The 72,089-nt window shown below is 34.3% G+C and overlaps 1 protein-coding gene and 1 pseudogene across 1 annotated transcript; both read right to left on the reverse strand.

The window, feature by feature from the left end:
• Nucleotides 1-3,607: 3,607 nt before the first annotated feature.
• Nucleotides 3,608-5,537, reverse strand: LOC149560365 (xanthotoxin 5-hydroxylase CYP82C4-like). Its single transcript, XM_089824658.1, has 2 exons — nucleotides 4,514-5,537; nucleotides 3,608-4,380 (listed from the first exon to the last, which is right to left on the reverse strand). Exons 1-2 carry the CDS (start codon nucleotides 5,441-5,443, stop codon nucleotides 3,757-3,759), a joined length of 1,554 nt encoding a protein of 517 aa, XP_089680784.1. The 5' UTR covers nucleotides 5,444-5,537; the 3' UTR covers nucleotides 3,608-3,756.
• A 14,180-nt stretch (nucleotides 5,538-19,717) lies between these two features.
• Nucleotides 19,718-56,867, reverse strand: LOC149560366 (putative disease resistance protein RGA3; annotated as a pseudogene).
• Between the last annotated feature and the right edge of the window lie 15,222 nt (nucleotides 56,868-72,089).

The following is a 72,089-nucleotide window of genomic DNA, read 5'->3' on the forward strand; positions in this document are numbered from 1 at the left end:
GCCATGTTAGAGAGATCAAGTAGCATTGGAGCCAGAGATGTTTTGAGGCTCTTGTTCTTCCTTGACGAGAAAGCATCCAAATATAGCCTCTCCAAGAGTTCGAAATCCACAATCTCAATCTGTGCTCCAATCTTTCTCTTCATGATCTTGCTTGTAATGCTCTCCACATTTGACTCCGGCAAGGTTAATTCTTCACAGTCATCTTTGCCAATGGTAGGGCCTCAGATTGAGATCAGCTTCAGCAAAAGATGGAGGGTTTTGTAGAGCACTGTGAGTGAGAAAAAACTAATGCCCAAGAAAGAATGGAGTAGAAGCAGGAGCAAACTTGCTCTTCATGGAATGGGAAACCGGTGGAACACTTCGATGGAAGCTACTATGATGTGGACATCTCTCACCCGGGCCCAAGACGTGAATAAATTTTTGCATTTTCTTTATGATGGTTGAATGACTGAGATTTCTTTGATGGTCATCCAACCTTTTAAAAAAAATTCAATGCCTCAATGCATCTCGGGGTATTTTACATATAGAGTATATATTAGCTAGTTATATGATCATGATTAAGGCTGAAATTTGATTATGTTGGTCTTTTTCTTTATTATGTCACCGTGTGAGTAATTTTTGTTTAGTCTTCTGTAGCTTACGCTATCAAATTCCTCCTATCATTTTTCTTGAAAGAATCCATTTTCCTTGTTTTCCATATAGAAATGAATGTTATGCTTTAACAGTATTAGATCTTTGAAATGTGGGTTATGATCCATTCAGTATTTAATGGTTTTCCTGTTCCTTTTAATCTTCTGCTCACACTTCCAAAAAAAGTCTTCTTGGAACAATATATAGATCTCATTTGTTTTGTGTCGAGTGCAAGGTAAATTATCTTGCTTGATCTTGAAAAGAAAGAATGAAGTTTATACTACAGGCCAGTTCCTAGATATATAGATTTCAATTGGTTTGTCTCCGAGTGTAAAGTAAATTATCTTACTTGATCTTGAAAACAAAGAATGGATTTTATAACAGAGAAGAGTTCCTTTTATGGAATTCTGTAACGTCAGACAATGCATATGGTACAAAGCACAAAACCCAAACAAAAATTTTCTTTTTAAAGCACAGCGCAGTGTGTGGAGAACTCCAAAATTTTACAAATAAGTTCAATCCATTCTTCATGACCCAAAAATAAAATTTCACATACCAAAAACCCTGCAAGCCCCAAGTTTGGAATTTTACAGTGTCATATAATCAGGCCGATGATTTTCAACCTTGATCCCCAACAGATGAATACTTTATGCAGCAGCTGAAGTATTTATCCAGCGAAGTCCTCTTGTGCAATGGAAAACAAAAAATTCAACATCAATCAACAGAAATTAGGAAATTCAACATTATCCAAATATACTGAGAAGGAAAAAAGAAAAAAAACTGAAAAGGGAAAAGTTATCTTCCGCAACAATTAAAAGAAAATTCAGCATTATCCGACTGTAAGAAAGAAAGAAATTCAGCAACACCCAACTGCAATGAGAAAGCAAGAGAGATCAATAGAAAACTATAAATTCAATATTTCCCAACTTACTGAGCCGAATAGAACTTATTACTACTGTCTACAATTAACCCAAAAGATAACATGACTATCAAGTCTATATAATAAGCCAATAGTAATTACTGGTTTTCTAAATAAAACAGAAATAAAAAGATAAATTCAATTAATTATCAAGAAATCTGCAATAAGCCAATAGTCCTTTGAACTTTCTGGCTGTCTATATAAAACAAAAATAAAAAGACAAATTCAATATAAAAAATCTCAATCAAGTGTGAGAAAGATCTGTAATACGCATTTTTCTATGGGCATATACTTTCCTGCATGCCTCGGCCTCCTAGATTTTTCAACAAGTGGAATGGAGAAGGAGAAGATAGGTAGAAATACCGAGCTTGATTATTTTGATATTGTGTCTAAACATATTTGTAATGTCTAGTCCTTTTGATCCTGACATAAACAATTAGTTTGCAGAAACTGAGAATGTGCATCTGCAAATAAAAACAATCCTTATTCAGTTGTCCTCGGGATAACAAAGTTGAAATTTTTTTACTATCTTAAATTATGACAGTCTGTCTCAATTCTCAATAATCTCACAAGCATTCTTGATAGATTAGATGTATTTGGAGCAAACATAACCCTTTTCAATTGATCTCCCAAAAATAAAGTTGACAATTTCATTTCTGTAAAAGTGAACAATTTCATTTCTGTAAAAGTGAACAAATTCATTCCTCCTGAATAAAAAAATTGACAAATTCATTCCCCTCTGAAAAAGGAAGTTATTAAATCCTTCATCTATCTCAATCCTCAAAAATCCCATACAGTTGACAAATTCATTTTGACTCATTCATCGCTGTCTTGAAAACCCAATACAGTTGACAAATTCATTATTCTCATAAAGTTGACTCATTCATTCCTGTCCTAAAATATTGAGAGTCTGTCTCAATCCTAAAAAATTCCACACAACCCACCTGACAGAAAATATGTATTTGAAAATTTAAAAACTCCTCCCTCAAATAATCTCTCAAAAACAAAGTTGGCACCCTATCTGAATCCATAGGAATCCCACAAACCATCTCTGACAGAGAATATGTAATCTAAAAATTTAGAAGATCCTCACTCAATTGATCTCTCAAAAACAGAACTGACACATTCATTCTTCTGTTCTGTCTGCATCCTCAAAAATCTCGCAAACAAGGAAAATAACTCCAAATCCATACAACCAAAATTATGAAATTCTAGAACATTAAAACTGAAATACCCAAAAAACCCAAATCTGAGAGGCTAAGGCCATGATCTTACATGAGCATATCTATTATGAGATTGATAAAGCGGAAAGAAAAGGGAGAAAAACCCTAAAACCCCAAATCTCCGTTTAATAAAATTTCCTCTGGTTTCTAAGAAGGTTGAGGAGCAATCTGAAGAAATGTAATCTGTGGTGAAGGGGGAAATGAGGAAAATAAAGAAATGGGAGGGAGAGAGGATAGTGCAGAAAACAATGGACAGCTAAGTGAGTGGTTAGAGCACGTAAAACACAGCAGCTGACAGCGAAGCAGCACAAAAGCTTATCACACTCTCCAACCTGCTCCCTATGCCTTTTCCTGTGTATTTCCCCTGTTGTCTCCTTGTCTGCCTTTACCGTGTGGTGAACAGTGAAAAACTAAAAAGATCTCAAAGCATTCCAATGGTAGTCATTTGCTCTCCATGGAGGTAGTCATTTGCTCTCCATGGCTGTCAACCGTTGGATGTCAAAGTGAGCTCCTTACATTCAATAGGGAACGCCTACGGCGTAATTATCATTTTCTCAGAAGTAATTCCATGAATATAAAAACTTCAAGTTTGTTTATAAAACCGGTAGCAGCAACAAGATTATCATTCCAATTGCAAGTTGTAGACAGAATCAGAATTTCATAAGTGCTCAAGTAGTAGCCTCTAATGAAGACAAAACAATACAATTCCTCTTTTCCATTCTTATATTTATGCTTTTCCAAACCAAATTGGACACGCTAGCTTGTTTAGCCATTTGAATCTACTACAGAAACACTGCTATCTATCTAATAATCACAAAATTGAGAGAAGCTGCTATAAAGAAACACGCGAAAATCCTAATTTTAATACTATACAATCAACCATTTTTTACATTAATAATGCTAAGGTAATTAAACTTTATGACCTATTCCTAGTAAAGTACATCAGTGCGAACAAACATTGTGTTGACTAGACCTGAAAACTCTTCAATAGAGATCGAGGGGTAGGCGAGGTTTGATAATGGCCTCCAATGGAATTGATTTGGGCATTGTGAGACCAAACCCCTCTGTCATATCAATTTCAGTGCCCTCTGGAACAAACCACTCGAAGCTCTGAAGCAGCCGCCCCAATGTATGACTGACAACAATCAACGCCAAAGACATACCGGGGCATATTCTCCTTCCTGAGCCAAATGGAAACAATTCAAAGTCCTGCCCTTTTACATCAATTTCTCGGCTGCTCTTAATTAGAAATCGTTCAGGCTCAAATTCCGTTGGGCGTTCCCACACAGCTGCATCCCTCTGAATTGCCCAAACATTCACCCACAGTTGAGTTCCTGCGGGAACACTGTATCCTCCTACACTGCACGCCTCGGTAGATTCATGAGGGACCAGAAGCGGTCCAGCTGGAAAAAGCCTTAGAGTTTCCTTTACAATTGCTTCCAAATATTTCAGCTTGGGCAGATCTGATTCCTCCATTAATCTGTCCTGACCGACATGTGAGTCGAGCTCTTGCTGGGCTTTATGCAAAATATGAGGGTTCTGCAGCAGAGCTGACAGTGCCCACTCAATGGTCACAGAAGATGTTTCAGTACCTGCGCTTATCAAGCTCTGCAAAATCGAAAAGAAAATATCTTAAAGGTAAGAAATGAAAAAGCACGTGGGTTGTCATTAATTTTTTGGTTCTTTTAATGTTATCTGTGCAGGGAAATAATTACATTCAAAATTATGTAACACAGCATACCAAGGCGTTGGCTTTGACCACATCGTCCTTATTGTCAGACTGAATTTCGTCGTTGTCTGTTGCAGAGATGAGAACATCGATTAAGTCTCGAGCATGGTCCCCTCTCTTCTCTCGGTGATCCTGCAACAACTTATTCATACACACGTCTATTCTCTTCCTTAGATTCTTCATAGAAAACACTATTCCCTGTAGATCGAACCACTTAAGAACGGGCAGGTAATCAGCGATATCAAACAACCCAAGTAGCAAAACATATTTCTCCAACAACATCTTAAAGTGCTGCGCTTCACGGAGATCTTCAGAAGTGAGATCCGACGAGATCCCTTTGCTAGCAACTATTCGCATCATGATATTATATGTGAGATCAGAGAGCCTCGACTTCATGTTCACTGGGTTCATCTGATCTTGCTCCCAACTCTCGAACAGGGAACGGATGAGGGTGGAAATCTCCTCTGTGCGGACTTCCTTGAATGATTCAATTCTGTTTGACGTAAACAGTTGGACGTTGCAAATTTTCCTGATGTTCCGCCAGTATGAGTCATAAGGAGCCAAGCCGAAGTTTTTGAAATCATACCCAATATGCTTTCCTGCAGACAGGAGTGGGCGCGAAGCAAAAGCTTTGTCATTAGTTGTGAAGCATTCTTTTGCAAGATCTGAAGAACTGATGACCAACACCGAGCGGAATCCAAGTCGGAGATGAATGATGGGGCCATATGTTTCTGAAAGAGATGAGAGCAGTCTGTGAAGTGGCTGTTTGCTTCTACTTAGTACAGGAAGATGCCCAAGTATTGGCCACGATGGAGGCTGGGGTAGGTTTACCTTTGCCCTAGTGTTACTGTTTCTTGTCCTGATAGAATTTGTAAGAAGCCAAAGTGAAGGCAGTGCTAGCAGAGCAAGAAGAATAATGGAAGCTGCCAATTCTAAAGCCATAATAATTCAGGACTTAGCACGCCTCACATATGATGAAGCACTCCGCCTTAATTCGCGGCCGACCCTTGTGCCAATAATTGAGATTGGCAGAGTTTTGAATGACCACGGCTTTCAGATTTGGATGCAAGACCGCCTTTCGTTGAAAATATTGTCATTGAAAATGCAATCCGTGACAACGTGTAGCAGTACTATTTTTCACTTTACACCTAATATTTATTAAATTGTTGATTGGACACTTTTCAAATCATTACCGAAAATATATCCATTTTGAACGTGCCGGTAATCTCATCGTTGACAAATTTAATTTTAATATCAGAAATATCCCGTGAACTGTCACTGTGGAATAATTTCGAGCCATGATTTTGAACTTAGATTAGAAATAAAGGGGGCTGCCATTTAGTCAATGAAGTAGTGGAGGACAGCTCTCTTTTTATTAGAAAAATCCAAACAAAAAAAACATCAATTATAGTTTTGCTGCAACCATCTTTGGAGTCTATTTCTAATGAGCATAACGTTAAACATTTTTTTATACAGTATAAAAAGGCGACACAAAATTGTATAGTAACATTTGTACTTTGGTATGGAATGGGCAGGTTCAAGAAAGGCTGGGGCTATTCAGTCACGAAACATTGGTGAGATGTTGCATGTCATCATGATGTATCCATCACATCTCAGCCCCTAGTGACACTAAATTGCTAGTTTATTTGCTTGTAACAATAAATTCATAGATATATAATAATCAAATTATTAGTCCCTCTCTTGTATAAGGCAGGGTACTAATGTTTTCAGTGGTGGGCACAATTAATGTCTATAATAAAAACTAATGATAAATTCCTAAGGTCAAAAGGTAGTTTATTTTTTAATTAATTTTAAATTACTAATTTCTAATTTCTGATTAGATGGTGGCAATTATAGTAGGGGTAAAATTTAATTTTTGCACCAAAAATTGAAGATAAATAGTTTCTGGAAAGTTCTCCATTCTAAAACATTGTCGAAATCCATTGTCATGGAGTGCAAAGCCACTGTAATAGGTAGGTATGGTGGAGGAGAATTTTCTATAAGTTATCCGCTAGCAAAAGTCCTAGCGGAAATTCAAGATGAGTGCCTAGACAGGTATTCATCATTGTACTTTCATGATTGAATTACTATTTGCATTTCCCCCCTATTAACTCTCTTAGTGTAATAGTGCCAGAATCTTGTCTTACTCATTTTTACTGTGACCTGTTTGCGTTGATGGTGGTAAAATCTTGTTCCCCTAATTTTTTCATTAGTGTTGAAACTTAGTTGTAGCAGGATCTTCTCTGCTGCTTTTTTTCCATTAATTGTTAGGGGTAAAGATACAAATTTTTTCTGCCACAATCAACAACTAGATAACTCCATTATTATTGATGCTTTTGAAAACTGTTACATGAGCATAAATTTAAAAAAATAGAACACAAATTTCGTACAATCATAGACTAATAACTCCATTTAGTACTGATCCATTTGAATATTATTAGAGATACTTTTAAAGACAAAACAAAAACAATCTAGTACGATCAGAGATTGTATGACTCCATTATTGCTAATGCTTCTAACCGTGAGATTCCGACCATTAATCTAGGTAACATTTTTTTGATAGATGCTTGAAAACAATCATTCTTTTATCTTTTATATAGAAGTTTTTATCCCCTTGTCACCCCTTTGATTCTCCTTGGTTCTGGCGTTGCCCTTCTTTCTAAGCAATTGATAGGCTCCAACTGAGCCTTCTCATGCTTTCCAACTCCATATTATTTGTCTACAAATTATATGGGATGAAAAGACATGCTTTCTAATTATATATTAAAAAATTCTAAAAAAAAAATGATAAGATTGTGAGTGAAGATGAATGAAACCGAAGTGTGTTGCCTATTGCAAAATCAAATTTTATCCAAATCCAATGGACACATCCAACATAATTATAAAAAATTGAATTACAAATCTATTTCCCAGGAGAAAAATTGCAATCTGTTCCTACTTAATTTTCTTAAAACTATAGTCTTCTTCTACATTGCACGTGTCAAAACACGGAACTATACAAAAGTAGAAGCAAAAACAGCTCCCTGTGGATCAGTCAAATCATTCCTGAGTTTTGTCTATAGCTAGTTAGGTAGTTTTCAGATTTTATTGCACCTTTGCCTATTTAAGACCGCATCTGGTTGGACTACGATATTTTTATAGTTTTTCTTATGTTTCTAGGAGTTTGTATTATTCTTGAACTTTTTAATGTCTAATTCAACTAGATATGTATATTGAAAGCAAATCATTCCTGAGTTTCATCTACAACCAACTAGGTAGTTTTCAGATTTTATTGCACCTTTGACTATTTAAGAGCGCATTTGGTTGGACTATGATATTTTTATAGTTTTTTTTATGTTTCTAGGAGTTTATACTATTCTTGAACTTTTCAATGTCTAATTCAACTAGATCTAAATATTGAAAGCACAACCTCTTTGTTTCAATATTGCCAAATACTTTTATATTACCTTCTAACCCTAGCACAAGGCAGGGACTCAAGCTCTCTCATAGCTCTTGTTTTTAAAATATAATTTGATATGAATTAATTAAAAATCTATTCAAAAAATCAATTATGAAAAGTTTATAAAATATAGAAAATAGAATGAGATAAGATAGAATAAAACTCATACAAAATAAAAAACTAAATTAATTAAAAAACCCAATGAGATGAAGTACACAAAACACTAACTACATACAATGACATAGTACACAAAATAAGATACAATGATGCCAAAAAGTTACAAGTGTCATTTAATGAGAGTGGATAGAACACTAACTACATACAATACATTATTTTTAAGTCACACTCATTATAATGATCAACCTTCCCCATACTTATGATTATGATAATGTAGTTTCATTCACATTTTGTTATATTATTAGTTTGTTAAACTTGGTCAACTAAATTTTCATTCTAACAGGTGAATTAGTCTAAATCTTTTAACAAGGTAGACTTAATAGTCTTTCTCAAAATCTCTTTACCAAGTGCATACTTTATTGTGTCTTTGTAAATCCTTTATCAAGGTGGACCTAGCAGTCCTAATTGCTCCCAATAGGGTAGATCATCATAAGTGATCATTGTAAGCCTTAATAGGCCAACTTTATGTTGCAGTATTGAAGTTCTGTGGGTATCATCTCCACCCAGTTTTACTTTCTATTTAGTAGGTTTTTGGGTCACCGAATTATTGTGTTCAAGTGTTGTGAATGCTTTTATGTTTTTCAGTTTCTCATGCATGCAATTAGATCAATAAAGAATAATTGGTATATAGCTATAAATTGCTAAAATTGATAAAGTTTTAGAGGTTACTGATTCACCTCTCCCCTCTCAGTAACCTAGCATAGTCTTGAATACTTCCAACAATTGGTATTAGAGCTTTGTGGTTCTCAGGAAAAAGTTTAACATCTTGAGCAAAGATCAAGGATATGGAGATATTTAGACTTGATAAGGCAATTGACATTGAAAATTTTGATATAGAAATGGCCATTGCACAACTTAAGAAAGCTAAGGAGCAACTTTTCGAATCCCTAAAAGGAAGGAAGGAACTTGCAAGTCAAATGAATGATCATTAGTACATTGAAGAAAGAATTGAAGATTTTTTCCCTTCAAGTAGTTTAGATGAAGCAAATGATGCAATCAAAGAACTCTTGGAGAAAAATGGTTCCCTATAGGAAGAAGTAAGAAAACTCAAAAGAGAACAAGAAATTCACTCAATAAGGCTATGTGAAATCATGGAACAAAGGAACAAGATAAAAGAAGAAATGAATGGAAGAAACAATGAAATCCAAAACTGATCCCTTCAACATGCAGATCTTATGGATTGAATCTCCAATGCAAATGAGGAAATCATGAGCCAAAGACAAATCAATGAAAGATTAAGAAATGATCTAAATCTGGAAAGACAAATCAATGAAAGAATAAGAAATGAGCTGAGATCTAAAAAGTAAATTAGTGAAAGATTGAAAAATGATGTAAGCACTGAAAAGGAAACCAATGAAAGAATGATGAAATCCCAAGAAAACATGAATCAATTAAATCAACTGAATGAGCAGAATCTCTATGGACAAATGGGTAAAGCAGGAATTGGATACAAAGAAGAAGATGAATCCTTTGAACAACATGCTCAAAGGAATCAAAAACCTACTTGCAATCACTGTGGTTAGATAGGTCATACATCAAACAAATGTTGGAGTATTGGTAAAGCAAAATTTAATGGAAAATGCTACAATTGCAATTAGCATGGTCATAGGGCTAATAAATGCAAAGAGAAACTAAAATTTGTGGGCAAGTGTCACAAATGCAAGAAACAAGGCCACAAGGCATCAAAATGTAGAACCAAGTCATTCAACCTAGCAGAGAAAATTGTGAAAGCAATATTTGGTTGGGACTACAACACCTAGTGTAGATGTCATTACTATGGACAATTTGGACACATTGGCATGAATTGTGTTAAACATCACACAAGGAAGAGAGGGACCACCATAAGATGTTTCACTTGTATCGACCTCGGTCATCTAGCCAAGAATTGCATTAATATAGGTCGAGTTGAAGATGAAATGAAAGCAAAAGAAGATAACATTCAAAAGAAAATGAGGCAACAATGGATTCCTAAATCTACCAAGGAAGCTAGTTCAAGTAATGATGGTCATGTTACTCAAGAAGTGGGTGAGTTCACCATTTCCAACTAAGTTTCCAAAAGGAAAGCTGGAACTGCATTATCAAGATCACAACCAAATAGTTTCAATTGAAAGGTGACAAAGATCCAAATTAGTATTCAAGATACAAAAGGATCATTGAGAAAGATTGGTATCAGTTATCACTGAGTTACCTTCTCTACCAAGTAAGGTCGAGTCATGGACTCTATTGAGCAAGGTCGGGAGTAACAAGTCACACATGGTTATCGAGTCACGAAGCCTTCACCTAGTAATTAATTTAATAGTGGATCACAAGCTATCAAGCATAATGTCAAGCATGATGTAAATCTAGCTACCTTCATATTGAGCATTTTCAAAAAAAGTTTTAACAAAAGGAATGAAATCAAATACATTTTTTTCACGGTGACATCTAAGTTCTATTACAAAGAAGTGAATTCCAGTGCGATCAAGCGACTCCAAACGAATTTGTAGCAAGGTTTTTAAGGTTTCAATAATTTACCGAGTTATCATGACATCAAGTAGTAGCAACAACAAGGTGAAGAAAGAGTCTATGATGTTGGTCTGAGGAGTCAAATGGAAAGCACTAGACTTCAAACTTGTGCCTATGATCATAGAAACCCTTGATCCAAGCAGAGCTCAATCACAAATCCCACCTAAGGTGCCCCTTATTAAAAATATTTGTACTCATTTCAAGTGTTCTATTTAGGAAATTAGAACCCTAGAAATGGATGATGCCCTAGGTGAATTGTGTGTTAATGGAATTCTCAAACCTGAGCAGAAACATTTCAAAGACAAAGGTTTGACCCACATTTATCACATGCCTTGAGGTTTTCAAATCAAATGGATCAAATACATTCTAAGCCACATGCATAATGGTCAGCTATGGCTTGAGCAACCAACTGTATCACAAAGAAAATAATTCATCGCATTACCAACCTCCTCATCCTCACCAAACCTAAAACCACCAAAACCCTAGGTCAGGCTAAGCTAGAAAAGAAAACCCTAGCCAAGTGGGATGGTAGAGGCATGAAAATTAGTAGTGTAACTGATGAAGAACTAAAATTTGGGATACATGTGATAGCTCACAAGATATATAGTTCGAGCTACCTTAATAGTGTATCATGTGAAGCTATGGACTTAGCTTATAAAGTTGTGAAGAACAATTTGTCTTATGATTTGGCAGATCTATTGTTGAAGAAAATCATCAAGAATATGGAAAGTATTCATACATCAAAGAATAACCCCTACAAATTTGGCTCTCTTTTGACTTGTTTGTTCTTCTATGCTCAAAACTTCTTCCCTTCCAAAGGCACAATAGTATGGAGAAAAGATGTGCTTCTATTATACCAAATAAATAAATACATTGTAGAAATGGGAGAGAATTTTGTTAGCATTATGGATAACTACTTTGAAATATTCAAAGAGAAAATGAATAATAGATTTAGAATACCTAAGAAGCTAGTAGAAGATTACAAAGATGATGTTTGTTTCATAGTAGATAGTGATAGAGTTTACATTTAGGCTGTAAAACCCAGAATTGTATTGGTAAAACCTCTTCCCTATGAGGTAAACATTGATGAAAAAAATGACATTATTGAAGTTCTAATTAATGAACCTATTGATCTAAAGGCACCACATTTTGGAACATATGATGAAGCAAAGAAAAGGATAGAGCTAGAGATAAAGCTCCTACAAGCGGTTAACAAAGGTAAGAGGAGGATAGAAAAACTAAAATCAAGCATACCTCTAATGTTAACTGAGGGGAAAAGAGAAGATATAGATGAAGAGGTCAAGGTTGCATCTAAAAACGAAGAAGAACCCTTGAAGAAGAAAGGCAAAGTGATCATCACCAAGCCATCCACTACAGTCTTCACAAGGAGGTCTAGGCAGAAAGGTAGTGAAATTGTCCTTTGCAAACCTCCTCCCACCTTCTAGGAAAAGTTGAAACATATGGAAGAAGGTGCAAGCATAACCAACTTCAAATCCTTGAAGTATGAAACTAGGAAAGAGGCTAAGAAAAAGAAAATTGAAGACCTGGTGCTGAATAAAATCGTAGGTGGAAGTATTCACCAAACCATATTGCTTATCAAATTTCCAAAGAATTATTAGAGAAGTTGAAGCCAAGATGGGAATTTGATACTCAAATAGTCAAAGACATATATGAACAAACCTTGAGGCAGTTGCTACCTAGCATGACAGATGTTGAGGTAAGAGAGTCTTTGAAGAAAAATGAAGATAAAATGACTCTTAGGTTTAACACATGTTTAGTTCTAGTCAAATATATTGAGTGTATTGTCAAGAGTGCCACTAAAACTTGGAAGAATGTTTATCACTTGCACAATCCAAGTGACTTCCTTGTTACTATAATTGATGATGATGATGAAGAAGAGAAGAAAGACGATGAAGAAATCTTTAAAGAAACCACACATTTTGATAATGAGGAAGTTGAAGAAGATAAAGAGGAGGAAACTACCAAGGAAGAAAAAGAAGATGATGAGACTGACCCTATGAAGATAGCAACCATATTCATTGCCTCACTTCCTCACTCTCCAAGCAAACCAACAACTACATCAAGCTCGGAGACAGCTTTAGAAAGTTTGATTGTGACAACTATAGGTACTTCAAATGTCCAACCACTCTTCACCCCCATACAACTCAGCATATCATTGATAGAAGTGTCTACCACTTCATCTACTGAGCTACAACCTCCCTCTTCTTCACCTCCCAAGTTGTAGTCATCAGCAATGAATACAATAGTTTCTACAATTTTGAGCTCTTTAGTAGTAAGTACTTCAATTTTGGATTCTACAATTTTTATCTACTTTAGTAATGGATACTTTATTTATGGATTCTTCAGTTTTGGGTTCAGCAAGCATTTCTATTAGTATTCCATTAGTTAGTACTATATCAATTTTCATAGCAAGTCCTAGTATATCTACAATTGTTTCCATCCTAGATACAAAGACATTAAGTACAAGGACAATTGAACCTAAGGCTCAACCGAGTACAAGATTTTTAAGTAGAGGCAAGGAGATAGAAGAGGATATTGACCTAGATGAGGAAATATAATTTTCCAAATGGGACTTTTATAATCTTACTATGGATCAAATACATATAGTTGGTGAACTCCTCCAAAAGAAGGCAAAGCAGAGGAAATTAAGAGAGGAGAGAGATAGGGAATATAAGATTATAGATGATGTCAAGAAATTTTTTTCAAAGGCTATAAGTATTGAGGTTGATACTTCTCAACCTATTTTATTGCAATTAGCAAAGGCAATCCAAAATTTTAATGAGGACACTAGTGGTCAAGATAAGTTAATTGAGAAAGTAGAAAAGAAACTTGATAATAAAAGTTGAGCTTTCCTCAATTTTGACCAATATTAAAACCTCTTGCAACAATGTGACATCACTTTTTGTGAAGCTATGTAATGTTACCGAGTTCACAAAGGAGATAGAGAGAAAACTGACAAAGATTGATGAGGATCTAAAAACCAGTGCACATCATATGAAGATTAAATTTCTGTCAGACATGCATACAGAGTTGTTGAGAGAAGAAGCAAGGATCTGGTCTACATTGATAGATATTCAAACTATGATCCTTCCTATCATGGATACAATGTAGAAACATATTGTTTATTCAAAAAACCTGATCTAGGACACTAACTTTTCTATTGTAGATCACATGATAGAACTCTCTGTTGAAGTTCAAATTGCTCTCCATAAATGCAAGATTTTGCTAGAAAATTGGGATAAAACTCTAACACTTATTCTTAAGGTACATCCTTAGTTTCTATCTCATTTTGATGTCTCCATGTAAATAAGTTTTGAATAAATCTCTGGCATTATTGAGAGACTATGTATATTATATGGGGGAGAATCATGCAAAGAGAGAAAATGTATATATTAGAGGAGAATTTTGCAGATATGTTGTATAGTATACTGTATATACTTACAAAGACAAATTTTGAAAAATCCCAAAACAATATACCCTTTCAAGCCAGTATCACATGATGATGTATATAAGTTTTGGCTAATAAGTGTTTTTGTTACTAATGCCAAAGGGGGAGATTATTGACATATCAATCAAGTTTGTTATTAGTGACAAGACTTATTTAAATTTTGTATGGCTACTGAGCTCATTGAACAATCTTTAGTGCTTGCAATGCAATTTAGTAGCCACCGAGCTCTACAGTTGTTACCGAGTCTTCTAGACTAATTGCAATGGCCATTGAGCATTCCAATGGTTACCAAGGTCTAGTTCAAACTGAGTAGAATCAGGCAATGCGAAGTCTAGTAGTTCAACTCGAGCACTCTAGTGGTTACCAAGCCTTGCAATTTCTACCGAGCTAGCAATTCATGTGACGTAAGGCTAACGTTAACCAAGCCATATATAGAGTTTGTGTTTACTGAGTGAAGTCATGATAAACTAATGATTCAGTTTATGACAAGTAGCACAATATCTACCGAGTCACTAGTGCAGACTGAGTTCAAGACTACTCTGAGGTGATTAGTATGGACCGAGCTTCTACTTCTATTGAGTGCATGATGATGCTGAGTAATGATAGTGGACACCGAGTATCAGAACTTCACCAAGTTAGTCTTCAAAACCCAAGTGTCTTCATATGGGCCGACTTTGTTATATTGGTGTTAACTTGTATAATGACGAACTTTGTAATTATGTAAATTGGATTGGTGTATATATGTAATATATTATATCATATCCAAGTGTGTGTGTAAGTATGTGATTCATGAACATAAGTGTGTAAGAATGTGATCGAGTAGCAGATAAAGTATATGTTGAAGGAAATATTAGAAATGGAGTAGCAAAGACATATCCATGACAAAAGATGATCAATACTTCAAGGAATCTCTATTAGCAATTCAGTTTCAAGTCAGAGATCTACTATTTCATTCTAACAGGTGAATTAGTCTAAATCCTTTAACAAGGTAGACTTAACAGTCTTTATCAAAATCTCTTTATCGAGTACATATTTTATTGTGTGTTTGTAAATCCTTTATCAAGGTGGACCTAGTTGTCCTAATTGCTCCTAACTAGGCAGATCATCAGAAGTGATCATTGTAAGCCTTAATAGGTCAACTTTATGCTGCAGTATTGAAGTTTTGTGGGTATCATCCCCACCCCAGTTTTACTTTCTATTTGGAAGGTTTCTGGGTCACCAATTTATCGTATTCAAGTGTAGTGAATCTTTTTATGTTTTTAGTTTCTCATGCATGCAATTAATTCAATAAAGAATAATTGGTATATTGCTATAAAGTGTTGAAATTGATAAAGTTTGAGGTTACTAATTCACCCCTCCCCTCTCAATAACCTAGCATAGTCTTGAATATTTTCAACAATGTTTCATAATGATGTAATTTTTAAAAAATAATATTCATGCATCTTAGGAGGACATAAGACAAATTACATTTAGAATGGGTTTACATTTGGTTCTGGGACTTCCACCCTTATCTTTCACAGAATGTCATCCTTCATATAGAGGAGTTGAGTGTTTGCTATTGGATAAATGATAGATTGGTCAGATGAATTAAAAATAAAGGACCGAGGAACAATCAAATCAAATTTTCTAACTATACTCTATACTTCAACTTCCATCATAAAACAAAAGTGAAGATGAACTTAGAAGTAAAATTTCAACACCTTCAGATTGAGATTGTAGATTTATGTATGTGATCATATACTTTATACCATGAGATTCTAAATATTTATCTTAAAGGATGCATTTTAAAAATAATTATCAAGAGAAAAATACATATTAGCAAGCATATTCTCTCTAATGAGCTCCATCGAAAGTTTCCAAAATTTCTAAAGGAGAATCTAAAATTAGCTATCACAAGGGCCCACTTGAGGAATGGTCGCTTGCTACTCTTAAGTTTTATTACACTCTCACATTCATGGTACACCAAGTTATTCCATATTTTAGGTTGTTGCTTGCACATTATGGAGGGTGCCTACATTATTTGTTGTGAATTCAACTTTGTCAATTAAATTTCAAAAAATTATCCTTGGAAATGTAGAATTATTACAAATCCATCCATGGTTGAAAAATTGAGAGTATTATACATATTATTTCATAGTGTATCGCCAAAATTGTAGACAATAGTATTGTTTACTGTGCCCAATTTTTGAATAACCATTAGCTATTACATTATTAACTTTTTTGATTCATTATGTCCAAATTTATTTGAATAATTATTATGTATGAAATTATTAGAGGATGTTTGTAAATTTCCTTAACTATTGCTTCAATGTCGACTAACTATATTACAATAGAATGTATAATATTGTCTTAGTTACTATAACATTAAATAGCTATCTATATAATTTTAAAAATTTCCTTCAAAATGATTTAACTTATTTCTTTCATGCATAGTTTTGAGTAGTTCATGCACATCTCTAAAAATTTAGTTTGATTTACTTTCTTTGATCATGATGAATATTTTGGTACATCGTTTACTTTTTAGAGAAAAAATTTATATGTGAATATTTTGATGATATTGATTATCATTTTCGTAGGATTAGAAATCTTGATATTAAATATCTCTCGACTTAAGTTACAAAAAAAATTAATTAAAATTTTAGGCATGCTAGTATTTAAAATATTATCTAATGTTGGGAGTTTCCAAAAGAGATTAATGTAGGATTTTTGAAGAAAGTAAAGACAAAAAAGTATTCAATGTCCATTAAAAGAAGTAAACAACCTATAATTGTAAAATATTGATAAAACTAGTAGTAGTGTCGTTGAGTCGATAGGTAGATTGTTTTTCTAAGAAAATTTGATGTTCTGGATAGAAGAAAATCTAAAATTTATAATTTGACAAATATGTTACATTTGTCTGACTTTAGAAAATACATAACACACCTATAGATAATATGGTACGACATGCATAATGTATCTTAATGTGATATATACAACATGTATTATAATTATCTTTGATTATTAGATGTATTAACTATATTTCTATTTAAATTACAACATGTCATCTCAAATGTAACACAAATGATCTAAAGGAGACTTTAGAATCTATTTTCAAGAGCTAGAAAAATCTATTGAATGATAAGTTAGCTTTTTAGAAATTATATTAATTTAATTAAGAAAAGACATAACCAAATATAAATTTAAATGGACAAGATATGAAAATCAATTTCAAACTAACTTTATTTTTCTTTCCTCTTTTTACTTCATAATTTAGTTTTATTTTCTATTAATTTTATTTTAGAACTTTATTTTTCTTTCTAATTCAAATTTCACTTTCTAAATCTAAATTTATGAATAAATATGTATTAACAACTATCATTTAGATTATAGAAACAATATAAAAATAGAAACACAAAAATGCAATACTGAATTATTATTGATTTTAGATATGCTTTATACTTAATTTAGTAAATTTTAGATTTTATTAAAATTAGAAATATTTATTAAAAAAATACTATCTAAATTCTTTCAAACTTATTAAACTTTATAACTTCTAAACTTAATATCCAAGTTTTTAAAAAGTGCCAAACATAAAAAAAAATCATTTATTTGTAGGTTGTATTGAACATAAAATATTAAAAAATATATTTCTAAATAATCTAGAGGTATCAAAATGAGATTCTAAAATTATATAAATCTATGTTGAAATATGGTAAATAATATCAAAATCATATGTAGCAATTGAAAATTGTTTATGAATAATTGAAAGATTAAAAATAAAAGAAATGTATATATGACACAAATTTTTAGAAAATTTAATAATCTAATAAATCAACTAAAATCAATCAAAATAGAATATAATTTGAGAGTAATTCTATTTAATTGACACAAGTCCAAATCTAAAATGTCAGGCATCTAAAATTGAAATTATAAACTTCCAACTCAAATTAGTGTATGAACTAAACTAATAGAATTCAAGAATATACATCTTTGTGATAATTGTCATTGAATCTCAGAATATTTCAACATCATAAAACTAAACTATATGGTTTTTGGGAAGTAAAAGATTAAATACCAAAATCCTTAAAAATTTTAAATTTCCCATCAAATTTATATAAATACATGATATATTAAAGGTAAAAATTATGAACATGAAAAAGAAGTTTGTTAAAATTATAAGTTAATAGATTTGATACCATTTTATTTACTTAGGATTGTGATATTTGATTTGGAAGCTTCAATTTTTTAAAATTTTCAATAACACTAAAAACATAAAATAAAAGAAATATTAAATTGAAAGATAACTTATTATACTATTCATTTAAAAAAAGGAAAAAAAAGTTAAGTATTTTTTATAATTTAAAAAAGAAATCAATCGCTTACATATGTTTTCCTAATGAACTACTTTTTTTCAATGGAGGGTTCAGATCTGTGAGGCAATACAGGCTTAGAGCCAAGGATTGAGGGGCATCCACGCCATCAAAACCACCCAAGGGCATGATTCCAACCTCATCCCTTATGGTGTAGGAGCCTTGCACTCAACATAACTTGATATGTGGTGGGATCTTTGTGAGCCATTCAACTTCATGAATAGACCAAGGACCCCATTAAATATATTGTTTAGTTCTTCAAAACATATAAATCTATGTGCGCTTGTGAAAATCTATAATTGTCTACTATGCTTCCGAAACTACAAATGAGCGCACATTGTCTCAACCTGTATAAAGCTATTATATTTACATCTCACGCAACTCTAAAAGGGAAGCAATTTTACCAGATCCCTTTGGCAATTTTAGATTTCAGGCACAAACAATGAACAAGGGGATTTAAGAGTTCATTGCTCTGTTACTTAGGCATAGCTAGCAGGCATATAAAACCATCAAAAAAACCATTGTGACATATTAGTGGCATTTCAAGCATAAAATAATCCAAAGAAAATGTTAGTAGCAGATTTTTTGAGTGATGTCCTAACATACAATCAATTGAGATCCACTCCCAGGCATGAATGAAGATGGTAATTGGATTTTTAGAAGGTGGTGACCTAATTTTATTCAGCGACAGTGGGAGGTCTTCCTTTGAAATAAATAAATAAAATTCTTGGTGGTGGCTCATAGTTTGTAAAAGTTTCTATCAGTTGTGTGTAGAATTTTTAAATTGGAAGTCTAATTTAAACTTTTTTTTTTGATGTATCTTGGTATGTAAATTAAAATCTTAAAGGTATAATTTCAACTTTTGGATATTCATGGATCTCTATTTATTGATTGGTGAACACTAACTAGTCAAAAAATGACATTTTCAAAGTGTCCTCTTTAACTACTATCTTTTACACCATAAATCATTCACTAAAAAATATCTAAACTTATTGTCAAATGTAAAATGCACTAAAGACAAAACAACGTCAATTTTTCTTACCATAGTGATTTTTTTCCAAATTTTTTATTGTTTTGGACAAACTGTGCAGATCATGAAGATCAAATGCTGAAATTTTCTTAAAAAATTCATTATATTTTTTAATTTTTGAACATTGGTCCACTATTAGAACCCCTAACAATTATTGTAGAAATCCAACTAGATATTTATATTTTAACTATAGAGCCATAAAGAAAAATTATTATATGGACAAATCATACTCTTTTATGACCACACGCTAATCGTTAGCTTTGATATTTCCCCAGACTTCACCACCCTTAGACAATTTTTCCGTGAACTCATTGGTTCCAGTGCCTGTGTACTCAAACCATTGCAGTTCTTTCAAATGTTCCAATCCATCTGGAATCTTCCTCATGCCCGGACACTTGCATAAACACAATTTCTCCAAAATCGCCATACCTCCCTCTTCCAAATCCGGAAATTCCTCTAAAACGGAGAAGTACTCAACATGCAAATACCGCAGCTTGGGAAACATTGACGCCTTTCAAAAATTCTTTGGTATTTCTCTACATCTTTCATTACCCATTAATCTCAACACTACCAAGTTAGGCATTGACTCTAAGTCTGGATAATTCCTACAACTACAATTCAATAACGTCAGATGCTTCAGATCTGATAGCGCACAAACCCAATTCGGCACCACAAAATTGGCCATTTCAATTCTTTGGAGTTCTATCAGAGAAATGAAGTTCTATGGTAGATTCCATTCTGTTGAGGAGGAGCTTGATATAGACAAATGATGCATATTGAGTAGCTTAGCAAGGGTTCCTTCTTCTATACTCTTCAACTCCTCTTCATGCTGAACACATAAGCTTAGTTCTTGGAGGCGATTTAGTTTTGCCACATCCTCCAACTTTAGCAACCCATCTTCTTCAACAGAAAACCTTAGAAGATCTGATCTGAGTACCCTTAAAGACACCAGCTCTAATATTTCTTTGGGTATTTGATTTCCCAGTTGATTATAGCAATCTTTTATATTGAGATGCTCGAGAGATTTCATTTCATTTATCCACTCTGGCAGCCTTTGCAGCTGTCGGCACCAAGATAGATCAAGCATGATAAGACTTGATAGTCTTCTCACATAGATTGGTACCTCCTTAATACTTGTCCATGATAAGTTTAAAAGTTTGAGAAGCTTCTGGTTACCAACACATGGGGGCAAGGTGGAGACTGAGTACGGCTCACATCAAGAACCCTGAGCAATCTCATAGGGCTAAACAAGTTTGCCTCAAATTTTTCAATAGGATTATTGTACAGTGATAGAGTGCGAAGAGTTCTCGGACAACAAACCATGCTTTTTGAAATTGCTTTATCATCTATCTCCTTTTTGGCCAGTCGAACTCTATCCCAAATATCACTTTTTGTTCCAGATGCAAAGACATCTTTCACAGAAAATGTACATCTATTTGATTTAGATATATCGATTGCGAGATCAAGCAGTAAGTCATGAATCTTGCAATATTTGATTAGATTCCAGTCCTCCCATATAAATATTTCCAACCCAAATCCCACTTATCTATCTCCTTGGGGAATGAGTCCTTCCGCTATCCACAAATTTATGAGATACTCACAATGCATTTTCTCATCCTCGAGAAAGAAGGACAAATAAGAAAAGCAAGGCTTTAGAGTTGCCGGAAGGGAATCATAACTCAATCTCAGAATCTTTATGATGTGGTAATCAGGATTACTGACCTCTTCATGTTGATGCAACTCAGACTTTCTGAGTTGATGCAATTTAGTCATCCACTTTTTAATATCGGTGCATTTTGAGAGAGAATCTCCCGATGTCTTCAGAGCCAAGGGAATCTTCCGCATTCCTTTTCAACTTGCTGAGCTACTTCTTCATGGTAATCTGGTGGCAGATTTTGGGGATAGTGTGAAAAGCAATAAGCACAAAACAACTGCCAACTCGCTTGCTCTGATAAAAGCTCTATGCGGTAAGGTAAAACACCGAGCTTCTCACAAACTTCCCTGCTTCTCGTTGTAACCAAGATTTTATATTAGGTATTACTGCCAATTGGAAGACCGAGGCTCGTAATTATGTTTTCTTCTTTGGTTGCCCTCCACACATCGTCGAGAACAATGAGAGACTCTTTTCCTTGTAGACCGGCATGAATCAGCTCTGCCGCTCACTCCTCAATTACATCCTTCACTCTACCCTCTAAATGTCCCACATGGGACGCTAAATCACACTATAATTTATGAAGAGAATACGACTGTGAAACGGGGAGCCAGATTGAAAGTTCATACCTTTCTTAATAATTGTCGACATTCACTTGTATATGTATTCCAACAAGGGAGGTCTTCCATACACGATTATTTAAAATCACAACATTTAAACCAATCATTCGAGTATATTATTTGAATATGTCAAATTTCAAAATAGTGTTTTATAGTCAATTTCTTTTTGTAAAAAGATCCGTTTCATTATATTTTGCCTTTACTTACACCGACTAAGAAAAAATCAAATGGTTTTATAATGACTAGAAAGCATTTTTTATGATGTTTCCAATGAGTATTCAAACATAAAGGTTTGTTTGCGTGTTAGAGATTACCTTTTTTAATTTTAAGACAAATGCAATTGAAAATAGAACATTTAGTGATAAATTGATTGTCAAATAATTTTCAAATTTGTAGACTATGGGATTCAATAACCCTAGGTTATGAATATTGGAAAGAGAAAGTGTACCTTATGCTATCTTACTAAACTAGTGGTTCTGGGATATAGGAAGATGAACTAATCAAAGGAATATTATCTGTTAGAAATATTTAGAATAACTGAGAGGAGGAGCAGGGTGAATCAGTCACTAAAGGTTCATAAGTACTATTTATAAAACTAAACATAAAGCATTCATTGGTCTAGTTATCTTGTTGTTGCTCGAAACTTACTATGGCTTGGTTGATGCTAGCATCACTTGACATTCCTTAACCTTTTACTCTATTCCTCAGCTTAGATTTCTTGATATAAACAATCGCTTGGTCTTCTCAAAGTCTAACTAATCAAATTTCCATTGTAGCTTCCTTTTCACAACTCAACCATTTGTCTAGGTGCTATTATTATGAGAAATTTCTCAATTCCTCTTCATCAGTAAAATAGACATGATATTTAGATTAGGTAGAAATATGTATTATCAATAGTTTTGACATCAATGACAAAACAACAATTATTCTAATTGTAAGTTTCCAACAATCTCCCTCTTTAACATTGATTAGAACATCTCAATATTGACAATATCTTAATATCTCAATGTATCTAACTTTGTTATCATATAATCCAAAAAAATTTCACTATCATGAGTGATCAATGGCCTTAGTTTCATTCTAATTCTCTTTACTAATTTTCTCCCTCTGAAATAATAGATCTCCCTATTGGATAAATCTTTGCATTTTTTCATATTCTCCCTCTTTGACAACACTACTAAAGACACATAGCTTTCTTAGCTTCAATTTCTTCATACATTTGAATTATGTAGATTTTGCACGTCTGGCTGATTTCTATCATCTATCTATGACTGATCTGTTATGCTATATTGACTATCTACTATTTCCCAAAGTACAACTAATTTTCATCAATGTGTAAGATATTCTAATTAGCACATTTGATGCAATGCAAATTTTCTCCTTAAGTATCTTTTTAAAGGTGAATCACCCCTATTTTACCTCTAAAACATTCATTAGCATCTTTAGGTAAGGTCTTTATTAAATATATCAATAATTTGTTGTGTGGTATGCACATATTCTAACTTCACTTATTTGTCTTGGACTAGTTCCCTTAAGTAGTGATACTTGATAGCAATATGTTTTGTCTTAGTGTGCATCGCTAGATTCTTTGAAATATTAATAACACTTGTATTATCACAATAGATAACTACTAGATCTGTAATCTTCTTCTTTCATACCTTTTAGTAATTGCTTGATCCACACAATTTTTCAATAGTTCACTGTAGCTGCCACATACTTGACTTCAGCTGTTGATTCAAAAATACAATTTTGTTTCTAGCTTGTTAATGACACCAATCTCTTTCCTATAAAGAATTTACCTCCACTAGTACTTTTTCTATTAGTGAACTACAAAATCCTAATTTATATATCATGGACTTGGAGAGAAGAATAAGAAAAATTCATGATTAATATTTGGCTATTAGAACTAAAAAAGGAAAGAATATTGAAAATATTTTCAATATTAAGAGAGAAAATATTTTCAATGTTGATGTCTATTTGGGCTCAAACTAGTTTTGAAATCAGTGACCACCCTTGACTTTGACAACTAAAAAAACCATTTCTTAAGAACAAAAACCCTCTAAAAAAAGACAGATTTGAAAGCCAAGCCAAACCTCTCATAAACATAATAGGGGCATGGAGATCTAGAACTCTGATACCATGTTGAAGTTGATGAAAAATCAACCACACAACTCTTCAGAATTGTCTACATGCAAACACTTATCACGGAAAGAGAGAAGAAAAAACTATGGAGGTTGGGATTCTAAGATCCATAGTTGAGACATTCTTGATGAGAAAAAGAGAGATTTCTATTATCAAAATTGAAATTAATAAATTATAAAGAGATAAATCCTTATAAAAGGTGATCAAAACCTTAATAGGTAACTAACCTAGGTTTCATGATAATATTTAATAAAATAATTAATTATTATATGCCCAAAGATTAGCTTAAGTAAACTAGGGATAATAAGTGACTTAATAATTAAATCAATATGATTTAATTAATAAGAAAATACTTTATTACTCTAACATAATTGTATAAGAGAAATACAATTAAGAGTATAGTCAAAGGGGGAGTATCCCTAAGTAAGATTGTATAAATAAGGAAGTGGTCCATATTTTGTAAATTTTTTATGGCCATGTAACATATGTTACAAGCTTTTAAATTTTGTAGTTTTGAAGGTTTTTGGACTTAGCTAATTTTTCCAATATGGTGTCATAAATGCAAAAGGGGGAGATTATTGGCAATCTAGCTAGGTTAGTAAGTTTGAATTTGTCATGTATGGCAACATATACTCTATGTGAAGTGAGAAAAGTAAGGAGATGCAATTGTGGCAGTTAGTCTTGGAAAATTGTCCAAGCCTCACAAATGTTATCTAGTAGTACAGTTAGAAATTTGCTTGGTCTAATTCATAGAGAAAATATTGTCATGTGCCCACTTAGTTATAGTAAGAAGAGAATATGATGATTCTAGAGCTAAGATTGCAAGGCAATACTGGTAGTACATACAAATATATTACAAATTTTCCAATAGCAGTAATAAGATGACTAGACAAGATAAAGTGACGTAGGGGTAGGGTATATTCAAGTTAAAACACTCAAACTTAAACATAAGAAAAGCCCTATTCTAAGTCACACACATAGAAGAAATATAAATATCACATGAACAATGGAGACAAGATCTATATAAGACTAGACAATTGATAACCACACTAAAGTAATAATTAGAAGATGTTTGTCAATATACCTAATTGTGAGGCCTTCTAGGTTTCAGCCATATATCATGAATTTATGAAGTTATGATCCAAATTCACATCCAATCATTCTTCTCAATATATCATATCATCCCCTTCCCTCTTCCATATCTAACCAACCTTCTTATATAGCTTGCTAAGCCACAAGTCATCTTGTCAAGCATTTAATTACAGTATAGGTCCAACCCAGGAAGAGTAAACCAAAAAAAACACTAAATGAAACATAAAGAATTATGCACTTGTAGGAGGATCCATATATGTCCTAGGAGTTGGCTCCTAACTTTTCAATATGTCACGTTAACATAAGAAACTATGCCAAAATAAACAACACGCTTCACTAGAAGGAAAATGTAGGAACTAGGGAACGAAAAGAACGATTCATAACTTGAGAAATACAAATGATCAAGGCTTGTACTTTTAGGAGGAGGATAAATAATAGGCCCTCATCAGCATGCTAACTATACATAACTTGACACTAAAATCATCAACAACTACTTTATGAATAACATACTAGTACAAAAAATAAGATATATTTTTAGTTGATGCAAGATTGCTCAAAGAACTTGGATGCTCTTGCATCAGAAACCTAGGGTTAATAGATAACTGATATAGATACAATAGATACTACTTGCATTCTAACCTAAATCATGAAGATCCAACTTAATTTGTGTAATCCATGAACTATTTTCAATTGTTCAGTCTTTCCACTGAACTAGGTATTCCATGTAATCCTTACCTATGGTACTTTTTCCTACTTTGTTATTCAAAATATTTTCAATGTCTTCTTTCTATTTTCTATGATAATATAAGTTACTCTCATTCTCATCCTTTGTCAGAGATATCTACAATGTTGAGTATAGACAATATACCCATATCTTCTGGAAATTCCACTTCTTAGGCATTTCTACTATCAAACTTTTTCAAAATCATACAAGGTCCATACTTCTTCATTTCGTGCTAACTTTAGGTACCAAATAGAAATATATTCTTCTTCAATTGAATCATAACCTCAACACCAACTTCAAAATATTTGTGTCTCTTCCTTTTATCAGCTATTTGTTTATACTTCTGATTACTATCTTACAAATTTCTTTTAACTTCATTATGTAAAGTCTTCATCTCCCCCACTCCTTCTTGTCTTAGTAGAAAATTCTCTCAACTTTGTAGTTCCTTTAGGATGAAATCCTGTAAAAATCTCAAAAGGTTTCCTCTTAATGCTTCTATTCACATAATTATTGTATGCAAGTTCTTCTTGTGCCAAGACTAAATCCCAACTAGCAAGCTTATCCCCAACTAAACATCTTAGTAAGTTACCCAAACTTTTGTTCACTACTTGAGTTTGTCCGTCTATCTAAGCATGAAATATAGAACTAAACTTCAACTTTGTATTCATCTTTTTCAAAAGTGTTCTCCAAAAATAACTAGTAAAATTAGTTCCTTTTGTTGAAAACAAATTGATACAAGTATGATAAATGTGTTTTAATCATTGTTTTGTCACTAATGTCAAACCTACTACTTGCTGATAAGACAATCACTTAGATGATTTGATTACAATCATTTTTTTGATTGATGAAGAGGATTTGATAAAATGCATTAACAATAAAACTTAGAGGAAAGGTTGAGTTATGATATGGAAAAGGAGTACAAGGATCAACTAAGAAATTAATAGTATAGTTCATTAATAATCTACTTAAGGTTGCAAAGAATGGTTACACTGATTAAGTTTAAAAGAATAAGTTGAATTTTTTTTGTCTACCAAGCTTAACAATCTACATAGTAGGTGCCAAGGAAAGTTAGTGTAAGTCAAGCAAAAAATTAGTTGGAGCCAAGTGAAGTCAAATTTCAATGTAAGTTGAGTGATATAGTGTAAGTCAAGTAAAGTTTAGTTAATGTCGTGCACTAGTAAACTATAGTTCGTGTTGATTGTTTTGACAGTAAATGTCGAACAATATAATATGTGTCAAGCATCAGAAGAAAGTTAATGCAAAGTTTCAACATTATGAGAAAGATGATGAATTCAATGAATTTGAGCTAACAAGTTTGATTTCTTGGATTGTGTGAATCATGTGGAAGATAAGCTTGATGAGTTGGTGGCACAGAATTCAAGATAAACCATTTTGAAGTGAATTCAAAGAGTATTGAAGGAGAAGTTTCTAGAAGGAAATAAAATGAAAAGATGGTTAGATTTATTGAATCCTACCTAATCTAACCTAACCCTAAAATGGACGAAGGAGGATGAATGACAAAAGATCTTAATTCTCTATTTATAGAGATGGTTAGTCAGAAGCAAAGGTTTTCATGTGTGAGAACTTAAGGAAGACAAGGAGTCTAGGTTATTTCTTCATTCAGTGACCTAAGAGAAGAGACTACATTGGCAAGCAAAGAAAGATTGCTTAAGGGTAGTATGCTTGAAGGGTGGACAAGCTGTTAGAGCTGAAGTGTGTGAAAGCCAAGAAGAATAGAGGACTGAAATAGAGATCTATAATCTACTAAGTGAAGTTGTAATTTGTTATTAGATCAAGCAATACTATTACTTTCTAATCATTGTACTATTATTTGGTAAATAATTTGGATTAAGGTTGACCTAACAATCATTTGTAAATCCTTTAACCAGGTGACATTTCAAGTGAATGATCTAAAGTCCTCTAACAAGTCTCACTCCTAACAAGGTGATTGAAATCCTATAACTAGGACATATTTAATAGGTTTAGCCTTCCATAGGGCATCACTTTAGAAGAGTGAGAATTAGTAGCATGTTACTGGTGTTTTTTCCCAAATTAGGTTTCCATGTTAAATTATTGTGTCAAATGTGTTATTGAATTTGTTATGTTTGATGTTTACATTTTTGCAAAGTTGATTTGATAGTAACCTACAATTTGAAGTAATTTCATAATCTAATGGATATGGGTTCACTAAGCTATGAAAAGTTTTACATGTACATCTAGACCTTGGATAACTGATTCACCCCCTCACCCCCTCTTAGTTATCTTAGAAAATTTTGGAATCTTGGGAAGATTGTAAGGTCACCATAGGGGTTGTTCCTTTCTTAGTGACATCAAAATTTATTACTGTGGTTACAAAGTTGAGTTTGGATTTTTATTAAACTCCCAGGAAAACCAAAATTTCCTTTAAAGAATATTTTTGTGTTTTCTTGCATCTAGGGGACGAAAGTTTGAAAACATGGAATGGTTTTAGTTGTGAGCAATTTTTTGGTGAGTGGAAAGTGGTTGCTAAAATTCTTATTAGGTTTGTCACTCTAGAAAGAAGGTACAAGTGCTTCCAGTCCTATCTTTATCCTATGCTTAATTAGTTAAGAAGAAATGTGATGTTTTGTTTTCCTTATAGAATATTCTCATCTTTGTCACTTTATATTGATGAAGATAAGGTTAAGGGGTGGACCCCTCTTCACCATATTTTGATTTTTCATCTTTGAGTATCATTGTATTTTGACCCCTTGTGATGGTCCTACTCTTACCTTATCTTTTGAGTTCAGTAATTTGGTCTTTACCCTTATTTATTCCTTTAGTCAAATAGTCATAGGATCCCCAATCCCCCAAAAAATATTCCCTCTATTTTTGGTACTAGGGTTAACTTGGCCAGTAAAGCCAAGTCTAGGAATGTTGTGTAGCAAAAGCAATAAGACACTATGAAAATTTTAGATGATTCAATTGTTAGAATGTAAAATCCACCAAGATAACAGACTAGGGGGGTGTGAATCATTTATTTGATAAAAATAGCTTTTATCAACCTTATTAAACATGTGAACAATATAATCATCAACCATAAGAACATACACATACACAATAACACTAGATATGTTAAATAGAGAAACCTTTGATTAGAGGGAAAACCATGGTGGATATGGTACCTACAAAATGATTTACTGATATAGATGTTCCTTGTAAGAGGATGGACTCTATTAGGAGCCAATGAAAATAATTTAGTACATATTAGTCCCTATTAGGAGACTTTGAATCCCTGGAAGGAGATTCCAACCTTGTTAGGAGTTGTGCCAACCTTGTTAGGAGTTGTAGAAGGTAGATGGACCCATTGTTCAAAAAACTTTAGGGGAAAGACCACCAAACTCATTGTTTAACTAACCTCTATATTATTCCTTTCAGAATAATAGAAATGAAACTAATCTCCTCAACTCAAACTCTTTCTTTGTCCTCTTACTATGCCAATACTATACCAAATACTTCTCACATCTCAAAACTAGATTTTCAAATTTGTATCACATTGATCCCTTTGATTGCTTACTCACATTTAGTAACTTTTCATATCCAATACAAGTTTTCTTTCACTTTCATACATTACACACTTTAAAATAACCTTCCTTTATACCATGTCCTTAAAATAATTCACTAATTCATCCTTGAGGCTTTCTTAATTAATTATAATAGTACCTCATTAAGATGTTACAATTCATTACATCTTTTCACAATTACATAACATTGTTAGCTCATAGTAATTACAATTTCTCATATGTCCAACCTTAGATGCACTTGTTGACATCATCATCAAGTTCTCTACTATCACTATCTAAGTTCACTCATTATGATTCTATCCCTATTAAGACATACAATCCAAACACCAAAAACTACTTCGTAGGTACTCTTTCTGCACACTGTCTTCTATAAATCACAAATAACTTTCACATATCTTTGACTATCTATACATGCACTTTTCCACATCATCAGAAGATACTTTAGAACATATCCTCAACTTTTCTTGACCTCATCATTAATACATAGTTCATAAAAACTCATTCTCTATCTACTACTTTGCTAGTTTTTATAGAAACAATACTATGTTGATTTAAATGAAAAACAAAGTCATGAATGCAACATACCAATCATGCTAAAGATATCCACAACTATTGTATTAATGCTTACACTACTTGCCCAAAGGAATAACACCCACATTCATGCTAACAATCTCCTCCTTTTGCATTGATGGCAACATAGATGAAAAATATCTATGTTCTAAGAATACCAAATCCAACTATACTATTGGTGTTGCTCTCATATTTTCAAATCCTCTTCATCAATCAAATTTGAAACTAATAGGAACAACTCTTTATCTATGCTTCCTTATTATTACATGGGTGGCATCAATTATTCACACTTATCACCTGTTGATATAACTCAATGTGGTCATCTTTCTTTAGTACATCTCTCCCTCATTCATAGGAAATGTTTTTCATGCGTACTCTCCCCCATTGACATCAATGACAAAGGCATCATTATGTCAATAAAGTTCTCAAAGTATTCAACTAGATCAAGTGTCCAAAGAAAATATTTCATACCAGCTACCAAGATTCCTTAATGTCTCTTCTCAACCATAGATACTCTCCTATATAGGAAGCATCAACATTCAGTCCAAATAAACAATAGTGCTCTATACCACTAGACTGAGACAATCTCTGCATCATCTATTGTGAAGTAGGCAAGGGCATAATTCCAAGCATACCTTGCAAATATCAAATGTATCCTTAAGAAAAGGCTTCATAAAAATATCTGTAATATGCTCTTTTGTATTAACATACTCTAACCTAATTTCTTTCTCTACAAATTTCTCTCTCAGAACATGATACTTAATAGATATATTCTTAGTCCTAGAAGTTAACACAAGATTCTTAGATATACTTACTAACTTGTATTATCACAGTGTATGATAACATATTATGAAAACTCTATCCCAATATCCTTCAACATCTATTTCATCCACATGATTTGATTACAATTGTTTGTTGCTGCTATATACTCTACTTTTGTTGTACTTTGTGAAATACAATATTGTTTCTTGTTCAACCTAGAGACCAATATTCCTCCAACAAAAAACTCTTCACCACTTGTACTTTTTTTTATCATCCATATTGCTTTCCCAATCTGTATTGGTATAAGCACATAGAGTAAAGTCATTTAATCTATCATACCATAAGAAAAAATCAAGTGTACCCTTCAAATATCTGAATATTCTTTTTACTTATTCATAATGTGATTCCTTAGGACCTCATTGAAGTATTTCTACTATACCAAGTGCATTTGCTATATCTAGTCTTGTGTGAGTTAGATATTGCAAACCTCCAATTATGGATTTGTACCTTTTCTAGCTCAACTGTAGGTGTCTCATCTTTGCTAGATAACTTGTGACCAATTATCATAGGTATACCAATAGGCTTACAACTTTCCAAGCCAATTTTTTTTCAAAAAGTCTTTCAAATCCTTGGTTTGTGATAAGAAAATGCCATCACTATTAAGCACAATCCGTAAACCTAAGAAAGATTTCATCTTACTAGTCACACTCATCTCGAATTCATTCTTCATTTCATTAACACATTTATTACTTGCTTCATCATTACCTCAAAATATTATGTCATCCATAAATATGACAATAGTCAACAAGCCTTCTTCGATTTCTTTCAAATATAAATGACTATTTATAGTTCTTTAGCGAATACTAACTTTTCCAAATACTTGTCTAACCTCGCATACTAGGTTCTAGGTGCTTGGTTTGGTCCATACAACACTTTCTCCAACTTGCATACCATGCCTCCTTTTGCTGTTAAAGGAAATCCATCAAGATACTCAATGTAGACTTCTTCAAATTCTCCATTTATAAATGTTTTCTTCACATCCATTTGATATACTTTAAATTTCTTACTTGCTGTATAAGCCAAAAACATTCTTACTACTTTAATTCTTGCAATAGGTGCAAATGTCTCTTCATAGTCTACACCTTCTTGATATGAATATCCTTTATATACCAATCTTGCTTTATTTTTCACAACTCTGCCTTGTTCATTCATCTTATTTCTAAAAACCCACTTAGTTCCTATAACATTCTCATCTTTAGGTCTAGGGCCCAATTCCCATGTCTCATTCTTCACATTATGATCTAGTTCTTTCTTTATTGCTTGAATCCAATGATCATCCTTGCATGCTTCATCTGCACTCTTCGGTTCAACTTGAGAAATCAAACAAAATTCCTCATAAACTTTGTTTCTTGTCATAACTCCTTTTTCTTTGCTTACAATAATCTAATTAATGGGGTGATTCTTTGTCAAATTCTTGTTTGGTGTTATTGTCTCAATTCTTCCTTCTTCTCTAGGTTTAGATCTTGGTTCTTCTCTTTGTTTCACAATTTGAATGTCATTTTGCAAATCATATTTAGTCTCAAAGAAAGTTTTATCATTTTCTTGAATAAGATTAGGATTAGTTTCTTCATCATCATAATTATAATCCAACATTCTCTTTTTAACTCCAAACTTCTCATCCACTTTCACATTTGTGCTCTCAAAAATAGTCTTAGTTCTCTGATTAAAATATCTATAAAATTTTTTCTTCAATGAATAACCAAGGAACATATATTCGTCTCTTCTTGCATCAAAATTACCAATGTCATCATATCTCATTTACTATTGGTGTAAATACATATTTACTATTTACACTCACTTAAGTTTACTTAGGTTAATGCATTGTTTTATTATATTGCATTATTTTATTATTTTATTTTGTGAGACACTTAGGAGTTTGTGCAACTTTTTGAGTTGTCACGTTGACAACACAAAAGTATGCAGCTTTAATTCAGCACATGGTGTCTACAACATTGGAGTTTTCATCATTCACTGAGTTGTCATGTAGATAACACAATTATTTGCACTCCCATTTTAGCACATGTTGTCTACAACATTAATTTGCATGCAACACCTTTGTAGGCTTATCCTCACATCATTGCACTTATTCTCATGCTTAATGGAGGATAACCCATATCTGGTGGATATGTGACTGGTTGTATGACTTATCATGTTGATAACTTCTATGAATTCTAGAAGCTCTCCAGAGGCCTTTATATACAAGAACTCCTAGTGTACTTTTATAATGCATATTAAATTGAATACATTTTTATTTTGATCATAGTCCTTCCTAGTTTACAATTGTGCTTGTGTTTGAGTTCTTAGTTCCTGGGTGAATTTTGCCCTAAGGAAAATTCTTACATGGTATCAAAGCTTGGAGATTTTCTCTTTATATAGCCATTCAAGACCATAGTTGCTTCAACACCTCGGCCCAAATCTAGAGTACTACAGAAATTGGGAGCATCTAGAACTAGTTCTGACCTTGCCATTGCATCTGGAATGTTGATTCAGTGAAGATCGACTATAAATTTGGCTACCTTGGCCCAAAGTCAACCATGAGGCAAAATTCTTTTACAAATTGACACCTAGAGGCCCTAATTTGCAACACGGGTATGATCTTTCAAATCTACAATTTAATTTATTTGGATTTGCATTTTTAATTCTTTGCAATTTTTTCCAATTTATGATTGTATTTTTAGAAATTTTTTTTTGCCCTTCAGGCAAGCAGTAGAGAACCTTTTTTTGTAGGTATTAGGCTGTCAAATCCTAGCCCTACTAAGAAGAATATTTTTTTAATAGATGTGCATCTTCAATATTAATTTCTTGTGAGTACAGAATAAACTGTGACCAAGCTAAATTCGGCTTCAATATTCCTCTGCTGGTCCCGACCAACCAACAGCTAGATGGGCACATCTCCAAGCGACAACTTAGTCCAACATCAGTGGGGCTTCTTTTTGTTTAAGCATCTATGGACCTTTTTATTTAAATAGTTTGTATACTGTACCTACCACCAATGTGGGATTTTGTTTAAACAAAATTTGGCATGCTGCAATTATAATCGGCATCAACAAAAGACTTTTTGGCACTGTTTGATTTTTTGGCCCCTGTTGTGAGACTTTGGTAGATTTATCTATTCTTGGTGTCAACAGTAAATGTCCAACATGTTGTAGAAGATTTTTAGTTGTCACAAATTTACAATTCCAGCTCCTGCTCATAGTCATTTATGACTACGCATTCATAATTACAGCTACTTTGCAACAAGTTCTGGCCTACCATGTTTGCATACTTGTCCATGCAGACCAATCTACAGGTGGACACATGATGCCTTCCATAGTAATCCTACTCACAACATAGTCACATGCAGCATTTTTTAAATTTTCCATCGATACATGTTTAGCCCACATGGATGAATCCTTCCGTGACACGTGGACCTGCCACATAGAGTGTACAGTCAGTGCCCTAGTAGACACACATCACCGACTAGCCAAGAAACACTGTATAGACACATCATTAGTGACTTAGCCTCTACCACATGTACATCCATACCACCGTATGGTCCATGTAGCATACCATGTCACCCAAGGGGACTATTTTTCACTGACATCACCATTTCATGGGAAGAAATTTGATGGCTGTCTGACTGTCATGCCCAGGCAATTTTGAATTTCTACAATGATCATTTGACTGTCAAATTTAACATAACAATTTTCTTGCTAGATCCCTCTCTAGATTACTTTTTGATTTGGCAGCTTGACTTTGCAAGCCCATAACTTGGTCATCCAAACTCCGATTCAGGTGTGATTTTATTTGAAATTGGGTAGAATTTCTTGAACTTTCTAGTGGTGGTATTGTTTTCTAGTTTTGATACAAGGATTTTTCAAAAATTGCATTTTTTGATGACTGTATTTGCTTAATCCTGCATTTTACAACTTCAAATGCTCCGTACAAGCATATCTAGGTACTTTTTCAAGTTTAATTTTTTTTGAAAGTACATTATTTTTTGTCTACTTTTTAGATCTATAGTAAGATTCTAGGGTTGTATGGACAAATTTCTCACTTTTAGAACTATGGCTTTTTCTACATTGTAAAGCTTTGATTACTTTTTAGAATTTTTGTCCATCTAAGCTATAGTGTTTAGTGACAGATTTGGGCCTCAAAAGGTACTTGTAAAAGAAAATGAGAAATTCCTCTTTGTTCTTTTTGACAAGTGGCCCATTGTACATGCACTACTTATAAAGTTCCAAAAGCATCCTTTTTGGGGGGGTCTTTTGATTGAGTGAAAAAGGAGGGTGTGTACTATGTTCTTGTGTCTCTCTTTTGTACTCTTTTCATTTCTGCATCATGGGTTCATTTAAATGTCCACCTCTAACTTCACGCAATTATTCTACATGGAAAGATATTGCATGGAGTAGATTAATGGAAAAAGGTTACAATATTTATGTTGATGGTACAATTACCAAACCTACTGATGCTAATGAACTCATTGAATGGAAAAAACAAGACCAATAGGCTTTAGGAATTATCAGGAGTTGTGTACATAGAGATCTCTTCTTCCACTTTGTCAGTTTCATGGAATCCAAATCAGCTTGGGACAAACTTGAATCATTGCACGGTAAGGTGGATAAAGAAAAGGGATTTTAGATTGAGGATGATCTACTTCTCTTGAATCCAAAGAATTTTGACACAATTCAGGATTACATCAACAAAGCCAATGAGTATAGGGCACTACTCAAAGATTGTGGAAATCCCATGAAGGATGACAAGTTGAGTCATCACATCCTGAAGAGACTACCTTTAGAGTATGCTTCCTTTGTTTTGAATTTTAATACTCATAGGTTGACCATGGGATCTGCTTACCAAAAGCCTACATTTGATGCATTTGTAGAGATGTTGATTGTTGAATAATTTCACTTGATGGATTTAGGACTTCTTAGGACATCAAAGACCAAAGCCATGGTGGCTCATTATGAGCACCAATCAAGTCAAGGAGGGAAAGGTTCTAGCAACAACAAGAAGAAGCAATGGAAGTAGAAATCATAGTTTGAGACACAACAATCCTCCTCACAACAAGGCAATTCTTCTTCCAACAAGAAGGGAATGAAAAGAAGGAAAAACTTTTTTGTGCATACTGTAAAAAGCCAAATCATGATGAGCATCATTGCAAGACTAAAAGAATTGATGATGGAAAACCTACTCAAGAAGAACAAAATTCAAGTGCCAGGCACTTCCAAGGATTCAACTCCAACCTCTTCAAAGGGAAAAGGGCAAGCACTTATGGCCAATTCAAGTTCTTCTTTGGAATGGATACTTGACTCAGGTGCCTCCTATCATATGGGTTCTTCAAAGGGATACTTTTCTTCATTGAAGTAGTCATAGGTACCACACATCTTCGTGGGAGATGATACCAAAATGGAAGTTGAAGGAAAAGGACATGTGGAAATAGACAATGGGGAATTCAAAGATGTTCTCTATGTTCCAAACCTTAGCTCCAATCTCCTCTCAATTTACCAAATCACTCACCTTGGAGATGGTCATAAAGTTGAGTTCCTTCCAGATTCAGTGATGGTGCATAGTCTAAAAGATGATTCATTGGTTGCAGTGAGGAAACTCAATCATGAAAAGAGGCTTTATTCCTTCTCCCAATTTGTGCCTAAGTCTCCTTCACAAGCCTTGTTGGCTCACTCTAATTCACAAACTACATTATGGCATGAGCGATTTGGTCATCTTGCCTTTCACCATCTTTAGCAACTTTTCTCAAAACACATGGTCAAAAGTCTACCTAGCATCAACTTTTCTAAGGGTGATGTTCATCATGTTCAGTGGATATGCATCTGAAGGAGAAGTATAATAAATGGAAGTCTTCAAGAGCACCAATTTTTCTCTAGTTGGTTCACATGGTTTTAGCAGGTCCTTTTGTAGTGACTTTAGTCAGCCAATGCTGCTACATCCTTACCTTTGTTGATGACTTTTCATGTTTCACATGGGTCTACTTCCTTCATTACAAGAATGAAGTGGTCAATAAGGTTCAAGCCTTCAAGACTCATGTTGAACACAAATCAAGGAAAGCCATCAAGGTTCAATGGGTGGATAATGAGAATAGATATGTGAATAGATGACTTAAGGAATTTTGCAAACATGAGGGAATTGATCTTTAGAATCCACCAACATTCAGTCTACACAAGACAGATGTTGCAACACTGAGGATTAGGACTCTTAAATCCATGGCAAGTTTCATGATTAAAAACAAGTCTCTTGATCCAACACTTGAAGCTGGAGCCATTAGCAGTACTACTCACATAGTTAACATGTCTCCTCATAATGCCCTAGATGGGAAGACTCCTTTTGAGGCATGGTGTGGCAGAAAACTAGTTGTGAGTCACTTTAGAGTCTTTAGTTATCCAGCATGGGAAAACCTTTCTTCTAGGGGATGCAAAGCACTAGCACCTAGGCCTTGTACTTTTATAAGATATGAAGATAGTGTTAAGGCTTACAAAATTATGGATCTAGAGACTTATGAGAATTTTGTGGAGAGGGATGTACACTTTGAGGAAAGTTCACCCAGCTTATCCTCTAATCCTCTCCACACTTCATACATAGTGGAAATTGATAGTGACACCAATGATAGTGCTTCAATATATTTAGACAGGTGGGGTTCTATCAATAGTTGCAACGAGTGGTCACAACATCAGTATATTCTACATACATACATTGCCATAGTGAAAGGTCCAACACAACAGGGTACTTGTCTTCCAGCTTCAACTTTAGTTGATGACTTCTTGGTAGACATTGTAGGTTTGTTTGTGGAGTCACACACCGTAAATTTGGGAGATAGCCTTTATAATTTGCATCTTCTCTTTGATGAACATGATCCTTATACAATTGTTGCAAGGGCTCACTCTGACCCTCCTGTCCATTCTCTACATGATCAATCTTCATAAGCTGGTGTGATTGTGGATACTTATGTACAATAGTTGGAGGAGGTCTCTTTATCAATTGAGGAGATAGGTGGTTTAGTGGAATAGGTTCTACAATAGCTTGAGCAAGTTTTAAGGCCTCCATATGTCTTTAGGATTGTGCCTTTGCCTTTGCCTTTGTTTCTTCCAATGGGGAGGAACATCATTCAGCATTTTTGGCCCAGCTTCTACCTTGGAGTGGCTTTCATTGATCTACATTCTTCCTCTAGGGGGGGGACTACCTTGTCTCTCTTCCTCTTCTTTCTTATGGGGGGGACTTTTTCTCTTATGAGGTCTTGTTCTTCTCATTCTTCACTTTTGTATATACTTGATGTATGTCGTAATGGGGGGTCTTGATTACTCCATCTATCCATGCATCCCTTTCATCTCTCTTTTTGGGGGAGGGTTTTTCCCATGAGGTTTTCCCTCTTTCTCTTCTTTATGAGAGGTCGCATTTCATTATGTACATGGGTACCTAACTTGGCCTAGTAGCTATGACCCATCTTGCATTTCATTCTAGTTTTGTAAGCTTAAGAGCGTTCCCCTAAGTTGCACTCAAGGGGGGGTGTTGGTGTAAATACGTATTTAGTATTTACACTTACTTAAGTTTACTTAAGTTAATGCATAATTTTATTGTTTTATTTTGTGAGACACTTAGGAGTTTGTGCACCTTTTTGAGTTGTCATGTTGACAACATAGAAGTACACAACTCTAATTCAGCACATGGTGTCTACAACACCAGAGTTCACATCATTCACTAAGTTTTCATGTAGACAATAGAGTTATTTAGACTCCCATTTTAGCACATGTTTTCTACAACATTAATTTGCATGCTACACCTTTGTAGGCTTATCCTCACATCATTGCACTTATTCCCATGCTTAATGGAGGATAACCCATATCTAGTGGACATGTGTCTAGTTGTATGACTTATCATGTTGCTAACTTCTATGCATTCTAGAAGCTCTCCAGAGGCCTTTATATACAGACATTCCTAGTGCACTTTCATAATGCATATTGGATTGAATACATTGTTATCTAATCATACTCCTTTCTGGTCTATAGTTGTACTTGTGTTTGAGTTCTTAGTTCCTGGGTGAATTTTTCCCTAAGGCAAATTCTTACATTTACTCTCAAAATTTTTGAAATATTTTATTGAGGGTGCATGTCCAAACCAAAGTTCATAAGGTTTCTTATACGTACCTTTTCTAATTTTCACTCTATTCATTGTATATACTATTGTATTGATTGCTTCTCCCCAAAAAATCTTTGATACATCATTCTCAAACATCATAGCTCTAGCTACTTCTATTATAAACCTATTTCTTCTCTCAGTAATTCCATTTTTCTTAGGAATATTAGGTGTTGATAGCTACCTCTTAATTCTATTTACTTTAGAATTTGTATTAAACTCATTCAAGATAAATTATCCACCTCTATCAAATCTTAAGCATTTAATCTTCAATCCAGACTCATTCTCAATTCTATTCATAAACAACTTAAACTTCTCAAATGCTTCCAACTTTTCTTTAAGGAACACTACCCACATCATCCTAGTAAATTCATTAACAATAATCATGAAGTGCCTTTCACCATAGAATCCTCTTGTCTTAGTGGGACCACTTGATCTGTATGAATAATCTATAATCTTTTTGTTGCAGTGAACTTCTTGCTAGGAAATGAGCTCTTCTTCTACTTAGCCATAACACTTTCCTTGTACACAACATTAGTAGGCTTCACAATTTTTAGTAAATATCTAACAACAAATGTACCACTTTCCTTCAAAACACTATCAATATTTATATGACAAAACCTTCTATTCCACAACCAACTATTATCAACTTTTGCAACCAATCATCTCATCTTTGTAGGATTTAGCTAAAAAAAATTACCTCTAGATCTTGTACTAGTGCTAATAAAATTACCATCTTTCTCCTTAATAATGCATGTCTTTTCTATGAATTGTAATTGATATCTCTTATCAATGAATTGTCCAACACTTGATAGGTTATGCTTTAATCCATTAAAAAAGTAAACATCACCTGTGTTAGTTTTCCCATCAAGAGTAATAGATTTTATTTCCTGGACATGACAAGCCATATTGTTACCAACTCTGACAATTTGTCCATCATGGCTACTAAACTTACCAAATTTATTCATGTTAGCAGTCATATGATGTGAACAACCATTCTCCATGATCCAATAAACCTTCTTTTCAACCCGTGACACCATGGATTTCTCTTCTCTAATCTCTATTTCAGGATTTTCTTCTTTTATAGCTACAAATCCTAATGCATCACCACTTTCATTGTGAATTCTCTCACCAAACTCATCATCTTCATTTGCATAGAAACAATCTCTAGGGCTTCTAGACTTGAAATTGTTTTTTGTACTTTTTTATTGTTTTAGGAAACTTGAAGTATAATGACCGAATTTCATCACAATTCCAACATTTAAAGATTTAATTAGCATCTGGTTCTCTCCTTACAAGAAAGGAAATTCCTTTAATCCTTTTTTCTTCCTCTGATTTGGATTTATTGCTACTAACATAATCTCCATTGGAGCTTACACTTTTTGACAAGGAAGGAAAAACACTCAATGCACTAAAAGTGGTTTCCACTCTAGGAAAATCTCCAACCCATTTCAAGCTTTCTGCTATTGTTTCCAATCTTCCAAGAAGAGTCTCTCTGGTAAATTTATTAGTACAAGATATCACTTGCTCAATCATCTATGCTATCTGCTTGAATGGTGGTGTCAAGGTTTTCAAGATCTTCCATATAATCTCATCTTCATGTTTAGATCCATTACAAGATTGAATTCCTAAAAAAAATTATGTTATTCTACAAATATAACTTCTTATAGATTCATCTTCCATCATCTTATCCTCTTGAAACAAACATATCCAATTTTTTAATCCAATTCTCTTAGCATGCTTATCACCTTTAAAGGTAGATTCCAAAGCTTTCTAAATTTCATGAGATAAATGTAAGGATTTTACCGAACTGTATTTATTTTTAGGTAGAGCTGACAAAAATGCTTCTCTAACAAGTATATTACACATAAACAGATCTCTTTTAGCTTCACTACATTCTTCAAGTTTTCTTTCTTCCATAAATTTCTTTCCATTCTTTGTCATCAGCCAATATCTTGGACCCATGCATAGAAAATGTGTCTTCATCTTGTTAGAAATTTGGCTAAGGTAGAAATTGGATGCTGCCATAAATGGCAACATGGCTTAGGTTTTGGTGAGGAGATTGTGGAGAAAAAAGGTAAGAAGCGTAAGGGGGAAAAAATTATAGAAACTAGTGGTAGAAGAGCTAATACTAGAAATAAAAGGAAGAATACTGATAGTGGTAAGGACATTTCATTGGATGAGGAAAATCTTTCCTATATGGGGTCTATGGACATTGAGGGCAAGAATAAGATGCCCAAAGGGGATGTCAAATTGAACCTAGAAGATAACACTAGGAATGTTAATTTGAACCCAAGGGTGGACAATCTAAGATAGAGCTTTGATACAAAAGATCATGGGAATGTGACTAGTGTGTTCGACAATCCAAGATTGATGAGGAAGGACATTGATTTGATTAAGGGTCAAATGTAGGATATCTAGAGGGAGTTCGAGCATCTTAGTAAAATCAATAAGGGAGAGAGAAATTTGGGCCAACACTTGGATAGACTTATTGATCTTATTTGTAATGCTAAAAATGTTACAAGTATGATGAAAAGAGTACCACCCCTAGAGGAGATAGTCATAAATATAGACAATGTGGTGAGAGATGTGCAAAATAGGGTGGATAAGTTGGACAATAGGGGCATGAGAATTGAGAACACTTTGAAAAATATTTTTGAACAAGGTTGCTAGATTGTAAAGGCCATTGTTGAAAATTTAAGATCCTTTTGGAGAAGTTGGAATAGGAGAGAAAGGACCATGGAAATAAGGAGATGAGAGATGATCAAGGACCTAGTAAATGGACTAGGGAAACTTCAAAGAAACCTGAGGCTATGGATGATAAAGAGCTTGATGAGCTAAGGGCTTCTAAATTAAACATTCTAGCTGATTAGATAGTGGACTTGTTGAAGACTTTCTAGCTGTTCTTCTACTATCTTTCTTTGGTGGTTTTACTATGTCGGTTGTTTCACCTTTTTTTGGGGGTTCTTTGTTTCAAGTTGCTTTTATTCTAGTTGTTGATGCATTGTTTTAAGAGGTTTTGGGTCCTATCAAGACCTATTTTTACTTAATCAAAACATGTCTTCAGTATGAAGAAGATAGATCATTAAGATTAAATTATGACATTCATACTTAGAAAATTGAAGTATCATACATGAAAGATAGAGTTTTGGTTGGTGAACTTCATATAAGCTATATTGGAATCTGTAAACTTAAGGGAAGGTAGTAAAAACTATTATGATGATGTATGCTAGAGTGCTAGTCAGTACAAATTGTACATACAAAGTTATGAGTAGATTACTAGTTACGATAGTAGACAAGCAAAACAATGCATAACAGAGAAATGGGTATTTTGGGTTAAGGAATTATTTTATTTATGAAATAATTACTTGACTAATTGGGGAAAAAATCCTATTTGTTAACCCTAAGTCAACAAGTTATAATAATGTATTTTGTAAAGTGTGTAAAAGCATGAAGGCCGATTGGGTAATAATATTATAACTGAAAAGGTATAACATAAAGTTTGGAAATGCAAAGTTAAAGTATTGAATGATGTGATATATATGTGATATGTGATATGAAAATTTTGATGTATGATTAGATGAATGTGAACTAAAGTTCTGTTGAGAAAGAAAAGGAAAATATTAGATACGGAAGATATCCACAATAATGTGGAAGAGGTTTTTGTATCTATCTTTTAGTATTAAGGAACTTCATTGGATATTGCATGTTTGGGAAGTGGGCTCATCTTGTATACATTTTGTATTTATATATAAAAACTCCTAATAGGGTTGAGGCTTCTAACAAGGCCTAAGTTCTCTAACAAGAACTGAGGCACTATATAGATGTAATAGACTCTTAACATGGTCAATATCTTTAACCAAATACTTTTGATTAATGGATAATTTTATGGGTATCATTCATACTGAGGTTTTCCCTTGGCCATGGTTTCCCTAGTTAACAAAATATGCTTTTATGAGTTCTATTATTACATTTTTGTGTTTATTGTTCAACATAATTAGTTTACTTTCATATGCAAGTTATAAGGTAATAATAATATCCAATTTTGGGCTAAAGTTTGTAGAATAGTGATTTACCCCCCTCTCAGTATTCCCTATTTCTAACAATTGGTATTAGAGCACAATTACTCAAAAGAGGCTTAACAACTTGAGTAAGATCCCTATGGATAACCACAAAGTCTCCCTTGCATCTTTTCATTTGGAACATGAAGCTCTTCAATGGTTCCGTTGGTACATCAAGGCTAATGTAGGCCCAACGTGGAGAGAATTGTGCACCCTCATTTTGGAGCGCTTTGGCCCTAGTTCCTTTGATGATTTCACAGGAGCACTCACTAAACTGTGTCAAACAGGCACTGTACGAGAATACCAGACAGAGTTTGAAAAATTAGCTAATTACACAGAGGGCTTGTCTGATGAATTCTTCCGTAGTTGTTTTGTCAGTGGTCTGAAGGATGCACTTCGCTCAGAAGTCAAAATGTTTTGACCTACTACAATGATGGAAGCCCTTGGGTTGGCTAAGTTAGCGGAAGACAAGATTAGTGCTCTACAACGCTCCAGATCTAATTTTGTTCCATTCAGAAATACAGGTTCTCACAACCCTCCAGTCATACCAGCTCCCAGAACTACTCCGATCAAGCACTTGTCTGAAACAGAGATGCGAGTCAGGCGAGACAAAGGGCTTTGTTATAATTGTGATGAGAAATGGTCTCGGGGCCATAGATGTGTTCAACAAAAGCTCTATCTCTTGGATGTGGATTCTCCACCGGAACTGGAAGAATATGTAGATGCTCAAGAAACAGTGGATGATGAGGTTGAGCCTCACCAGCCTGAACCTCCTTCACCAGAAGCTCCACCAGAGATATCTGTCCATGCTTTGGCAGGAGTCACTACTCCACAAACCATGCGGGTCCAGGGTTTCTTCAAGAAGATCCCTCTTACTATACTCATTGATTCTGGTAGCACTCATAACTTCATTGATCCACGAATAGCCAAACAGGCTGATTGCTTTATCCATCCCTGCTCTAGCTTTGAAGTCATGATTTCCAATGGGGGCACTTTACCTTGTAAAGGGAAATGTCGCAATGTGCGTCTCTCTATTGGAGATTATAACATGCGTTCTGACATGTTTGCCTTACCCTTAGGTGGCTGTGATGTGGTTTTGGGTGCCCAATGGTTACGCACTCTTGGCCCCATTCTCTGGGATTTTGCTGAACTTTGGATGCAATTTTCAGCCGAGGGGCACCAACACACTTTGAAAGGCTTACAACCAGGGTCTCTCAGCATCATCAGTTCACACCGTATGGAAAAACTTCTTAAGAAGAATTCACATGGTGTCATCGCTCAGCTCCATTCCATTCAGATGCAGCCATTAGCAGTCTCTAGCACTCCTGCCGATCTCCAACACATTTTGGACAAGTATTCTGGTATATTTGCTGAACCTGTGGGATTACCTCCTTCTCGTCCAGAGGACCACCGTATTCAGCTCCTTCCTGGCAGTGTTCCGCCCAACATCAGGCCCTACCGCTACCCATTTCATCAGAAGACTGAAATCGAGATACTTGTCCGTGACTTACTGAAGCAAGGTATTATTCGCCCTAGTACCAGTTCCTTTTCTTCTCCAGTTCTGCTTGTTCGCAAAAAAGATGGGTCATGGCGACTCTGCATTGATTTTCGAGCACTTAATCATCTCACTATAAAGGACAAGTTTCCCATTCCAGTTGTTGATGAACTTCTTGATGAACTTCATGGGGCTCATTTTTTCTCCAAGTTAGATCTTCGTTCTGGGTATCATCAAATTCGGGTTAATGAGGAGGATATACCTAAAACTGCCTTCCGCACACATGATGGTCACTATGAATTTTTAGTCATGCCCTTTGGCCTCACGAATGCTCCTTCAACATTTCAGGCAGTGATGAATAACATATTTCGACCATACCTCCGGAAATTCATTCTGGTCTTCTTTGATGATATCCTCATATATAGCAAAACTTGGGCTGAGCATCTCCATCATCTGGAGCTTGTCTTGCAACTTCTCTCTGATCATCAACTCTGTGCAAAACTATCTAAATGTGTGTTTGGCTAGGAGGAAGTGGAGTATCTCGGGCATATTGTTGCACACCATGGAGTGCGGGTGGATCCTACAAAAATAGATGCCATGAAAACTTGGCCGCATCCTAAAACTCTCAAGAGCCTTCGGGGTTTTTTGGGGTTGACTGGCTACTACCGCAAGTTTGTCAAAGATTACGGAAAAATTGCAGCACCATTGACAGCTCTGTTAAAAAAGGATGCCTTCTCTTGGACCCCTGTTGCTGAGACTGCATTTGAACAACTGAAACAGGCTATGTGCAGTACACCTGTTCTCGCGATGCCAGATTTTTCCAAACCCTTCACTATTGAGAGTGATGCTTGCGGCAATGGATTGGGTGCTGTTCTCCTGCAAGATGACCATCCTATTGCGTTCACTAGCAAAGCCCTCTCTGGTAAGAATCTAGCCCTCTCTACTTATGAAAAAGAAATGATGGCTATTTTGCATGCTGTACAGAAGTGGCGGCCATACCTCTTAGGGAGTCATTTTTGCATCAGAACCGATCACCAAAGTCTGAAATACTTCCTGGAACAACGGGTATTCTCTCCTACACAACAGAAATGGGTCAGCAAACTCATGGGGTATGATTATGAGATCACCTACAAGAAGGGTAAGGAGAATATTGTGGCAGATGCTCTTTCTCGCACATTTGATAATCAAGCTTCCCTTTCCGCTATTTCTATGCCCATTCCCAATTGGTTAGCGTCTGTTCAGCAGGGCTATGACAGTGACTCTTCTTTATCTCAAATCATTCACCAGCTAGCCAATAATCCTTTTGCTATACCACATTACTCTTGGGATGGTGCTTCTCTTCGATACAAGGGTCGGCTAGTGCTTCCTCAGAACCCATCTCTACATCAGGCTATTTTTTATGAACTCCATGCTTCTCCTTCAGCAGGGCACTCAGGCTTCCTCAAAACTTATGAGCGAGCAAGGAGAAACTTCTTTTGGAAAGGGATGAAACAGACGATTCAACAGATGGTGGCTGAATGTGATACTTGCCAACGCCACAAGGGTGAAACGACCCTCCTTCCTGGCTTGCTCGAACCATTGCCCATCCCTACACGGATTTGGACTGATATTTCTATGGATTTCATTGAAGGGCTTCCTAAATCCGGTGGCAAGACAGTGATCTTGGTTGTGGTTGATCGTCTCTCGAAATATAGTCATTTTTGTGCCCTCAGCCACCCCTATACTGCCTCCTCTGTTGCACAAATCTTCATGGACCAGATATTTCGTCTTCATGGACTCCCTTCTTCCATTGTCTCTGATCGTGATGCAACTTTTACCAGTCATTTTTGGACTGAACTGTTTCAGAAAACTGGCACCAAACTGAAGATGAGTTTGGGCTATCACCCACAAACTGATGGTCAAACTGAAATTGTCAATAAATGCTTGGAAACTTATCTTCGTTGCTTCACTTCCGAACAGCAACATCAGTGGGGCAAGTGGCTCCCTTTAGCTGAATGGTGGTACAATACCTCTTACCACACTGCCTCTAAAATGACTCCATATGAAGCAGTCTATGGTCAGGCACCTCCAGTGCTCCTTCCCTACACTCCCAACAGCTCACCAGTCCAGGCAGTTGACATAGTTCTTCGCAGCAGGGATCAGATTCTTCGTACCTTACAGGATAATCTTCACATGGCCCATAATCGAATGAAACAGCAAGCAGATCAACACCGTTCTGAGTGCTCATTTCAAGTTGGGGATATGGTTTTTCTTCGTCTACAGCCATACAAACAATCCTCCCTAAAGCTGAAAGGGCGTCATAAGCTGGCCCCAAAATTTTATGGGCCTTATAAGGTTCTGCAGAAGATTGGTTCAGTTGCTTATAAACTGGAACTTCCTCCTTCTTCCCGCATTCATCCAGTCTTTCATGTTTCTTGTCTAAAGAAAGTTCTGGGTACCACTGTCAGAGCACAAACTACTCTCCCTGAAATGGATACGGAAGGATCCATTATCCTGGAGCCGGTGGCAATCATTGACCAGCGCACTCGCCAGCTTCGCTCTCGCTCCATCTCTGAGGTCTTGATTCAGTGGCATGGCATGCAACCAGAGGATGCTACCTGGGAACCCCTTCTTCAGATTCAACAACAATTTCCACACCTTAAGCTTTGAGGACAAAGCTTTTTTCTAAGGGAGAGGGGATGTTAGGAACCTGTGTGTTCCTTCTGTTTATTTTGTTAGAGTAGTGTTGTTGGACGCATATGCTTTGTAAGTCGTCCCGTGAGTATATTTTATTATCCCACATGCATAGGTAGTATTACTTTTCTAGATCGTACCCAGTATATAAGAATAGGTTGAGGCCCTTGATGGGCACGGACGAATTTATTGTATTGAGCTTGCTCAAAGGAGGTTACCCCCTCGAAGTGGCCTGCGATCAGTAGATTCATTCTGAGTTCTGCTATCACTTTGTATTCTGTTATTTCGAGCATTCGCACGATATTGCTATAAGGAGGTTCTTCACAAACAATTATAGAAGAAACTAGAAGAAGATTTTGAGCAGATTGATATTCTTACTAAAGAAAGAGATAATCAGAAAGAAATATATGAAAATGCAAAAGACTACATTGGGAAGTTGAAAGACAGGATTGACCATATTAAGTCCAAGAAGAGCCTAAAGATCAAATCAAGGATAGTGATGAAGATTTGAGATTGAAGAAAGAACATGAGACCCTGAAGCATGATCTAAAGATTACTAATCTAAAATTGAGCTTAAAGGAAGATGATAGTAAAATTGAGTCAGATCTAAAATTTGAGAATACAAATTTAAGATCCAACCTTACCAAAGTGATATTTGAGCTTGAATCCACTAAGTTGTATTATGCAAAACTTGAGAAGTATAATGCTATTGTGAAAGGAGAGAATAAGAAAAAATTAGAGGAGTTATATTTCATTAGTGAGAAAATTGATGAGCAAATATATTTTTAGAGACCTTCTTATGATAAGATTGGTCTTGGATATTTTATTGGAGAAAAATAAGCTAAGAGATCTGAATCTAGAAAGGAACTTAGTCCCAAAATTCATCAGCCTATGTAAGCAAAAGAATACCTAAACAAGGTTGAGTCAGATCAATTTGATAATGCACCAAGGAGATTGAAAAAGTTAATCAATCAAAAAAAATTGTTGAACCTAAGAAATCTTAGAAAATTGAGTCACCTAAAGAAGTGAGATATGAATTCAAAGGTAGATGTTATGCATGTAGTAAAATTGGTCATATAAAAAGGGAATCCACAGGTAAGCCATTTAAACATGTTACTGATTCTTATTGTAAGAAACCTAAGTTTGATAATAGTAATAGAAATAGTAGAATGTTTAGAAGTACTAACCCTATAGGAAGAAGACTTGAAGAAGGAAACAATTGAGCAAGTAACAACATTATGTGTTACAAGTGTAACAACTTTGGACACATAGCTAGAAATTGCAGAGCACCTGTAAACCATCTTGAACATAGATTTGGAAACAATGCACTAGTATGCCAATTGTGTAACAAATTTGGGTATATAGAAAGATTATATAGAATGGATATGAGGAACATTAACATGAATCCTAACTTCAGAAGAAATATGAAGATGAATGTCAAAAGAACAGATAAAAACAATGATAGTAAAAAAGAAAGCTTAAAAGAACATGTGGAGGAATTAAAAGAAGTATGTATCAAAGAAAAAGATCCATCTAGTTCACATGTATTAATTAAAGAACAATCATTTGAAGCACCTAAAGGAAGATTGAAGTTAGAAATTATATTTGATTCATCCTATTTAAATTAAGTACTTTTTCTATAGAGATCATGTATTAGAAAAGTATAAATGATGACATAGAGAAAGTTAAGGTTTACGATGTTAGAATGAGGTATAACATGACATGTTGAAGCCATGGTTTAGAGTACAGATGATTTGGAAGTCATATATAGTGCATAAAAAGAAATGTAGTTACTTGGTAATTAGAAACTACTTTTTGGTGATTGTGTACTTATGCAATTAATGCTGAAATGAATTGGAGGTTGTTTAAGGTTTGAAATTGATTGATTGAGTACCATTCGAATGTGTAAGAGTTAGAGAAGTTATTTGGATCAAGTTTAAGGTAAGATTAAAAGAGTTTTCATGTGTGAACAAATAGAAGCCCTAGTTATGCAGAAATCAGGAGCATTTTCTCAAATGCCACAGAATGTGTTACATGTATAAGACATAAGACCTTATATTCATTGAAAATTTGAGAGCATTAGAGATAGTGAAATCCACAAGGATTATGACCTAGTATATGTAGTGACCTAAGTCTTAAACAAGGGTTTGAACATTTGAGTGGTTTAAACATTGTGAAGAATATGTTCTACATAGACTTTGATAGTCATGAGTAGAGTAGGATAATTATGAACAGAATTCATGAAGGAATGTTTTGGGTAGGAGATATCCCTATAATAATTTATAAAAGGATGATCCATAAGCTTACTAGAGTATGTAATGAAGGTTGTAACTTGATTAATGAGAAAAAAGTGAAGAAGCTAGTAGAGACAAACCTAAAGACCAAATCTAATGGTAGAAACATGAGGATTGATGTGATAAATGAAAATAATGTCAGAGTAATTAGTAAAATCATTGGATACAAAATGAATCATAGTTCTAGAGTGAACTCTATGCCTACTGGATTCATCCATAAAACCTATCTAATGATAGCCAAGAAGGAGAAGGTAAATATGCATGAAACCATGTAGCAACGGTTATTGGACAACATTGAGAATTTAAAGAAGAAAAAGAATGTAATGTTTAGATTCAAATCCTTATTCACACATGTATTTTTCCAAGTAGTGAGAAGCTTTCTTGGTATGCCAGACAAAGAATGGGATAGTGATAAATGTACAATGAGCATAATAACTCATTACTATAGGAAAGAGTCTGAGGAAATAATGGCAGATGATATAACCTAAATGATGAAAAGATTTTAGTCTATGATGAAAAAAAGATTCAGAATTCTATCTTCCTTAGTTGAGAAATATAAGAATGACATTTATTTTATGGTAGAAACTAATGTCACATGTATGGAAGTAGTGGAACCAATAGTAAAATTCATTGATCATATGGGTTATGAGATGAGTGAAGAATTAATTGAAGGTTATGCAAAGATAATTTTGGAATTAGACAAAGATATGGAATGTCCTAGATGGGGGAAATATGAAGAAAAAGTCAAGGAAGTTCATAATGAACTTCATGGTAAAGAGACAAAGAAGAAGATTAAAAAGAAAAATTGATACAATATTAAGAGAATCAAGAATGATAAGAGAAGAGTACAAAGAAGCAATGAAAATAGCCTTGGACATGAAGGCTAATGGTCAAACAAAGGTTCTAATGGCTAAATCATTAGCAATTGAAGGAGTGACAATAGTAGATCCGTTAGTGAGTGTACCTTATATCGTAGTGTCACAAGTCCAACCTACTGTTTTATGACCAATTTAGAAGGATAGAAGTGAAGAGTAGGTTAGCATAAATAGAGTAAAAATAGTATCCCTCCCAACACTAGAAGGTTAGCTAGATTGAAAAAATTTAAGAAAGAACAAGCTGACTCACCATCTAAGAAGATGAATGAGAAGATGTCTAGTGGTCATTGTAAGAGAAGAAAAAACTTACAGGTAATTGAGTTAGATGAATCTGATGAAGAAGAGTCAGAGGAAATAGAGGATAAGCTCATTAAGAAAGTTGAAGTAGAAGCAAGGATCAATTTGGGTAAGAAGCCTTGGAAACCCAAAGTGGAAATTATGAATGTGCAAATTATTGAAAACAATAATTTTGTATAGTTGAATAAGTATATGATTTGTATAGCAATGTGGATAGATTGAAAAGAGAGAATGTTGTATTTAGGCATATGATTCTAGAAAATAAAAGGTTTGAGGACATACAAAAGGATATTCCACAAAACTTGTATAATAGACTAATTAATAGAAGAAGAAGAGTAGTAGATGAAGATAAAAGAATTAGAGAAAATCTAATCTAGAAAATTCTATGAAGTTGACAAAAAAGATGACATAGATAAAATAATTAAGGGGATTGAACCTTTGTTGAGAAATAAAAGGACATAAATTTTGTTGATGGATGGAAATTATAAAGAGGTAAATAAAGAGACTAAATTAGCAATTGTGAAACTCATGACCTCTACATCCAACATCTCAAAGTCAAGAAAAGTTTTAGGGGAGCAATCCCTATTGAAAAAGAAAAGGAAGCACCAACAAAGTCTGTAACAACAACTACATCAGAGGCAGAGAAAGAAAAAGACACTTTAATGAAAGTGTCAACTTTATAAGTCTCCATTGGTATTGATACCATGCAAGTGGATAGTACAATGATCACTTTAGAAACTAGATATGATCCATTCAAAGACCATGATAGTAATGTTGCAATTTGGTGAGCTACATCAGCTCTAAGAAAGAAGAAGAAGAATAAGAAGAAAATAAAAAGAAAATGGAAGAAGAAAAAAAGATGAAGGAAGAAGAAAAGAAAAAATTAAAAGTTGAAGAGGAAAAGAGAAAAGAAGAGGAAAATAAGAAGAAAGAAGAAGAAGAGAAAAGGAGAAAAGAAGCAGAAGATAAGAAGAGAAAGAACGAGGAAGAAAAGTTAGAAGCATAAAAGAAAAATAAATTTGAAGAGGACGAGTTGAAGAAAAAAAAATTTGAAGAGGATGAGTTGAAGAAAAAGAAAGAAGAAGATGAAGAGAAAGGGAAATAGGAAGAAGAAAAGAAAAAAGCCAGAGGAAGAAGAAAAGAAGAGGAAAGAAGAAAAGGAAATGAATGGACCCAAGAATGTAGCCAAGAGGAATTGGTAGATAGTAATGCAAGAGTCCTCATTCTTACCTCAACTCAAGCATACAAAAATTGAGTTTGACAAAGTAGAATTCCAGCATGAAGAAGATATCTTGTTGAAGACTCCTAAGAAAGGTAAGACACCTTTAGAATTAGCCTTGGAGAACTTATCTAGAGATAATGATGATTAGCTAGGCATGCTATCATCCTTAAGAAAGTTATTCAAGAAAAATAAGAAAGTAAAGAGCTTGGAAAGAACTTTGAGAGAAGTAATAGATAATATACAAGAAGTTGTATATGTTAGGATAATAGATACTAATCCCCAAAAGAGAACACTAGTTGAGTTTATAAGTGCTTTTGACACTGAAATTCATCAGTTAGATGAGATAGCAACTAGTCAAGTACAGATCAAGCACGATGCATAGTTGTCTGACAACATATGCAAAAATGTGAGGAATGACCTACAATCACTTGATGCTTGCATCATTGAGCTGAGAATATGTTTAGAAGAAGGAAGAAAATTGTATGGACAATGCACCTTATCATACAATTACATAAAGGATATGAATGATGAATTCAATGCTAAACTAAATGAGCTACAAGTTTTGGCATCTAGATTTCCAAAATCTGACACAAACATTGAAGATATAGAGATAGAGATTGCATAGGTACATGATGATATTAGAATCATTAAGTTGAGAAAAGAGAGAGTGATTAAGAGGCTTTCTTTGCTAAGAGAACATCTAATACTGAAGATCAATAATGTGCAAAAACATCTTGAGGAATGTCTTGCAGCCAAGACATCTTATGAGAAATTTATATATACAAATTTGAATGCAGTTGAGGTGGCATGCTATGGCCTATGTGTGTTGCTCAATATATCAGAGATAGTAAGGGGCACCTGGCACAAAGAATTTGACATCTTGAAGAAAAGCTTTACAGATTTCATATCTAGAATATTTGCAAGTTTGACATGAATCAAAGTTAATACAATTTTCACTTGTAAATAAGTTTTGGAACCTTTTTCATTGATTTTAAAGGGGAAGAAAGGAAAGGAAAATTGTATAGAAGTTGTATAGATATATGATGTAGATGGGAAAAAGAGATAAAAAATGTATGGTTATGAATGGAAGGAAGATTAGTCAAAGGGGGAGTTATATAATGTAATTTGGAGATATAAGGAAAGATGATTAAATGTAATGATCCACAAGTTTTGAATTTTTGAAAAGTTTGAAAGGCCAAATTTTGTAAAGTTTTGATGTTGTATGTTTTTGGGACTTAGCTAGTTTTCCCACATGTTGTCAACAATGCCAAAGGGGGAGATTTTTGGAAATTTTGCAAGGTATAAATTGGATGTCATCATTTATGGCAACATATCTTCAGTATAAAGAAGGTAGATCTTGAAGATTAAGTTATGACATTCATACTTAGAAAATTATCTAAGTATCATATAAGACATATAGAGTTTTGGTTGAAAAACTTCACATAAGATATATTGGCATATGCACACTTATGAAAAGGTAGTAAAGACTACTATGATGATGTATACCAAAGCGTGACTTAGTACATGCTGTATGATCATAGTTATGAGTGGATTACTAGTTATGATAGTATACAGGAAGAACAAAGCATGATAGAGAAATGAGTATTTTGGCTTAAGGAATTATTTTGTTTATTAAATAATTAATTAAATAATTGGGGATGACATCTCATATGTTAACCCTAAGTCAACTAGTTATAATAATGTATTTTGTAAAGTATGTAAAAGCACGAAGGCCGATTGCATAATAATATTATAATAAAAAAGGTATAAAAGAAAGTTTGGAAATGTGAAGTTAACATGTTGAATGACGTGATGTATATGTGATATGTGATATGAGAATTCTAATGCATGATTAGAGGAATGAAAAATGTGTTAGAGTGGGGTTGCCTTTGCACCAAAAGACCAATCTGTTAATGCCCAATAAAACCACTCAACTTATAGTACATAGCAGGTGGATAAGTCCTTGTCATGAATCTCAAGGGGAGGGCTTTGAATAAATTTCTAATAGTATCCCCCTTAGCATTACTTGAGGGTGTGAGGATTTGAACCTGTGACCAAGCTTTGATACCACTTGCTAGAATGGGGTTACTGCTGCACCAAAAGACTGATTTGTTAATGCCCGATACAACCACTCAACTTATAGTACATAGGAGGCAGTTAAGTCCTTTTCATGAATCCCGAGGGGAGCGCTAAACAAATTTCTAAAAAAATGAAGTTCTATTAAGAAACAAAAGGAAAATATCAGATATTGAAGATATCAGTATCAATGTGAAAGATGTTTTTGTATCTATCTCTTTGTATTAAGGAACTTCATTATATATTGCATAATTGGGTAGTAGGCTCATCTTGCATACATCTTGGATTTATATATAACAACTTCTAATAGGGTTGAGGCTTCTAACAAGACCTAAGTTCTCTAACAATGACCAAGAAACTATATAGATTTAATAGACTCCTAATAGGGTCAATATCTTTAACTAGATACTTTTGATTAGTGGATCATTTTGTGGGTACCCTTTCCACTAGGTTTTTCCCTTGGCCTGGGTTTCCCTAGTTAACAAAATATGGTGTTATGAGTTCTCTTATTGTATGATTATGTTAATTATTTAGCATAATTAGTTTACTTGCATACACAAGTTATAAGGTAATTAATAATATCCATTTTGGGCTAAAGTTTGTAGAATATTGATTCACCCACCCTCTTAGTATTCCCTATTTCTAATACATCTTCTCTTTCTAGCTATCATGGTTAACTCCATCAAACTTTAGAATTTCTTTTCTAAAATGACCCACCATTGATCTCCTTAAGCTATTAAGATTTTCCTTCAAGGTCCTAAAGCTCTGATACCAATTGTTAGAAAGTAAAGTCCACCAAGATAATGGGAGGGCGGGGGGGGGGGGGGGGGGTGTGGTTATTTAGTTATTTGATCAATATAACTTTTATCAACATTATTAAACCTTAAACATGTGAGCAATATAATTAGCAACCATAAGAGGATACACATACACAATTACACTAGATATGTTAACTAGGGAGTTCCTTGAGCAGAGGGAAACCCCCGATGAGGATGGTACCCACAAAATGATGTACTAATATAAATGTTCTGTGTAAGAGGATGTACTCTATTAGGAGCCAATGAAATACATTCGGTACAGTCAGTACCTATGAGGAGATTCCAACCCTGTTAAGAGTTGTAGAGGGTAGATGGACCCACTATCCAAATAGCTTCAAGGAAATTAAAGAGCACCAAACTCACTGTCCAATTGGCCTCTATATTATTCCTTTCAAAATAATATAAATAAAATTGATATCCTCAACTCAAAATCTTTCTTTGTCTTGTTACTATGCCAATACCATATCAAATATTTCTCAAATCTGAAAATTAGATCTTTAAATTTGTATCACATTGATCCCTTTGATTGCTCATTCATATTTATTAACTTTGCATATCCAATACAAGTTCTCTTACACTTTCATATATTACACACTTCACCACAAGGAAAATAACCTTCTTGTACCATGTCCTTAAAATAATTGACCAAGTCATCCTTGAGGCTTTCTCAATTAATTGTAATAGGACCTCATTAAGATATTATAATTCATTACATTTTTTCACATTTACAAAAAAATGACGGCTCACAGTAATTACAAATTTTCACATGTGCAACCTTAGCTCATGCACTTGCTGACATCATCATCAAACTATCTACTACCACTGTCTAACTTCACTCATCATGATTCTATCCATGTTAAGAGATAAAATCCAATCACCATAAACTGCTTCTTAGGTACTCTATCTTCATACTATCTTCTATAAGTTACAAATAACTTTCACATGTATTTGACTCTTTGCACACATACTTGTCCATGTAATTAGGACATACTATAGAACATATCCTCAACTACACTTGATTTCATCATCAATACACAGTTTGCATGACCTCATTCTCTATCTACTACTTTGCTAGTCTTTACAAAAACAATACTATGTTGAAATTAATGAAAAACATAGTTATGACTACAACATATCAATCGTGCTAACAATCTCCCCAAATGTTCTATCAAATCTTAGTATACTCCCCCAAAGGGATGCCATCAACATTCATGCCAACATCAACTTATGTCTCTTCTTGGTAGATAGAGTCAACTTGGACCCCAGATAACTCTGCACCTTATTTTTTCCCCAACATGTCTTCCACTTCCTTTTTCTTATCCTTCCCTAAAACTTACCTTAGTTATCTTGAGGATTCTCATATCCCTCATCTAGCTTCTCCTATACTTCTTCCTAAGGCTATTGATGGTGGTATTGATATTGAGACTCTAGCCTTCAAGTCTAAACAATTGTGCATCTAACATGATAGACTTAATGTTCTTACCAAGTGGATCCTCTTTTAGCTTCAAATAGTGAGAAAAAAGATTAATAAATTTTAGGCACTTGTTAAAGCTAAGCACAAGGAAGATGACTATACCAAAGGGAAGAGGAATGAGGTTTGTTGAAAGTGGAATTTTTTAATTGGAGAAACTGCATAATTAGGAGACATTTTTGATTAAGGAAAATAGGTTTTGAAGGGTGCCTAAAACCCTATACATCGCTATAGATATCCAATGATCATAGAAACAAAACTATGGCTAACCAAAGAGGAACAGGTCTCGCCCTAAAAGGGTAAGATCGAGGTGATAGAGAAACCTATCACCAGTCGAAACCAAGAAAGGAAGAAACGATCTGAAAGGACATACTTCCAAAAAGGCTAGGCACAACAAGGGAGCTCAAGATACTCCCTTTGATTTAGAGTCTCCCTTTCTAGACCAAAGATACATATCAAAAGGTAGAATAGAGGGCTTAGTCTTTTTTCTTTTAACCTCGATCCAACCATCCTCCACCCTAGCCGCTGCACCAATCCAATCCCCAGAAGAAATAGAAGAGTGGAAGCCAAGGGGAGCAAGACTAGCAAAAAACTACCTAGGAGAGGAGGGCTGGTCTCCCATTGGAGCAACAACCGAGACAGGGCAGGGCCAAGAGAGGGGCTAGAGGCCAGACTTGAAAACCTGCCAACCTCAGCAACCACTGGCATCAAATCAACAGAAGGCCTGACATCCATTGCCATCTCAAGCTCTAGGATGTCAACAACATGGGGATCATCCTCAGCCTCTAAGGAAACAACTGAAGACACGTCTAAGGGCTTAAGCACCATGTAGTTTTTAGGGGAGACCCCAGCCCACCAGGAGGGTGGACACCTTGGATTAGACTCTTGAACAACACAAGAAGCAACAATGTGTCTAGTCATATGACATTTTCTGCAGCAAAAGGGGATGCCTTCATAATCCAACATTTGAGTCTAGGAGCCCTGCAGATAGGCCAAACAAATCTTTTTTGGAAGGGCCTTCAAGATGTCCATCTCAACAAGAATTCAAGCACATGTTGAATGGAGAACATCAGAAGTGGCTGAGTGGAAATATAAAAATTCATTGAGAGATTCCTTGATAGTTTCCAAAACATAGTCTATCCAGAGATGCATTGGGAGGTTTGGAAGTCGGATGTAGATAGGAACCTTGTTAAAGGATTTAGAGAGCAGATCAAAATTCATATGCCACGGTTTGGCCATAAGTAGATATCTGTCTTTCCATGAAAAATAGTTATGACACAAGATGGACTTCTGATCCTTAGCACTTGCAAACTTAACAATGAAGAAACCTCTGGAATTAGGAAAAATCTAAACACTATGGTCTAAAATAGTTTCCCAGTGCTTGGAGATTCAAGCATGGAGATCAGCAAGAGAGGGCCAAAAACCCCAGAAACAAAAAATGGTAGCAGGGGAAGAGAACTCTTTTGCTGTATTAAGAATATCTGTAGCGGTATCAATGTCTAAAAGGACCATGACGGGTTTAGAAACACATACAAGAACAACCTTATGAGGGAGAGAAGGTCCAAAACCAACGCGAGCATCACCATGAAGACCCCCTTCAAAGGTTGCCACATCGGCATAGGATGTAGTCCTACCCCCTGAAAGAGCAGGAGAAGCCATCCCAGAGCCATCACCACTCGAACGAGCCGCTAAGGGAGAGTTGACAGGAGGCCCTAAACCAACCCCTGAGACAAACCCATCCAAAAAAATAGGCACAGTAGTGTGAGTAGATACAATGGTAGCCAAGGAGGATGGGGAGGAGGTGGAAGGCCCTAGAACAGGGGCCAGGATAGGCCCATGAGCTGCAAGTCTAGATGCAGGAGAAACTGTGGGCAGAAGCAAGGAATGTGTGAGCAGGAGCGACATTTCAAAAAAAGCTATGCCAATCATGTTATCATGAATTGATTCCATAATTAGGAGATGTTACAGGAACATATTTTTGAGATTTGTGCTCTTATGAATTCAAAGGAAGAGAAGAATGAGATCCTCATTCATCTAGCATCTAGAAGGAGTCCTAGGTTTTGCTAGGTGATCAAATCAAGGATTTGGATACTCAGTAGAGAACTATCCATGATAGAGTAGAAATGCCTTTAACATGATTTAAGTTGAGATAGAGGAAAGGAAACCAAAAAAGAATAGAAGGGAGGACAATTTGGTAAAAAGGAGGGTCTCTAATAAAGAGGTTGGTCCTAGGGATACCTCTTCATCTAGGACTTCTAAGAAACCCTCCTTCCTCGAGAAGATCAAAGAATTAAGTAGGTAGTGGTTTTATGTTGTAGAGTGGTTAATGTGTTGGGGGTCGGTGTTGGCATAGGGATACTAGATTTGGTTTGCACTGGTTACTGATTTTTGTTGTTGCTTCATTTCTACTGGTCTAGTAATTTAGTTGTTTGGTTTTGATCTATTTTGTAGGGTCTTACTTCTTGTGAACCCCTATCTTTCTATTTTCTCAACTTGGTGTTTTTTTGTGTGTAAGGGTTAAGGTCCTATCCCACTCTATCTAATCACAACACAAGTTTGATCATATATTTTTGATTCTTTATTTTAAAGTAAATTTATATTAATTTAGATTAAAATTTAATTGTACTCAATTTATCATTAAACATGTTACTTTACATTGTTGTCTATCCTTGGAAGAGATGTCTTCCAACATATATCTCATATTTTGAACCCAACCAATAACGTGCACTTTAATTTAATCAAATTATCTTTGACTAATATCCTAGAGAGGAATAAAGGTTTTCAAAAACATCTCTCTCATTTTTCGGTCAATATTAAAGGCATGCTCTTCTAGAGTCTTATTTGAATAATATCATTGTTTATTGACTTTTTAATGTTATCAATTTTATTTTTGATCTTAATTTTTTATTTGCAATTTTGTTATCTGATAGTTATTTCTATTAAATGAACTATTATTCTTAATCACTTTGTATAAGAATAAGACCATAGTTCTTTACCCAACTTTAATATATATAAGATTGAAACTTTTTTTATTATAAATTATTAAATAAAAAATAAATCATATTAAATATAAAATATACACATAGACTAGGCAAGAGCCTACAACATAACGGTAAATTGCGAGCCTCTTATATGAGAGGTCTTGGGTTCAAATCTACTCAATTTAAATAAATAAACAATAATAATTAATGAAAATACATAATAATCAATCTTGGCTTCAACCTCTTACCAATAAAAATAAAAAATAAAATAAAAAAACACATAGACTTAAGATAATTATTAATATATTAATAATAAGAATAAGAATAAAATTATTACATTACATTTTATCATAATTTGTACATTTCTTTTGTCTATCTTCCACACTTCTATTCTATTTTTCACACATGAAAAAATATACCAAAAAAAATATAATTTTTATATTACACAACTTACAAACATTAACACTAATAATGATAATGTTATTAAATTCAATAGATGCAATACCTTCAAACCTATTCCTAGTAATGAAGTTTTTAATCTCCTCATTAACAAGTTCATAGTTGACAACATGAATGGCGAGCTCAGATAGGTCGGTGGAAGAGTGAGATCTAGTTGTAGGTTTGAATTTGAATATCCTAGGTGAGAAAAGTGAAGATTTAAAGAGGTTGGAAGGAGGGGTGGAATGACAAGAGTTTCATACCCTTCTATTTGCTTTATCCCTAATAGTTTCACGTTCTTGGAATATCTAGGGGATTCTTCTAATGGCATCTTGAAAGATAGGTGACAAGGGTCTCTATTTGGTTCTTCTAATGTTGCACTCCCCCTTTCCTCAAGTTTTGTCTTTGGGTCAAGGAATGTGAGCTAGAGGTGTCTATGAACATGGGGTCAGAGGCTCATGTTAGAGGGACCTTCAAGTGGGATTAAAAAGAATAGGGCAAGCTGGTTGGAGCCAAATTGATCAATAAGTCTTTTCTTCTGGTAGTACCTATTAAAGTAGGATGCATAAATTGGGTGTTCTCTATTTTCATCCTTGAACACTTATGAGTATCTTTGATATCAACTTTGTATGCTACACTTACTAGTAAGTTTCTTGGTTCCTGCCCTAATATTGAAGATGTTCAATATTATGTAAAAAGAAATGGTATCTAAAAGGTCAAATTGAGATTGTTGCCCTCCATAAGGGTTTATTGTCATTCAAATTCTCCAAAAAAGAGGATTGTAACCATATCCTTTTTGGGGGACCTTGGATGATTGGTTAAATGACTCTCTCTTTCCATAAATAGGCACCAAGATGGAACTTTGAGTATAACTTCTTCACCTCTATCATTGTATGGGTCAAACTTCCTAGCTTGACTGAAGAAGTCTTTAAGGGTGTTGTTGTTTTTTGGCCAGTTTTTGGCTGTTGATTAGTGTACAACCACTATATCAAGGTTGACATTTTCTCATATCTATGCTAATGTATATAGATTAGAGAACCTACCATCTGTCATTTTGATTAATTCTAAGAAGGGGTTACTAAAAAAAGTCATGTAATTGAAAACCATTCTCTTTGCCTATTTTCTTTGCAATAAGACAAGTCAGTGGGCTAAAAAATGTCCCAAAAAATTTAAAAAGACCACTTAGCCTCAAGACCCCTTAGGGAAAAAGAATGCATGGATGCATATTCATTCCTCTATCACTCATAAGGAACTTGAATCTAGGGATTCTACCCCTATGATTCAAGTTGATGTCCCCTCTTTGGCCTCTTTTGTTTTGGGCTCTTCGGATGGTTCTATAAAAATTAAAGGTGTACCACCTAGGATTCTTCCTAGAGTAGGGAATTTGAATTCTATAACTGTGGCTCATTCTTTAGAAATTGAAAGGGAGATTTCTACTATTCTTGATTCTAGAGAGTTAAAAATCCAGATGATGGGGATCTTCTCATCGGAGATTTCACAGATGGTGATATTAATGATACTATAGTTACAATTTTTTTTGGCTTTTCAACTCTCTGTGAGTTGGTTGGGGTTGAGTTAGAGGGACCCCTCATTTTGAAAGGGATGACCTAGAATTTCCAAGTGATTTTACCTGGACCAAATGTCACCAGCCCAGAGGTGGTGGTGAGCTTTGTAGACCCAAGATCCCTTCCTAGGAAGTCTCTAGATTTATTAGATATCTTATATCTAGTTCTTGAAACTAGGCTATCTGTGCTTGACAAGGAGAGTGAAGTTTTTGTTAAGAACTTAATGTTTTCTTCTTTTGATCAACAATAGAAGTTTGTGAATCATTGGAAGAAGTTTAAGAAAAGAATACCATATTTTATTAATAAAGGGACTTGATACATCCTAAAACTAAATGTGGGGGAAATAAATTTGGCCCTTGTAAAAATCTTGAAGGGAGGCATGGGAGTTAGCCAAAAAATAAAATATTATGGATGTGAAACAAAAAACCATGTAGGATATTTGTTCTCCTAGTTCTAAATAAAGATCATGTCTTGGAATATTAGGGGATTAAATAACCCTCACAAGAAAGATTTTGTGAGGAATATGATTTGAGACCATAAATCAGATTTGTTTTTAATTGAAGAAACCAAAATAGTTGTAGAAAAAGTTGAATTTCTTTCATTGTTCAAGAATGGAAAATTGGCTAGTTTTGATTCAAAGGGAGCCTTAGGTGATGTGGCGATCTTCTATAATAAATTTTTGATTCAACGTGATATTGTAATGTCTAAAAGTAATATCATTTTTATTAAGTTTACTCATATTAGGGATACTTTTTCTTATATTCTTTTGAGTGTTGATGCTCCTAACTCTAAAAATGGGAGGCTACCTTTCCAGGAATGGGTGATCTCTTTTTGAACTTTTATGTTGGAGCTTCAATGGTTGGTAATGGGTGATTTTAGTTCTTCTTTGAATGATAATGATAAATTGGGGGGAGTTTCTTCTTAAGCCCACCTAGATTGTAGGCTAGACTTTATGAATTTTAATAATCACACCCTACTAGATGTGGATCTTCAGGGGTGTTCTTATAGTGGTCCAATCAACACAAGGGTAGGAACCTTATTTAGGTAATATTTGATAGAGCTCTAATATTAGGTGATTGGTTTAATAGGTTTAATTTCTCTCTGTCCTTCATCGCTAAGATTGATCTGACCTCTTCTTGATTTCTTTGCTAGATGATCATCTAGTTGTGAAATGTAACTTCCCCTTTAGTTTTGAAAGGATTTGGATGAAATAGACAAACTTTGATAACCTTGTTCTTGATTGGTGGAATGTTAAGGTGGAAGGATCAATAATGTTCAAAATTCCTAAGAAACTCAGTTTGATTTAAAATAAAGTTAATTATTTGGACAAGGAGACCTTTGGGGATATCTTTTGCCAAAAAATAGATATAAAAAATGGCATTGATGAAATGCAAAAGGCTATTCAAAATTGTGGGAGTCATCAAGACAAGGAAAAAGTGTTACTGGTGAAATATCATGATATTGTTACAAAAGAGAACATTATTGAAGACAAATATTGAGAGTTCTTTAGCTAAAAGTTGGGGATAGGAACTCTAGGTTTTTTCATGTGTCCGCTTCTAAACATAGAGCATCTAAAAGAATTTCAAACATCTCTTTGGATAAAGGAGACCTTCATTCTAATGGGAATATCTTTGAGTCATTTTTTGACTTTTTCTCTAACCTCTTGAAAATGATTCCAACCTCTACCCTATTTGTTTGATGCGAGAGCATCTTGGGTCAATGAGAAATCTTGCATCATCCAAAAAATTTTCTTGTTTTCTGTACCTATTTTTTTGTTTATAGTGTAGTTGTTTATACCTTGATTTTTGTGCTATGCATAGTTAGCATATTTTTGAGGACCTATTTTCAGTCCTTACCCTAAGAGCACAAAGGCTAATGTGTCATATTGCTCAAGATTTATGCCATTCTTTCTAATCCCTATTTTCTATTGTTTGTATCCTACAAGGCATGTTGTTTCTTTTGGTGTAGTTTCCTATGATGACATGGTATCTTGTGTAGTTGAGAGCCAACTCCTAATATGTGTTTGGTCCTATCTTTAAAAGTGTGTGAACAATTGATTCCCATTACTTGGGTTATGGTTTACATCTCCAAGACTAGACCTATATTGTAATTAAATGCCTGATTAGTCAAATTATGGTCTAATTGACTATATAGACACTTGAATTTGATATAGGATGGGGGTAGAATAGTAGTATGAGATAGCATGATAGTACAAGGTAGATAAAGACTATGCATTTGGAATCCGATAATGTAATTCATTGTATATGGTCACAACTCAGAAGGCCTCACAACTAGGCATGTTGATAGATGTTATCTTATTAAATTAAAAAATAAATCTATGAATTCAAGGGTTTCTTTGATGCAATTATATGTTTGGATTTTGTGTGTACCCTAAGTAGGGTGTTAGTAAATTTAAGTTGAGTTTATTCCTTCAATTCTTGATGAGAATCAACTCTTGGTCTCTATTCCTTTATTTCTTGATGAGAACATCAATAAATTTTTAGTGGATATCCTATCTACAAAAGACATTAGAAAAGTTATTTTCTCTTTTGAAGGTGAGAAATCCCTGGGTCTTAATGGTATATTTGTCTTTCAACATTTTTGGAAGATTGTAAGCATGGAGGTTTATGGAATGTTAAGGAATTTTTTGGTTCAAGAAAAATACTTAAATAACTTAATTAAATATTTATAGTTTTGATACCTAAAAAAGAGTAAGCCAAAAATGTGGAAGCTTTTAGATTGACAATCTTGTATAACTCTTTCTACAAGGTATTTTCAAAAGTTTTGACTTCGATTATTTTGACTATTTTTCCTTTGATTATTTTGCCTTAATAGAATGGATTTGTGCCTGGTAGAAATTCTAGATTCAATCATACAAGTATATGAGGTGATTCACTCTACTAATTGTCCAAATACTTAGGGTTTTCCTCTAAAACTTGATCTATCAAAGGCATATTATAGAGTGGACTGGAACTTCTTGTTCAAAGTGTTAAAGAATTTTGGTTTTAGGGATTGCTTCATCCAACTTCTTAATCAGATGGTTGGTACCTCTTCCACTATTGTTATTGTTAATGGATCCTCTACTTTTTCAAACCTTCTAGAGGATAAAGACAATGAGATCTCCCCTCTCCTATCCTTTTTGTGATTATGGTGGAGACCCTGGGAAAATTAGTTAGTGCTCGTGTGTTGAATGGTCAGATTGCTAGTCTTAAACCTTCTTTGGATGGCCTTATTTTCTCTTGTCAAAAATTTGTTAATGATACTATTATGTTGGAGAAATATTTGATTAGAGAAGCTAGAAATATCAAAGATTGTCTCTAGGTGTACACTAAGGAATTTGGGCAGTTGATTAATTGATAAAATAACTCTCTTTTATTTATCAACACACCTAATCTTAGACATGAACAGATCTCTAGTTTTATGGATTGTAAAATAGATAATCTTCTTGCCTTCTACCTTGCGATCCCTTTAGGGCTTAAACCCCTAGAGTCTTTTTGGTTGGCCTTGGTTGATATATTCAATGTTAAGTTGATTGGAAGGAAAGGGGCTGTACTAAGTTAGGAAGGGAAAGTTCAACTCCTAAAATCAAGTCTACATAATTTTTTGGTTCATGCTCTTAGCTTGTTCAAAATGCTAGGTAGATTTTTAGACTCTATTGAAAAAATCCAAAGGAACTTTCTTTGGTTTGCCGTCAAGGATACAAAAAGGTTGGCTCTAGTTTCTTAGGATAAAGTATATAACTCTATATCTAATGGGGACTTGGTTCTTGGATCTTTAAGATTGTTAAACTTAGCCCTCATGGAAAAGGGGTGGTTGTTTGAAGACAATGAATATTGGAATAAGATGATGAAGAGGAAATACTTTATCAATAATACAAGCCTTATGGACTTCCTAGATTCCCATGATCTAGTTCAAGGTTCTTGTTTTCTGAAATGGCATCTAGTAGGGTAAGGATGGAATTAAGTCAAAAAATAGATGGAAAGTAGGTTATGGTCAAAGTATTGAATTTTGAGAATACAAGTGGCTCTTTTAGGTCCCTATTGATTCCATTTTGATGCTGGCACCCATCAAGGAAAGATGCATTCTCAGTTTTGGGATGAAGGTTAGGGATTATTAGCAAAATGATTGATGGGTGGATCTAACCATTCTTGATCTGATTTTCATTCAAGTCATGATTGAGCTCAATTCTATAGTACTAATAGAGATGGAGAATGATCAAATCGTATGGGATGGTACTGCTAGTGGTATTCTCTCTCTAGCATTAGGGGTAAGAACTCTTCAAACTCAAATAATTCCTCCTCAAGTGTAGGCTCTAGTTTGGAACCATCATCTTATTCCAAAAATCAATATTTTTCATTAGTTAGTAGTGTAGAAAAAAATATTTATTCTTGACAATATGATGAAAAGATGTATTTTTTTTTACTAACATATATTTTCTTTCTGAAGGGGAACTTGAGACTAGTGACCATATTTTTTTCTAGTGTCCATATGCTTGAGCGACTTCGATGATTTTATTCTACAGATGGAACTTGTATTGGAATTTTCTAGGGAAGGTTTATGAGTTGTGTATAATGTGGAGAATTTATAAACCGCTAGTGGATAAAGGTTTGTGGTTTATCCTTGCTCCCCATTTTATGTGGAAATAATGGAACAATAGGTTTTTTAGGAAGTCCTTTTTAGTCACCAGTCGTGCTGGTTGATAGAATCAAATTAAATGTGGTGAAAACTATCATAGTAGCTTTAGGGAAAAGTTGGTCTTTGATAAGGGGGTTCTAGAAGATTTCTCTAAGATGAAAAAATATATCACTAAAGAAAAAATAGAGAGTGCAAGATGAGATTGTTTACCTAAGGGCACCTAAGGGCTAGTGTAAAATAAATTTTGATGGAGCAGCAAAGGGGAACCTTGGAGCTACTGGTTGTGGTGTGATTATTCAAAATGGAAATGGAGATCTTATTAAGGTGATTGTTGTTCTCCTAGGATTTCAACCCAATCACTTAGCCAAATATATGAGTCTACTTTATGGTTTAAGGTTAGCAAAGAAATGTAGTGACAAATGGTTATGGATAGCAGGGGATTCCAAGAATATTCTAAACTACTTAAATGAAAAGGTTAAGGTTTCATGAACCATAACTAATAATATGAAAGAGTCCAAAATTAATTAAAAATAAATAGACATGGTGGTTATTAGCCACATGTATAGAGAAGAAATAATCGTGGCTGATGTGCTTGCTAATGCACCAGTCCTAAGCTCAAAGCTCAAAGCCAATTCATTGAGATGATAACATAAAATGGTAAAATTTTTTAAGAGTAGTGATTAATCATGACAAGTTGTTATTTAAATTTGGTGATTTTAAAAATTTGGTTATTAATGAAAGAAAAACCTAGGGACATGTATAGTAATGATGATAATACTTATGGAAATTTCATGTATCAATTTTAGAGATTTTCCCATGCTTTGTGGCTGATTTTCTTCTCTATCCTTTATCTTGACCCTGCTCTATGCAAAGAGTGTTTTATTTGTCAACCAATTATTGGTGAAGAAACTTGGAGAAACTTAATGATGGGTGGTGCTTTGAAAATGCATGAACTAGGGGACTGCAAAAGATGGAGGCAAAAACTAAAGTTTGGAAAAATATGGAAAATGGTGGTTTGGTGACATATATGGAGATAATGAAAGATTCTAAACTAGAGATAAGTGAGGCACTCATTCATGGTTGGGAAGTGAGATCACTTATATTAGTGGGGAGATATCTTAAGCTAGACATTAACATCATGGTGATTATAACTAGGCTTAGAGATAAAGGTATGAATTTCTACCATAGTAAAGAAATTTCTGAGGAAGCCATTAAGAAATTCCCAAAATCTGATGATAGGCCTATAGTTAAATAAAATTGAGGGGTCTATGCTATTTCATCTATTAAAAGGTTGTGGAAATTGGTCCTAAAAGTTGTAATTCAATACATTACTTTGGATGGGAGGTATGATAGGGATTAAAATTATCATTTTATTCTATTAAATCATTTTAGATACAAAAAAGGGTGTGTTTACCATTTTACTTGCTTTGTTCTTTGACGCATAGTATTAAGGATTTTAAGAAGAAACATAACAAACCTATCCTCCAAAAAGGGCTGATGGGACCAATTTTTGAGTTTACGGTGGACAATGTAAATGAAACTTTATCATGGTCTATTATTGTTGAGCTAAAAAAAAACATTAAAACTCCTAGTAGTAGCAAAGGCAAAGGAAAGCATCTAATAGCAGAGTTGGGTGAAGCAAAATTAGAGTTTATGTAAAGGAAAAGAAGAATGTTAATTATAAGGAAATGATGAGTAATTTTGAAGGTACAAGTGAGGAAGAGAGGAATAGTATGGATATAGAGGAGGAAGGCGAGAGTAATTACTCTAGTAGATTAGTTGAGAAAATGTTTAGACTATAGAGTAATTTCCCTTCCCTTGTTTCTATCCATTAAGAGGAAGTTAAAGATAGTATGTAGAAGAAGCAAGATGTGATTAGTAAGAATGTCACCACTAATAGAGTTTGATAAAGAAGCCCTGTGCTTCAAATGTTTTGATGAGAATGTCACCCATGATGTTTTTATTGCTTTTGAGAACTCACCATAGAAAGCCCCCATTGACGAAATAGAAGGGTAGAATGAGGAAAATACGAGAATTAATCTTCCATTCATAAACCTAGTGGATATTAATGAGGTCAATGTTAACCTGGTGGAAGATGATCTGAAAGGGGTGAACATTCAGCCTCCTCTTAGTGTTCAAAAAATAAAGAAGGGTATTTCTATGTATACCTTTAGAATTAAACAGTGAACTTTTAATTCCATTAAAATGCTCAATCTCAACTACACAACCCTAAATGTCAAAATGGACAAAGTTTTGAATAAGCTTAATGAGAGAACTAATAATGAAGCTATATGCAATGACCTAGAGAAGAACAATTTTTTGTAGGGTTTGGCAAAAAAAATTGATAACATGGAAAACACAACTAAGAACACAGTTAAAAATTACTAGAAACTGTTGGAGGCAATGGTGGAGAGCTTAAAAAAAATTGTTGGTGATGTAAATTTAAATGCTAACAAGCTTATGGTGTTGGACCTTGATGACCCCAAGATTGTAGAAGAGTCTCCTAGTAGAAAAAAAATAACAAGGGCTACTACAAGAAAGATGAAGGCCTAGAGTGACTAGTGTAATAGAGAGGAAGTCAAAGATGTTGCGGAGAAGATCAAAGAAATGCTGGAGAAAATGGTTCTTGATCCAACATAACATTTGGTTAGTTCCTAGTCTAGCTTATTGCCTTTTGTGCTGTTTGAGTCTAGGGTGTGGGTCTTTAGCTGTGTTTTGTTATAGTTCTTTGTTTAAGTGTAGTGTTGTTCTATGGTGGATTGATGGATGTTAAGGGGTGCTAGTTTCCCTTTTTAGTACTATTTCAAACTAGTAAACTCTTTTTAATAATTTCTTGTAATCAAATATTGGGGTTTTGGGTCCCCTATAAAAAACATGTTTTAACCTTAATCAAAAACATATTCACAGTAAATTAAATGATTGGAGAAGTGCAGTAGACCTAAAAACTCATTGCTTTGAATAACAGAAATAAAGGTGCAACACCTTGTTGTTGGTAAGGATTTATGTTGTTGAAAATATGTCATCTACGTCATTATATAATAGTTGTATTTCACTTCCTAGAAAATAAAACGTTCAGATCAACAAAGAGAGTTTATTAGGTTTGAAGTTGTGAAAGCCACTGAATCTCTTATTATTCATGGGACATTTCTAGGAAGAATATATATTTATCTATTGTTGTTGTATGAAATAGACAAGGCATGGAGCATGGTAATATTTAGGGTCATAATATTCAATTTGGTATAAAAAAATAAGGGTTTGGCCTTACATCAATTGATTAAGAACATTTCTTAGTTACAAACATAAACTATTCTTTTTTATCTTTTAAAATATCATATGAATGATTTTTATTAATAGATGAAAAATACTATTTTAGAATCAAATATTATATCTATTTTTATATTTTTATATTAAATTAATATAATAGACATAATCTTGTTAATGAATTAATAAAATTATTTTGATTGAAAATGAAAGTGTTTGTTATAATTAGAATATTATGTAAGTCTTTCACATATTTGAATGTCTTGATTATAAATTCAAACAAAATTTGATATAGTTTAAAAATTAAAGCAAGAATTATTATTTAGATTAATATTTTATAATCATTATTTTGAGATTAATTATTTTAAACATATGACAATATTAGATGGAACCCTAACTACAGACAAGCCATTAATTTCAAATCATACTCACTATAAATCATATATTAATCCACCTTAATGATTGCTCCTTTAATGATGCTGTCATGCCATTCACATACATGTTGTTGTATTAGGCATATCCATCTTGCTTTACTAATCTTTACTAATATGCCATGTAATGGTCTTCTTTGCAATATATGCATAAGTAATCATTAACTATAATGAAATTATAGTTTTAAACTAAAGAAATCTTGAAAAAAGCTAAACAAATTATATGAACTATAAAATTCTCAAGATTCTAAAGAAAATTGACTAGCTTATTACATAAAATTGAATTCTAAGAGATTTAAACAATCTACAAAGCGGTGGTCCATAACATTTGATATAGCTAAAGAAGATACTAATGTTTTTGAAGTATTAGATAACAGTCAAAAGGGTAGGGGGCTAACCTTGGAGTACAAAAAGGTTAAAAGATCAGCCAGAGGATACCTCCCATTCATCTAACCGATACCGTTTTATGCTTCAAAAAAAAAGTTCTAGAACAAAACCATCAATACTATTAGTACTAAAAATGACTAGTAAATAAAACAGATAAACATTCCAATAGCAAACAAATCTATTACTATTATCAGTCCAACACTCAGACATATACATAAAAAGTAAAACCTCGTAGGGCATCAAGTTTAGAGTGATTAACAACATAAAAAGAAAAAGAAAAAGACATAACTAGGGCTAACTACCCTCATTCTTTTCGGGTGCCTCATCCTTCTTCTCCGTAGGCTTGTCCTTGTTCATTTCCACTCCCTCCTCTTTGACAAGTTTGTCTAGAAGCGTCTTTAGTGAGTCCTCTGCCAGAAAGCTATAGATGGAGTGGGTAGTCTCGCTCTCCTTGCCCAAGTCTTTCTCATCTTTATTGACTTGTAGGAAATAAAGGGTAGTGGCAGAAAAATGCATAACTTTTGTGAAGAATTTTGCTAGAGGGTCAACTTTTTAGCAAATGCCAATGTGATTGTCCACCATCTCCTTCATCGACTACTCTAGCCTATCCAACTGAACCTTGCTTTGGCTTTGGCCATGGCTATGCTTCCCTTCCCCCCTAGTACCTTTTATGGGGGAGGTGATTTTCTCCTCCCCACTTCTAGCCAGGGATGGGGTAACATCGAGGGTATCAAAAATGTGAGAGGGAAGTTAGGAGAATAGGAGATAGACTTCTTCCTAATGTCCTGGTGTGGTCTCTTCCTCTTGATGGGTTTTATGTCACTCTTGGTAGACTTAAAGCTAAAAGCTTGCTTGGGGGGGGGGGGGGGGGATTTGAATTTCTCCAATTGGAGACATTTTCTAGTTCTCTGAGCGTGCTTCTTGCTCTTCCTTGTATCTGTATCCGAATCAATGAGGCTAATTTTTTCCTCAAGGGTAGGGGTTTTCTTGATTTTTTTGTGGTTGGAGATAGGGCCAGGGTCCAAAGGAGTTTGGGGAGTGACAATAGCCAGCAAGTTGACTAGAAGTAGTGGGTTTAGGGTAAGGTGGCAGATATATTTTTTTTTCATGAAACCCTGGTGAATGAGATAAAAGGGTTTACCCTCCTCTTTCTTTTTCCTAGCCTTATAGATATTTTCCTCCATAACATTCAAAAAGAGATACAAAAAGGAAATCTAATCCAAGTTTCTGAAATGGTTGAGAATGAGGAAATGGTAGTAATAAAGTACCTAAAAGTGATCCTCAAGGGTAATATATCTCATTATGGCATAGCTAATAACATCCCAGGGCTTAGGAAGATCTTCTTTAGAAAACCACCACATATTCAAAACGGTTCCTCATCAAACTTGAAGAACTTTTGCAGAATGGTTTCATCATTCACTTTGGCCTACTTGCACTAGTTCTTTCCTCTTAGGGTAAACCCTCCAACCTTAGTAATAACCTTTTCCATGATTTTGAAACCCATCCCATTGATGTTCACTTTTTTGTCATTCCATGAGTTAATGAAATGCATTGAGATAGTCTCATCATGCTTTGTCATCCCTTCTAGTAATGGTAATAAGCCACCCTCCCACAAATAAACCATCACAACTTCACTCTTATGGATACAAGTTTTCAATCTCATAGGTTCAATGCAATCACTAGTGCCCATACCTCCACCTATCTCAACCACCAACTCCTCGAATTTTTTTGACATTGCCTTGTTGCAGGTTTGGAAGTCACCGCAAGTTAAATAAAACACCCAAGATGAAAATGTAAAGATAGTAAAAAAAACCATCATAAGACTGCAAGGTTTCCCAAAAACCAAACAATCTCCTTTAGCAGCATGTGTTAACTGTCCCTTTCCTTCTATAATCACCCGCCACCAGCTATAGTTGAAGTGGGGTTTGATTACGATGTAATTATTATCTTTTAAAGCTAGTTTTTTATATTTAGGAAAATCCACTCCATTTATCCTTATAAAAAAAAAAAATTAAATCTTGTGAAAAGATTATCATAAAAGAGAATCCTCATGCAATCTTTCCAAATGATCAATTTATGAAGGGAAAACCTCTTGCCTTTCTACCCATCCAGAAACTTAAAGGCATCCCACCTATTGTGATGCATCATGCAACATTGTGAGATGTACATTCACGTTCCATCCTCACTTGAGCTGATGATGGTATTTGGATGACATCCTCTCATTTGATTAGCTACATGTCACTATGGCCAAATTTTTCCAACTTATCCACCATGCCATTTCCTTCATGATAAATGTGGTCCATGTGGATCCCTTGACATCCCTCCATCAACTTGTGAATTTCATCATTAATT

This window comes from Cupressus sempervirens, chromosome 4 (genome assembly GCF_028749045.1).
Source record: "Cupressus sempervirens isolate cs-2001-9-10 chromosome 4, ASM2874904v1, whole genome shotgun sequence".
Taxonomy (NCBI): domain Eukaryota; kingdom Viridiplantae; phylum Streptophyta; class Pinopsida; order Cupressales; family Cupressaceae; genus Cupressus; species Cupressus sempervirens.

What these genes read in the sequence shown, in the direction of transcription:
- LOC149560365 (XM_089824658.1), bottom strand. Translation starts at nt 5,443, where the DNA reads ATGGCTTTAGAATTGGCAGCTTCCATTATTCTTCTTGCTCTGCTAGCA. An exon ending in TGGTCAAAGCCAACGCCTTG is followed by an intron (nt 4,381 to 4,513) that starts GTATGCTGTGTT and finishes TCGATTTTGCAG; the next exon opens with AGCTTGATAAGCGCAGGTAC.